This window comes from Columba livia, chromosome 4 (genome assembly GCF_036013475.1).
Source record: "Columba livia isolate bColLiv1 breed racing homer chromosome 4, bColLiv1.pat.W.v2, whole genome shotgun sequence".
Lineage (NCBI taxonomy): Eukaryota > Metazoa > Chordata > Aves > Columbiformes > Columbidae > Columba > Columba livia.
Window position 1 is genome coordinate 56,228,355 of NC_088605.1, and position 72,089 is coordinate 56,300,443.

Here is a 72,089-nt window from a genome sequence, read left to right on the forward strand (position 1 = left end):
GCAAGAGAAACGGCTTAAATATTCCACTTCCAAGATGTCAGTCAAGTTTGTCATGTAGGTATGGATGTTTGCAGATGTTCAGCTATCGATTTTCCACCACTATATCTTCAACAATTCATCAGCATGTAAGTAATACAATATACCAAAGGATAGAATTTAAGGTTTCGATTAGGTGGCAACTTTTACTTTATGCCACTTTTTTCAGACTATGCCAGTTTTTAGTAGAAAGCTGTCCTTCAGCTCTTAGGCTATACACAGTCATTGGCTATACTTCAACAATACATCAAATGAATTGTGCAGTCTGAGCATAGATGAATTCATTAAGAGAGTGTGCACCACACTGTTCATTTTGCATATCCCCATTTTTTCTTAATCTTTGGAATCTAGTAATGCCTAGAGAACACAAACAGATAATGGTAGGCTAACCTGTGATTTTAAAAGCTTACAGTATTGGAAAAAGAAAAAAATAAAATAACCTTCCTAAAAGTAAGAAACAGTGTAGAGAATCCAGTAACATAATGAATTCTGACACATAGCAATAATTTGAGGAAAACTGAAGCACCTACAAAGCTGGGAAATGCATTGCAGCCAGCCTGGACTTTGCTGCCATGGATGGCAACAGAACATACAAAAGGATTAGTTTACAGTCAGATCTGGGAAGTAGGGCACAAAAGCAGAACTGCAGAAGCTTGAAACCTGTGCTGAATTCTGCAAACAGTCTTACTGTGCAACCTGAATAGTTATTTCATATTTTTCTTTCTTCCCAGTACTCAGTTTTGACTACTCCTGACCTGTTACAACATGGAAGTTAATGTGAAATTGAAGTCTGGACTGTAAATTCCTCTGGGCAGGGCACCATCCTGTGTGGTTGTATGTTGCCTGGCACAATGGGGCTGGTATCTCTATGGGGGACAGAAGGCATTGCTATAATATATGTATCAATATTTTAATCATCTGCCTTATTTCATGTGTTATCTCACAATTGTTTAGAGTAATTTGGACATTTGTTTCCTTTGCACATTTAAAATGGTCCAAGGGAGACTTCAGTGGATTGAGGTTCAGGGATTATGTGGACCTGATTATTCAAATTCCCTGCACCTGTGGGGATTTCTTTTGATATTCCGTGTTTCAAACTGAATGTTCGCTAAATACAATGAATTTAAAATATGGAAAAAATGAATTAAATGAAAACATTAGAATTGCATCTAAGTTTATAATCAGCATGATGTGGGAGTTGGAAATGAATGTGGAACCCAGCTGAACAGTGTGTTGGCATAAGAACTCTTGACTTACAGCTGTTCCTTTGTTCTTTTTTGTTAGTTTTACAGCATTTTTTCTAGAAAACCTTACTTTGCATGAAAGGCAAATTTATATGAGAAGATTGTTTAGCTTTGTGCATCATAATTTAAACAGAGTGAATTGAAATCTGTTAAAGTTGCACAGCATTCTGATAGAGTGGGCATTTTATCCTAATAGATCGTTTCTGTCCAAAATTAAAACTAGTATTTTCTGAAATTCAAAAATCGACATAAACAGAAATATCCTTACTGTCTAGTAAGGATAACATATCTTTAATAACAGAATTACTGAGATAAAAGAAAAAGAATCCATTACAAGAACTATACATGGAAGTTGCCTGTAAATAGCTTCTCTAGACATTGCCAAAGAATGAGACAGATGGCTAACATGAAGGACTGTGGTAAACATTTCAACTGTTGCTTTTTCCACAGAGTAACTGGTGATGAAGGTCATCATCCACTTTTCCTGCTAAAGCATAAAATAATTCAGGTTGGAAGGAACTTCAGGAGATGTCTGGTTCCACCTCCCGCTGAAAGAATGCTTTACTACGAGGTCACATCAGGTTGCTCAGCATTTAATCCAGTATGATCTTGAAAACATGCAGGACTGGAAACTTTCCTGGGAAGGCTGTCCCTCTCCTTGACTGACCCCATAGTCAATAAGCTTTTCCTTCCTACTTATAAGTTTTTTAAGTTTTCCTTCATACTTTTAATTTTTTTTTTTTCCTCTGGGACATAGTATTTCAAGTTCCAGTGTTTTACCTAACCTGAAAAGATTCAAATCTGTTTCCAGCCTCTTGGATTAATCTCATAATCTTTGTGATATGGGCTGTTTGAGTGGGTCGGACTGTATTACCCATTGAGATTGTTCTGCTGGGCAGAAAGAACTCTATGAATCACTAGACTAGCAAAAACAGATCTAGGGGTAGCAGGAGTTGGGTCTCATGGCTAGAGGAGAAAGGGACTAGGAAGAAGAGGTATTTGGTTTCTGGTCTATACGATTAAAATTTTTAATAGTTGTTGGATAAAGTACACGAGCAGAAATGGAACACAGGTTTTTTGCTACCCAGAAGAATATCCTGTATACTGCACTAAAAATTCAAGGTGCGGTTCTAGGACTTTGTTTTTTCTACAATTTCATCTAATCAAGCTTGAATATTTTTTTGCTGAGGTTGTCCAGCTTAAACAGGAAAGGTATCATATCCTGTATAGCCAAGTGGTGAGAGATCTATTCAAACAGATGGACCTGGAGCCTTCTTCCCTCTAGGGTGGTTTAGCTGATGCTTTAGCATCAATGCTTTAATTGCTTGCCTCTTACAGAACAGAAAGCTCTTTCACTAACCCTTCTCCCGGACATCTTAGTGAAAGTGCCGTATTTGCCACTCAGTGCTTAGCTCTTTTCCATAGCTACGTGTCAGCCCATGCTCTCAGAACAGCCACTGGCTGGCTCTGTCATGAGGCAAGCTTATTCCCTGACAGATTTGTGAATTTGGTTCAGGTTTAGGTACTTCAGTCAGCCTTCACTAGCTTCAGTGGTGTTAGATGAACAGTAGAAATGTCTTCCCCACCAACATCTGCACCCAGGTTCTCAAATTGACAAGGAAATTAGAAAACACAGTAACAAAAATGCATCTAATTTCTCAGGTTATTATTTCCTCCCTTCCTCCCTACCTCCCTCCATCCCTTTTTCTCTTCCTCCCTTCCTCCCCCGCTCCCTTCCCACTCTTCTTTGATTGCCTGTTCATTTTTTGCAGAAATTACAGTTTTCAAGATGCAGAACTCTAAGGATGGGAGTGTTCGTCTCATGGTTCAGGTGACCAAGGGCCACTGTGGGGGTCCGGATTCCTCTCCTACCTTCACCTCTGTGTTCTAATGGGGTCATCAGCAGACTTCCTCAATAAGAGTTTTCATAGATTTTTTTTTTTACTGATAGTTTCTGTTTATGTTAAAAACTCACATGCAAAGTGAAAGCAAATACGGGCTGTATTTTAAATGTGTGCACTGCTACACAAATTCTGACTTTTCCCTCTACTAGAATACTTGGTTGTACCGAAGCATGCACCCAAATTAGTGAATATTTAGTAAAGTGGCCTTCAGCTCTCTGTGCTTCAATTATAGGATTTCTTAGAGGTACTGTGAGGATAGATTAATTATAGTGAGAGCTGAGTGCACCACAAAAAAAAAAAAAGAAAAGCTGAGAAAACCACAGAAAAGCCTATGAAGAAATTGGTAATTTTATATTCAGTGCAGGGTTTTGATGATGTGTGCTAAATAAGGTCTCAAATGAAACACTGAAGGATTAAGATAAAAAGAAAAACTGAATAGCTCTCCATTCAGTTAGTGTCCATTTTATACACTGAATAAGTCCTGTAAGGGGAAAAAAAATGCAACATTAGTTCTCATATTTTATAACTTTTGAGTTCTCGAATCTGTAAGTTTAACATCTGAGCAGCATGAGATTAGAGAAATTTCACATGAGGACATCTCCCAGATTTCATTTAAGCAAGATATAAGAGTTTGTGCAAATTTTTAAGTACAAAGACTTGCTGTTGGTGGTGTTAGTGCCAGAAATGAAGCTGCTGGTTATCAGTGAATTTCTGGGGAGCTGCCAAGGGGCTGCCACGTTCCCTTGTCCAGCTCCATGGTGCTGTGTATGGCAAGTACACCTGGGGGTAGAAAATGAACTTGGAAGAGATCCAGTATTCCTGGACAGACATCATGGACCTATCTTTTTGCAAAAAAAGGAATTGAAATGTGGGATTCAGATATGTGGGAGCTTAATTTTTAAGCTTTCTGATTAGAGGTACAGTATTTACTGTCCTCACCTGTACTCTGAGTATTTAAGTCTCTTGCGTGAATCACAGTCCTCGCTGGAATCAAAAGGCAAAGGAAGCCTCAGTTTTTAATTTCTGCCTGTCAGTCACACAAGCTGAATTGATGACCTATTCACAGGGTAGTAATCCTACACAGGCAGGAACCCATTTGACAGGTAAAGGAAAACTCCCTTTCTGTTTGGTACCTTTGTGGCTGTAATTAACATTTCTGGTTTGTTCTAATTATAGTTTTTGTATCTTAGCCATTATGCTAATGGTGTTGTTCAGTAGTATGTGAGATTGCATTCATTATCACTGGTGAATTAAACCTTTATTAAAGAAAAATTCCCCCAGGCCTCATTCTGAAGTTAAGTAATTATTCATTTGGTTTTATCCTAGTAATTAGCTTATATACTGTAGCACTCATGATTGAGTTTCTATACCACCCCAGTTGAGACTAACTCACAATGGTAAATAAATGCCCAACAGCTCCCAACATGTTGTTTTAAGCACATTATTATATAGGGGGAAAAAAAATTAAAAAGCGTCTCATCATTCAGTAAAACAGTTTTCCAGGAGACCACACAGTCAGAAGGAGATTGTGCTGGATATTTGGGGCTCTGTGAAGCAACAGTAATAACAAATGAGTTAATGAAGCCCTCCAACAGAGCAGGTAATTCTTTCTTCAACTGCAATGACTTCCTTGGTCAATATACTTCGTAACTGAGATATGCAGTATACTCATGACATTCCCATTGTAAATCAAGCCTTCTGAGAGCTTCCAGATGTAAGTTTCCTGGATGAGGTAGCCTAGCTTTCACTCATGAGAGGGGAAAAAAGGTTAAGGCAAATCTTATTTGTCCATACCTACACATTAATAACTTTGTGAATGCTTCTCATGCGCTACTGAATTCAACAACAGTTCCCTGAAGAAACAGGAGATTTTACACCTATTTTACCACCAGCACATGGAGAAATGAAGAAGTCAGAAATTTACCTACAGTCATGCAAGAAATCATGAATAGAAATGGGTCCTGACTGTGGTACCGCTGTGGCCTAATCAGATGTTTTACTTGTGTTAGCAGATTTCTCCCACCTCTCAGTTATGTCTTTTTAGCACGTGTTCTGTTTAGAAATGTCTTTTAAAATGTGAGTCAAATGCAGGAGTCTATTAATTTTGAAGTCCCTTTTTACCAATCCAATTAATCTTATGTTGCTCTATGGGGAGGGGCAACAATTGTCCTGCCTTTAAATACAGCTACAGTTTTTAGAAGTATTTTAAAATGGAAACGCCTTAATGACATTAAATGAATCAATCAAGGATCCTTGATTTCATACAAGACTTCAGTGATGGCTCATATATAATCATCGCGTAAGGTGAAACCTAACGTGCTACCACAGGCAAAACATTAATCAACTACCTGGGAGTTTTGCATCAAGAAGTAATTTAGAATTTGACCTTGAATTTGGATAGCTAGCATATATGAAATGCAGGCATTACCTTCAGTGTGGTGTGGACCCAGTCAATTTGCACAGATAGGAAAAATTAGTATACATTTATTTTTGATAAGCATCATTTAATCTCTTGTATATTCTGGCAATATCTACCATATACCCATAGGATCTAGAAACCGCCTTCAACATCTCCACTTTCAATTCCAAATGCAAGCATGTCATTAACCTTGCCTCAATATCAAACACGTGATGCACAGCAGATAAAATAAATAAATGAAAAATTATTTTGAAAATGATCACATAATTTTCCAACTTGGGAAAAAAAAAAAAAGAGAGAGAAAGAGAATCACAACACTGTTCCTATCCTTTAATGCATGTCATGAAAATATTTCATTTTAGATTCCCAAAGGTTATCTGCTTCACCTCCCCTACTATCAATGAAAGTTGCATGCCTAAATATATTTGAGTTTCTGGGCTTCAGATCCATGAAGCTAAAGGTAGGACAAAAATCTAATTAGAATTCAAGGTCATTAGTAGATCTTATTAAATTACGTATGAAGGGTGGAGTTATAGATCACATAACACAATATTACTTACAGCTGGTGTTATCCCACCTCTTGGGATACTAAAGAGGTTGCTTGATTAATCTTCATAAGGTGTTTTAAAATAGTGAAGTTATATATAAGTGACAAATATTATTTTACTATACTGTATGTCATTATTCTAGTAGGTTTGAATTGTATACTGTAAGACTTACACAAAGATGCAATTCTTCTCTGAATGTGCTTTGTAAAGCAGTGTGGTACAATGATCAGGGAGGTTCAGCTTCCAGGCTTTACCTTTATCCACTTTGTGGAGCAGCAATTACATGACTATGGAAAGAATACTCTCATCAATAAAAAGCAAATTGTAGATATGACCTGTCAATAAATCCAAAATGAGTGCTAACTGTTAATCAGGAGGAAAGGGGAGGAGTAAACTTGGGATTGAACTGAAAAATCATCCTGTCAGATTGCATTAAGAAGGCTTCCATGTTTAATCATGTGTCAGTTATTCCAAGGCAAACCTTTTCTGCTTATCAGTAAATCTATTTTTGATTTCCACAACAGCCAAAGGAAATTGGGCTTGTTTTTTTATTCACCCTTCATTGTTAGAAATCATGCTTTCATGGTAATGAAAATCCTGAAGACCAAATTATTTTTTCACAAATATCTATCCATGTGAAATGCTGCCCATGCCCTGACCATCCAGTGTTGGGATGCCAGTAGATAATGGCATGTCTCAGGACACGCACTGCAGTTGTGTAAAAAGGAAGTAGGTTTCCTCCATGTATAAATTACCCACAATATGATATTAGTTTCAGTCATGGCCTCTCAAAGTTCTCCAAAAAAGAAAGTGTGAGGAAAAAAGAAGATAGGAAGAAAACTAAAACTCCAGAATTTTACATTTCTCAAATTATCTTCTCTTGATTCTTATGGTGGATTCTTGTCTCTTCAAGAAAGTGAGACCTAAACACGCACTTTAATTGAAGAGTGACTTTAAAAAAAAAAGTTAATGACATGTGTGATATTCACCTGTTGGATGATGGGACATCAAGCCAGCTGAGGTAGGCAGTGAGCTGTTAGGTAGAGCCTGCCAAACCTTTGAAGCTGTTTCCAGACAATTTTGCCTCTGCTGAAAAGTCCATTAGCAGCTGTGCATGTTTCTACTATAGCAGAGTAAGTTTTACAAGCTTATTTAGTTAGCAGAACTGATTATTTTTCTCTTTTGTGCAGCAGCAAAAAAGCACTCGTGTTTCAGTGAGATAATTTTGGAGATGTCAATTTGAGTGCTCTGCTGTTTTGTGTTGGTACTATCGAGAAGATGCCAGGACGTTATTACAGGAGTGAAAAGGGTTTGGTTTGAACAGTTTATTGCCTCTGGTGGACACTCCATCACTGACTTGTGCAAAGTATTTGAAATTGTTATTATGATTGAAGAACTGTAAAAACAATATCCAATTGGAGAGAAAAGGATGTGTAAAGGTGTTCCAAGCTAGCTGATTTCATTGGTTGGTGAGCAGAATATTTCTCTCAGAGGGCCTTGTATAACTTTTATAACTCATATGTTAAAGTGTTCAAATGGAGCATTTGTGTGTTAAATATTCAAATATAGCCTCACATTAGAGCAGTATTTAATGAAGCTGGAAAGCAGTGCAAATCTAGCTTGTTTGTTGCTATGCATCGCTGTCTTCAGCGGTGATTATAACAACATATACATTCATAGCAACAGTCTTTATTTTTGAATTGGTAGAAAAAAAATCTTGCTAAAATGAAATATTATTGGTTTTCTGTTAGGTCCCTGTCACGGTCCTACAGCCCCAAATCCCTGAAGTTACTATGCAAATTGTGAAATTATGTTACTTGTATTTACTAGATGTGAAATTCCTAAAATTTTAAGTTTTCCTTCTTCAACTGTAATATACAGCACCTTTTAAAAGATAAATTAGAAAAACTATTTCAAAAGAGTATTTTAGAATTTACCTGCAATAAGGAAGTACAGGACTCTGATTTATTTTAATTTTAGAATTCTTTTAGGAAGGTGGTCCTTAACTGTGATAATCTTGAAAGTATTGGTGGCCTTTTGAAGTCAATGATCTTAACAATGCCAAACCTGCTATCTACAATTAGAGTATAGATGATATTAGTGAAATTTACCCCTAAAATTTCCTTTGTAAATAGAGTGAAAGTTGGGATATACTCCGATTCTGCTGTTGTGACTCTTGACAGATTTTCAGTTGAGTAGTGGCTATTAGCACAGTATCACAGTATGTTTGGGAATGGAAGGGACCTCAAAAGATCATCTAGTCCAATCCCCCTGCTGGAGCAGGAACGCCTAAGTGAGGTCGCACAAGAATATGTCCAGGCGGGTTTTGAATGTCTCCAGAGAAGGAGACTCCACAACCTCCCTGGGCAGCCTGTTCCAGTGCTCTGTCACCCTCACTGAGAAGAAGTTTCTTCTCAAATTTAAGTGGAACCTCTTGTGTTCCAGCTTGATCCCATTACCCCTTGTCCTATCATTGTTTGCCACGGAGAAGAGCCTGGCTCCGTCCTCGTGGCACTCACCCTTTATATATTTATAAACTTTAATAAGGTCTCCCCTCAGTCTCCTTCAAACTAAAGAGACCCAGCTCCCTCAGCCTTTCTTCATAAGGGAGGTGTTCCACTCCCTTAATTATCTTTGTTGCCCTAAAGCATTATAATATGCTTTTGAAAAACCTGCAAGTTTGTTTCACCTTCATTTGACTCTGTTAAGTTTCTAGGTATACAACCATGCATTTACTCCCACTGCAAATGTGAAGAGAGTACTGAGAAAGTTTTAGTAAATTATCACACTACTTTTTATAAGATTTGGAAGATGCTTCAGGTTTCTGCTGACATATGATGAGCTAATCTGCAAGTAACGAGATCACAACATGGTCTGCATATGAGCAGAAAATCATGTTTTTGTTCGTGGCCGATACCTGTTCTTTTGCAAATTCCCTTAAAAGGAACTGGAACTGTGCAGAGGTGATACTACTCTTGAGTCTTATTGAAGTATGTTTGTGTTACATTGTAGTATTGACCAAATCAAGCTTCTCCGTATGGAGACTGGGAATGGATTTACTGAAGAAACAGAGATAAAAATAGTTCCATAGCAGGACAAGCTTTCACTTACTCTTTCCACAGTCAGGTGAAATAAAACCGTACAAGGTTCAGAAACAGGAATTTAGAACCTTCAAATGACAAGCACAAGCATTTAGTTGTGTTAAAATATTTTTTATAATTTTTTTTGTTATATTATTTTAGCAGGTTGCAGGGTCAAAAATAAAATTTTCAGCAGGTCAAATTATCAAAACTTATTTTTTAAATCACTTTGACATATTAATGTTTTTATTGCACATAGCACAGTAATGGCTTGCTGCCAGTCAGACACATTCTGCTTGCTTTATTTACACATTGAGGTCAATGAGATTCCAAAGCAGGATTACTCATTTGTCCCCAACAAATTTAGATTTGCCAGTTAAATGACCTATGTTGTCAGCAGGCTTGTCTTAAACCAAAGATCCTGAGTCCATGCTGTAGGAGTTAAAGGGGTTACTAGTATAATGGTGATAACATCATCTTTGGTAGACCTGCACTCTTCATTTTGTTTGAATAGTACCAGTTACTATGACAATATGATATTATAATAGTAATATTACTAACAGCATGTAATGTTCTTGGCATTTTAATGACTTCTTTTCCATTTCTGGAACCCTGACTCATGGTTATGAATGGTCAAGTATCACCATTTCCTGACTATGGAGCCAAGCTGCAAGCTTGAAGTGATTTCGAATCCTTTAGTGACTCTTGCTTGTTTGCCTTTTCTATACAGGTAGCCTTTGTCCCAACATTAGTCAACACACAGTAGGAAATGCAAATTTTATATCACTTTTGTAATTCTGTAATACCTGGGTTAAGTGTTAGGACAACAAGAACTTGCATTTATGCAGTTTCTTTCTGCATCCTGTAAATGTTATGTTTTTAAATGTTTGCTTTTCACTATTCACCCACAGAAGTTATATTGCTTCTCTTTCGGTGCTGGCTTAACATAAAATGTGTATTAGCCTAAAAGAGACAAATTACTTAATATAATTTCGTAGCTACAGTCTTTGTCATACTCAGAGGCTTGTTATTTACCCACCCAATTGTATAACCAATTGTTCTCATAATCCTCAGCATTTAAGAATAAGGTTTCCATGGTAATCTTAGATTTTGTAAATGCTTATCATTTCTCTAAATGGATAGCTTAAGTAAATAAGTGATCAACTAGCCTGTAGCCAGAATATACTTTATTAGTATAAAAAACAGAAATATACCTCTGTTATAAAAATAGACTCGTTGTGTTCACCCATAATAAGTTCACAATCTGCAGAATCATGACCCTACTGATGGTGTTAACAAAAGCTTGCTCCTTAATTATCTGCATTGCATTCAGCTGCTGTTTCCCTCCTAAACTCAATTATAATTCTAATAGCAGCTGTGCTGCCATTGTTTGTTGCAATTCATTTTAAATAAGTTTGATTGGATGTCATTGGTCTTTTTGACTAAATGTGCAAGGTTCAAAGTATCCACTGCCACTAATAGACCTCATCTTATCTCAAGATTATGCTAATTATTTACATAATTATATATTACACATTATAGAGCTATTATGTGTTATTTCTAAATGATAGTTCTCCATCAAAGATGTTGAACAAAAGAATATATATAGTTTTATTGTCCTTACACATATTTCGGTGTTAGTGAAGATATGCTTATGATTACTCTCTGTTTCTGTGTCAGCCAACAATTCAAGTATCTTTCTAGTACACTGGAAATGTATTAGAGCATTAAGGAGTCTTTATTACTTTCAATTATGACTCTTCATTTACCATTTCTTCGGTACATCTATGTCTGCAATGGATGTGATAAGCAAATACTTTTACAGGAACAAAAATGTCCTCTGATGTCCTTCAAGTTTTGTTGCCCTATTACATGACAGATCTTAGTTTGATGATTTAATGCTGTAATTAAAACAGCTAGTAGAAATACACTTCATGATTACCACTTACATAATTGTAAAAAGTAATCTCTTGTGTAATATAAGAATTTATACATTGGAATATTTCAGGTTATTTATACACGAGCAGATAAAAAAAATATATGAAGAAATTGCTGCAGGTCTTGGATTTCAGGTTGGATTCCATGTGTGCAGCTATTTCTATTGACTTTAGAACACTACTATGAATATGACTTTACCTCAAGATAGCTCAAATATGTCAAAGAAAATAAATAAATTAAAATATAATTATCCTAAGAAAAGGCTATCTGTTTAGATTTCTTTAGTGTGAAATGAAGTGACTTGAAGTGGCAGTTTTATTTCTAGGACTTTGGGAGCCTGAAGTTTAATTTGGGCAGATTTCACACAAAGGCAAGGCCATGAATTCTGTCTTCTTATCCTGGAAATGATGATAAGCATCACCTGCATGTTTGTGGGGCATCAAAAGGCCTGTTGAAAATTAAGGCATGTCAGTGTGGTAAATGATGAGGATAGTCTTGTGCTTTTTTAATGATTGTTCTCTCTAAAACCTTTAATGCTACCAAAAAAAAAAAAAAAAACAACAACTCCACAAAGCTTTAAAAGAACCCTGTTAGAGTTGCAAAGTCAAGTGATTTATAGTTTGTACATCAGCTGCACTGCAAATGCAGATTGGCTTCTACATATATACATAGCATAATGGTCTTCAGTTGCACAATCATGTATATATTTGTGAGAAATTGCTGTCCCATTCAGTACAAGAGATTCAGAGTTTATGGTGAAAGAGATTGCAGTCAAGACTCCTCCATTTTTTGCAGAAACTAAAAGATGCATCAAAATGATGATGAGAATTGCAGAGAGCGTATGCTTACATAGTTAGTGTATTTGAAAATTGCCCACAGCAGCTTCACAGAGTTTCTTTTTGCTGATAGTTCATTTATGTTAAAAGTGTTTGGAGAGGTGTTTGGTATTTTTGGGTGCCTGACTTGAGATCTTGATGACCGATACGCAGAAATGTTGAGGATTTAGAGCTACAACTGAGGTTTAGATTTCTGTTGCAGCTTGAAGCTTTTGTTTAAAGCATAAAATAACAATAATAAAGTGCTAATCACTCTGCAGATGAGATCCAAGATGGGAACCCACAATTTGTGGATACCTTCGTCCTTAATCTGTTTTGGTCAGATTTTTAAATGTATTTGCATGGCAAGAAATGGGCATAGTCTCATAGAAGAAAATTCAAAAGCACCAATGTGCTTGAAATGAAGTTGTTCAGCACTTTTGGGAAAAAATATTATGGTACTTCATGGATTTTTGGCTACCTATTTAACTGTGAAAAATCTGATTCTATGTGCCTTAGCTCCTAAGCAGTAAAATGGCCGTAATAAAAACCATTCTTCCCTTAGGTTGTTGCAAAGGTAAATTTGTTAATGTCTCTTAACACCTGATACTCTTGCGATGAAGCTCATGAGAAAATTACTAATTCCATCTTCAGCTCAGAGTATTGAGTACTGTATGGTAACCGAGGCCTGGCATAACATACTGAAAAGGAACAAAACAAAAGAGCAAAAGCTGTTCATAAGGTGGATACCATCAGCTCGATGCAGTAAAGGGTACAATGCTGACTTGGATTGTGAAATTAAGCATCTTATCACATTCGAAGCGGTTCCTAATACTTAAATAGTACTTGACTTTGCAATCTTAGTAATGATATCAGGACACAGTTCTTTTATATGTAATTTTCTACAAAAGTTTTGTTTGATAGTGGTTTGGAAAGATACATATATCTAACTTACAGCTCTGACACCTGTTATTAATAGAGTCTTCCTAAACCAGAGGCAATATGAGCTTTATTGCACCTCAGGCTGTTATATATCTATATTAGGGGAGTGATGAATGCACTTTTTATTTTTTTCAGAGTTGGCTACCAAATACTCACAATTGAAATCCTCTGGAAAACAAATATGAATCTGGATAATGAGACAAGTCTGCCACGTTGATGAAAATAAATGTAAAGTTTATTCTAGCAGAGCTTCAGAAGCACAATCCATTTAGAGGAGTATTGTATATCTCTTCCAACTATCTCATTGCATGGAATACAAAAATGTATTTTGGAGTGATGTATGACATTTCACACTGAATCCAAACTTTAATCATGATTTAAGATTTAAAGAGTAATTTCAGAAGAAAGAGAATCCACACTTTTTAGTGTGAAGTCTAGTGCCCCCCACCCCTTTCTTTTTTTACTTTGTTCTTGGTGTCTCTACGTATCTGGACCTCTTTTTTTTCTGGATTTGGCAAAATCTGTGCATTTCCTTGGATGTCTGTTCCAGTACTATCAGGTAATAATTATATGTGGTCCTTTGTCCTATGAGTGTATTTATAAATCCTTACAGAATGAAACCAATATGTGGGATTCATGCTAATTTTAGTGTTACTTCTACTGCTTCTTGTTAGCCCAGTGGATGAGCAAGAGCTAGCCATTGTCCCATGCTGCTTCACTTTGAAGCAAAAGCTTTTAAAGATCTTATTTTTGTCCCATAGATCAACATTTTAAACTAGTTTAAAATTAACTGAGGATTCTGTTTGGTTCCACAGACTGTTTACATTTTGACTTGAAAAACTGAAGGAAAAGAAATAGAGGGGAGCAAAATAAAACCCTAGGATACATAATTAAGAAATCACACTTTTGAGATTCCAGCCTAACCTGAATCTGTTGTAATTCTTGCACTATTATTCTAATTAACTTGGAGATCCATTACATTCCTATTGACTTTTTTTTTTTTAGTACATCTTTCTGATTTCACATTTCTTTCTTCTGTTTACAAATCAAATGCAAAGTAGCGTGTGGTGTGAGGTAGCAGACGTGGATGGCTTTCTTACCTCTGAAGCAAATAACACATAGAAAACTACAAGTATTAAGAAAAAATGGCAGTTCCTTGTATTTGATGGCAATCATAGTTCAGAAAATACAAATATTCAGAAGCAGACCTGTGTTTTCTAATAGTAAAGGCATAATTTTTTAAGAAAAATTAAAAACTAGGATGACAATAATTATAAAAGTAAAAAAGCTAGCAACAGTGGATACATTTTTACAAATACCTCACTATATAGTTCTCAAAAGAGATGCAGCACTAATGGTAAACTAAGCATACATTCTTATGTTTATTATATTATTGATAATTCAAATCAGCTCTAACCATTCTAGCCCGTTATTTTCTCTTAGATTCAAAAGAATTATTAATTCATATTAAAATAAGCAATAAGCATACATATGTCTGCACTTTTAAGATATTCTCATTGAATACAAGATACCTAACAGAAGTGACGTCTTCAAAATTAATTATAACAATTAGAAAAACTCTGAATAGCAGTAAGAAATAATATAAGTAGAACATGCTGGTGTGACTTTTATAGTCATGTGATACAGATCTCATTGCAGTGGTAGAAAGCATTCTATTTCATAGAATTACAGAGCAAATCCTCTAGTCTTTGCAAGGAGAACACTCACTCGCTGCTTGTGGAACGAAGTAAAAGATGTTAAGTTAGCAGCATCATAAATCTGCCTCATTGAATTTGCACTTCTTAATAGCTTAGTAAGGTGTCTGCGTTGTTTCTGGTTTGTGACCTTGCTTATGCCTGGGATTATCTGCCCCACTTGCTTCTGAGAAGCACAAGGTACTCCCTATATATATCAGCACAGTGAGGGGTAGGATCTGAGTTCCCGATCAAGACTGAGTGCCTACATATAGAATTTACTTGTGGCATATATGGAAAGCTATGACATGCCAGAAAACAGGCTATTGGTAATGAAGGGGCAAAAGTAAACTGGTTTGTCTGACAATTCATAAACTGGCAAGGAAATAACATATTTTTATATAAAGAAGGAGCTTTAAAACTGAACACAGCTCAGGTGTTGGATTTTGTGAATTTTGTTAAAATAGAGAAAATTATTTATTTATTTTGTGGAACTTTGTGATTTAATTATTTATCATTTATCAAAGTATTTTAGGTCTAAATTGAACAGGACTATTTTGTGTGTGTGTGTGTTTCTGATAAACTTGGCTGTTCTGTGTTTCTGTGTCTGCTGGTTTCTAGTTCCCACATCAGAAATAATTTTCCATGTATCAGAAAAAGCATGACCAGCTGGACTAGGGGAGTGATTGTCCCTCTGTGCTTGACACTGGTGAGGCCACAACTTGAATACAGGGTTTGGTTTTGGGCCCCTCACAACAAGAAAGACATTGAGATGCTGGAGCATGTCCAAAAAAGGGCTGTTATTGCCCTGTTCTTGAACTGGTTTTGTAACTGCTGAGATTGTAGACCTAATCTGTATATAGGAATATTCCCATTTAAGTGTGACAGATCTATGTTCCATCTTCTGTCGTACATTGTAAGACGTTCTAGTGTACTCCGCATGCAATTTAAAGCCAAGCATTTGACAAATGCAAGATGGTCTAATATTGGACAAAATTTGAATGGTGTAAATGGACATTAACAAACTAAGTTTTTCTGCCTAAACACTGGAAAGCAATGAGGGATTAGAGTGGTTGATTGTTCCTCCTAAGTCTGATAAAAGGTGACTCTGGTACTTGCTGGCACATGTGAAAGTGTCTTAAGGCCATCTGATTGTTCTAAGGGGTTGGGCGGTGTCAACAGCACTGAGAAGGAGCCCCATGTTCAATAATACTTATATCATAGACCTGCTTTGTCTTTATCAATTCCTTTATCACCCACCTTTCAGCATGCCTCTCCAGCAGCTTGCAAATTGACTGCTTTGCTAGCTAACTTGGCAACTCAAATTTTAATTCTCTCTTCTGTGATTCCCCTGGTAGCTCAGCTGGTTTTTATTTTTTCTCTTCAAAATCCATAATACGGTGTGTAGTTTCTCAGCTCTGGGACCTTGGCTGTTCTCCACTAGTTCTGAAGAATAATAACCAGTGGCTCCAACACTATTTCTGCAGGTTCCATTAGCTTGCTAGGATGAATTCTGTGAATTTTCTTTTGTTGCAATAAATGTATTATATATTGAAAGATCAGTTATTGCATTACTTAAGAAAGCCTGGACAAATTTGTTCTGCCAGACTTTTTAGAAAGAAGGCTAGGAACGTGTGTATTAGTGTCTGGATGGCAAGCACGAACTGGATTTACAAAGGGCAGCTGAACTGCTGCTGTGATTCTGGGGAACAGAAATGTAACATATCACCATATCAGCAGATGAAGTGACTGAAGGAACACTTGGGGACGTTGCACACAAAGAAATTATCTTTATAAATAATAAACTTTTAGTCTTATTCACAATTGGAATAGTGACCAAAAAAATCTAGTTTAAAAATTGTTTTTTATTAAAATGAAAGTGCTTCTTATTTGTAAACCTGACCCTTCCCTAGTACCTCTGCTTCATTAGTCCTGCATGTTAGGTTCCTAGTCAGGTTTTAATGAACTTTCTTGTCCTTTCTCCTTATCATGTGTTGTGTATATTTAGTTATAATATTGGAGATCAATGTTCCTTACACTTATTTTCCTAGACTGTATCACTCGATGACATGATTCTGAAATGTTTTTTAGCAGTTTTGCCCTTCAGCTGTAAATTGTGATTCTGTACTTCTTTATTAATGATCTTGGAGTGCTTACATAACTACTTAAGAGAAAATATTAAATGTAAGATGGTTCCATTAATTTAAGAGCAGGGACATTCTATTTAGACTCCCCTTTCCTTGCTCAAGGAGTACAGCATTTTTCATTTTGATAAATGATTTGCCTTGTTATGACTTTTTAAACTAATGGATATAGAAAAAAATCTGTTACATAAAAATGGTATGACAAAAAAGTGTGACATTCACTTTATTTTATACAGAAATGAATGTAACACAAAGTGATTTTATTGAACTGTAACAACAAAACACTGGGTGACAAAGCTCCTTGGTCTCTCAAGGAGTCACACTTCCTGGTGCAGTGTAAGTACATACGTGAGGTACACTTACACAATCAGACTTGTTTTTCATGTTGAAGTTTTTCCATTTAAAAAAATATTATGATCAGCTTCTGCTGAAGGTTGGTATATGAAGTATGGTGAGAATAGTTTCTTACTTGAAATTTTAGCTCTTTCTGTGTTTTTTTTTAATAGGGTACTGTAGACAAGTATTTCATTTTACCATGTAATTTAATGGTGTAACTTTAGGTGTGCTACAGTTTGTGATCAATAAGCAGTAAGTATCAAGCTTGAGATTTTCAAAGTGTCTAAAGAATAATTACATGTTCATCTCCCATTAAGTTTTGAATGCCTTTGAAAATTTTAGTCATGCTTATTACCACACTCAGAAAAGGTTGAAACATATTATTTAGTGAATGTCAGTATAGAATATATCTGCATATTGAACTAGCTAAAGTATTAGAACAATAATCAGTTAAATCTTTCCAAACTGGACACCTTTGTCCTGTTTTCTATTCACATCCAGCAGCTCCACAGCCTAGATACGTCTCAACCTTTTAACTTGTAGCAGTTCACAGTTCCATCATAATGTGTTTCAGTTAAGTAATAAAAGGAAATCTATCTGTACAGATTATTACTGTGAATATCAATTGCACAAGATATATATCAGAGGAAAGATGTTGGTCATTATACTTTTTTTTCTTCAGCTTCCACTGCTAATGTAAGAAGCATCAAAAAACATCAAGCAATCAAAAGGGCTTTTGGTGCAAAATTGAAGAATCATGGGTGTACCCTCTCATGGATGGAAAAGATGGATCCAAGAAATCAGGTAAAAATTTCAGCCCCTCAGAAGGATATGAATACAGTGAAGGTCATGAAGGTGTTTCACCTTCGAACATTACCTATTAAAACCTGTATATGTGGCATATGCATCTCCAAAAATTTACATTGCCACCACAACTCCTGCTGCTGAAGAACTGATATATGCTTTCCAAAAACTGAGTTATTTACCTATTACCTTTCCATAGGATGAGATGAAATTCATAGTTTTCAGGCATTTCCAACACAAACTGTGGTGACTCAGCAACTGAGCATCACACTTAACATATAACAGTTTTTCCATGTGTGTTAATATTAAGTAGGGCATGGTCAGTTGTCATCTTACTGAAGGTTCAAATTCAGGGGCAGAGATGTTTTTCTGCCATTTTTGCCTCGAAAGAGTAGACAGAGGAACTCCACATTTATATGTAAATGAATCTGAATGTGTATAAAGAATCTGTGATATGTGTGCTGAAGAGAGGGAGTGAAAAGGCTGGAGGAGAGAAGGGTGCCTCTACAGGTTGTGCCAGCAGAGAGGGTATACTGCTACTGCAAAGTCTGAACAGATATGCTTAGCGTGTCTCAGGGCATGATTCCACTGCAGTTGGGTATTGTGTGAGCAGGAGAGAGGTGAGAGTAAAAGGGAAAAAAAATTAAAAATTTCCACAAAACTATGAAGTGTGTAGCAGCATGGGTTTTTAGTTCCTTAATGTCAGAATAATAAAAGTTTTACTTGTAACAAGACTGGAGTCAGAGAAAACATCAGACTAAAGCCTGTATGGCAAATGGTCCATGATTTGTAGTTCTTATACCTTTTCCACTTAGTTTGCTGGGTACATCAGAAACTCAAGGCCAAAATCTTGTCTGTTACTCCCACACCTTCATGGGAATTTCTGGCAGGTCATTTAGGCTCTAAACCTATTTCTAGGATGTTGACCCAAAGACAGCACTCCGTAAGTTGCACAGAGATGTAGAATTTAAGGACACCGAAAGACAAATACCATCTCTGTAAGCTTGGATTATTTTTCAAATGTGTATATAAGTCAGAAGATCGGTGGAAAGAAGGAATAAGTGGCACAGGTGAGTGGAACCCATCACTTGTCCAGACAATGTTCAGTGTTTTTACACTACATACAGATGGAATGGATTGAAATCAAGACAGTTGTGTTAACAAGACAATCTTCTTCTCCCATCACTTTTCACAAGGTTCTGGATGACAGCTACTATGATGAAGAAATTATCGCTTAAAAAATAACTTTCTATCTCACTCAAACTTTTAAGTTGCAGGATCTGCTTTCAAACTAATTTTTAATGACTGTATTTTCATAAGTAGTAATTCTTTAACAGCCATAAACCTCTGATTGAAAATGAAATGTAAAAGGATGTTTTTCTACATACAGACATAAGAGGTACTTTTAAGATAAACATACAAAAGCTTTTCCATGTTTTTGATGTACCAATTAGTACTGTCTTTAGCTATGCTTGAACTGATACTATGATATGCTGAATTATACTTTATTTAGGCCACATTCCTGTCTGTTGGAAACAGTCATAACCTGATTTAATGCAGTAGGGCTGGTGTACAACACTTGTAGACACGTGCCATTTTTTGAGATTATTGAAGTCTACCAAGACCTGAAGTATTTAAATGTGCTCTCCTTGTGTTAGTCAATATTCTAGGTAACGACTTTTCATTTAAAATGTTTATTCTGATCTCTGGTAGCATATTGGTCTGTCAGAGTTTGATTATAATATAGACGAGAAGAGTGGAGGAAACAAAAATAGATCTTTCGATGAGATTATGATGTATATGGTAAGATCTACTTCTGAAGGGCTTTGGAGCTTTTTGCTTGGTGACCAGAGTATTGCATCTTCTTGAGTTACAGCAGTTATTAAACCGATTGACAAGAGAGATGCAGTAGTTGCCTTGAAAAGAGATTAGTCTATTGAAGGAGGACTTTCTGTAGCTCAGAGACTCCTCTTTCAATAAGTATTTCAGCTCTGGATAGCCCTGGAAATTTATTGTGTGTTTCACTGTTAATACTCATAAACACTACAAGATTCATATACCCCATTTTTGCTTACTGTGTCTGTTTCTGTGGCTTCTGAGATGCATTGAGCTTTCAATGGGTAACTGAGAAGCAGTGAACCACCCACTTACCAACTCCTCTTTAGACAGGGATTTTACTATGTGGTTGTTGCTTCTCACACTGCTGTTGGTTTGGCTGCAGGGGGGGGTCAAGTGCATTGGCCACACTGATAAAGATCTAAACCAAGAGAAATAATCCCTAAATTGTGATTGTATTTAATTCAAATGTGGAAGTTCCCGCAGGCATATATTTATGCCATATATGTAAAGTATGGATTGTGATGCATTGTACAGTGAATTTCTAATCTAAATATAAAAATTCTAATTATGCTTAAATAAGCAAACATAAAATTTAAACTCTTTTTGAAATACAGTAGTTTTTTCATCCCATTGATATACAAGGCATGTTTTCATAACACTTCTGCACTTATACCAAGTATTATTGCTCTTACATTAAGTAGCGTGCTAACATTTCTTTTAAGGATGAGTAATCTTCACTCTATTTTTTAACTGGAAAATGGAAAATAATATTCATTTCCCCTTGGAAAAATGACTATATGGAAATGCATCTTCCTACTCAATTTATTGGCTGGCTCTTGTAATAAGACTGTTTTACTGACTAAAGAGTCAGGACATCAAGGTTTAATTCACATGAAATTTTGTCACTGTGGTAAGTTTTGCAAGCATTTCAACTTTCCATATATCCCAGTTTTTATATTTGAAAATGGGATAGTATTTCAAATTCACTCTTCTGAAGTTCTTTTAGGTGAAAGAAAGGATGGTTTCCTTATTTAAATAATGGTATGGGTGGCTGATCAATACTTCATTTTGCTGTGTGAGCAATTTGAAATAAATATGAAGCTGTATAATACTATCAACAATGACAAAGAGTCAACTTTCCCCTGTTAGGCTTGTGATACAATATTTCCTTTTGACAGTTAAAGGAAGGACACAATTTTTTACTTTATTGCAGAAGTCTTATTCCTCTATGGAACCAGGGTATGTGTGTTTGTGGGGTGTGGGTTTTTTTTACTTTATTTCAAAATGAGACCTTTATTTTTTCTCCAGTGTTTTACTGCAACAAAGAAGCAATACCACAAAAATTTAACATTATTGTGCTTGCTGGTAATATATATATACACCTTGAAATTATCAGTATTGATAGTACAGCAATAGACTTAGTGTGGTTAATTCAAATGGAGAAGAAAAGTTGCAAAAGGTTTTTGAGGAGAAGCTTTTCCTTGAGGAAACCAATTTAGAAACCTATTATTTACTACCAGAGACTCTAGAAGTCAATGGAAATCTTCAGTGGTGGTGTATATGAATCCCTTATGACATTCTGGTGTATACTCACAGCAATCTGTTTACCTGTCGCTAGTATCTCATGGGTGTAACGAATCTCTGCCAGGGATGATTTCCTGGGAATATTCAGAACAGACACAATTCCTTCAGCTTCTCTTTTCACTAAACTGGGATAAGAAGGCCCTAAAAGTACCATGTCCTACTGGTTAGGAGAATTGTAGTGTTGTTCAGTCTTACAGTGTGTGTTGAGAAGAAGCTTTGTAAATATGGACTCAGCAGTTCCATGGGGAAAGAAAGAAGCAGGGAGGAAGTAAAGTAAAATGGAAGGCTAAAGCACTCATACTTTAAGGCGTAGAGTGAATATTCTACTACCTGAGTAAGAGAGGATATAACGGGTGTTTAGATGTCTGTATGTAGTGCATATTAGCTCTTTCTTTTAGCTTTGATATGACTTTTCTCAGTTTCATTTACATGGTATATCTTCAAAAATAAAAGGAGAAGATATTGAAGAGCTATCGTGGCAAGCTTTTCATATGGTGTCAGTTTGGGATAAAGGAATAAAAAGTTCTAATAATATCTTTCAAGCATTAATCTCTGCAAGATGTCGTGAAGAACAGAATTAGAGCAACATGTGGTCTTTGCCATCTTTGACTGTTGTGACTCAAAGACACTTTTGATCACTTAAAAAGAAAATTCAACGTTTGAAAAGCACAAGAACCAGTAGAATTTCCACAACAATCCAATTCCCCATTTACATCCCAACAGGGTCAATTTTCAATGCATTTCACATAAGAAAAAATATATTGTTCTCACAATTGTTTGCGTGTGTAGTTCTCCACACCCCATGCTGTAAATATTCCCCACAGTGTCAGATCCATGCTGGGACCAACAATATATGCCCAGTGGGCTAGGCTAGCAATATATACTGGATGTTTATACTTCTTCCTTTGCATTTTTGCAAAGCTGCTTCTGTCTCTGTCTTAGTCTGGTAATATGGCTTGCTGTAGTTTGGGGGCTTATAAAGCTGTCTCTAAAAAGCATATTGGAATGTGGCATTTGGACTTGAAAATAAACGCTCGAGCTTTCTGCTGCAAGGCCCTTGTTTTCTAAATGTTTGCAGGGTGTTCAGCAGGACAGAAAAGGTGCACATCAACACAGGTGTTTGTAGAAGTAGATAAGGTGGTGGCATCTTAGTCTCTCATTTAAGGTGAGAATTGTGCTCTTTTACTATATGGCATTTCACATTAGGGCACACCTTAACTTCCTCGGCTGTGTTGGTTATCAAATGTACCCAAAGTAAAATTCGGCCTGGAAGCCCTTCTAGAATATTGGAAATGACAGATTAACTGCTTAGAAATGAAGAACGTTATTTCATGGAAAATTAAAATAGTGTTTGAAATTTCTTTTGAACAAGTCAAAGGGGAGACAACACATCCCCTCTACTCCTATTTTCATATGATTCTGTGAATGCGGCACTTGGATTGATAACAATTTAACAATGAAATATATCCAATAATGTCAGAAAAGTTCACCCTCGTCTAAGGTTTTATTCAAGAGGTTCTTCAGGTGGCTGTGGTTTTCTAAAATTTCATCTATCACATTGCAAAGTTGGAGTTTGCATTCTGATCCGTATGAATGTTTATGACCAGTCAATTAAATTTCAGTTTTATTCCTGTTTCCTGATTTGATTAACTGAGCCCACTGAAACAAAAGTAATGGAGCATGAAGACTTCCTATTGACTTTCAAATAGACTTTGTATTACTCAGGCCTGGTCATTTGAAAGTTTGCTTAAAACGTGCAGAGACATGCCCAAAGTAGAATTATGGAAAAATGCCACTGAGTACTCAAGTTATTCTGGGTGTTTATTCACAGTGTCAAGCCTGAACCACTTTGAAGTGTTCTAGGATTATCTAGAATCCTAGAAATGCAAATTTAGAATAATTTCTGAACTGTTCTACACCTACTAAACTGTGCTGGTGTTTCTTAAATGTAAAGCATAATTCATTGCAACTTGCGAGGACTAGTATTAGCGTAGAATTACTTTTTGAGTTTTTGAAACCAAGCACAACGTAATGCAAGAACAAACTTTCCAAAATACTTTAATAATGACAAATAGAGAATTGTATGTATATGTATGTACATACATGTATTTATGTATATATATTAACAGTATAAGTATATAATTATTATTTAATCACATAAATTGTTTAAGGACAGTGCAGTTACTGATTTTTTAAAAATATTTTTATTTTTGACTGAAGAAGTTGGCATCCTCTGAGTGAAAAATGTCAGTATTCTTCAGTGATACTTTTTTGTTCAAAAATCTCCTTCAATGTATTTGAAATACAGATTTCAAACCCTTCAAAATAAAAGAGAAAAATTTTAATCAAGCTGTCACTTTAAAAAAGTTCTACTTAACTGAGCTATCATTATTTCATTGTGAACCAAGAAAAATTTTTACAATATCAAAGATAATAGGCAAAATTTTTGTATGTTATTTTCTTAACTCTGTTTTTTGTTACTGGATCGTTATTTGCTGCTTATCACGAAGCAAGATATAATCCTTTCTAAGGAGTGATAATGAAGTACTATCATAAAGAGTTTTTATTTTCAATTGCATCGTTAAATGGAGTTAATCTTACTTATCAACCTAGTAGGCCAAGAACATGAATCCTAATTGCAATCCAGAATCAAGTTTGCCTTTGTTCAGAGAGTTTATAAAATCAGGGTATCTTAAAGGTCTGCAAGGATCTTACAAAGAAATCAGAAAGGATTCCAGTATGAATCTAGCTGGAATTCTGCCATTGAATTAGGGATTTAAAGCTCCGAGAGACATAGATTAATTCATGTCGTGGCAAAACAAGCTAATATTTGTCCTTCTCTACGGATACCCTGGAGGTAATTCGTGTCCCAACAGTTACATGCAGAAATCTATGCTATAAAAAAAGGACTGAAAATAATTTTCTATTGCGAATAAAATAGAATGCTGGGAAGTTAGTTTAATAAAAAAAAATTCTGCTTTTAATTACAAGAATATAGAATTAATTTAATCCCCTTAACAGGGAAGATAACAAAATGATCCTATTTGTTAACTAAACTAGTCCACTCATTAGAAATACTAGCAAAATATGTGGGGTCATATTTCTTGTTTGTCATAGTTCTTGCCTACCATTTGAGAGCTCCCTTGAATATGGATTTCATAATTCATATTGAATAGTAAAATGCGTGCAGTTTTTCATGAAGAACTGCTAGAGTAGGAACACCATGTTATCCCTTAGTCCCTATATGAAAACCTTATATACAAATGGAAAGTTTCATTTTCAGCTTTTGTGGTTACTGTTATAGATAATGTAGTAAATGAACTGATTTGCTAACATTTTTCTCACCTCAGATTAGATAGCAGAAGAAAATTCAGAGCAAATTCTTAAAGGCATTCAAGTTTGACTTCAGTGGTTGCAATAAAGCCTTGACTTCACAGGATCATAATTCCCTCAAAGAAATTACTGAACTGTATTATATCTATAGCAAATACACAAAGACACACAATTTTGATAACTTTTGATGCTTTGGAGTTCCACAGCAAGAAGAGCTGTATTTCAAACTTCCGTTGGGAATGATACAAGTGTAACCCTGAAATCAAACCCATTAGAAACCAAAATTGCAATATTACAGTTAAAGAGCATGATACTCAGAATGATGAATCTGTAAGCAAGGCAGGGTTTCAAAATAGCATAACAATTACCATCTACCATTTCCAGATAGATATCTGCAGATAGCTTAGTATCTTTCTGTTATTTTAATAAAAGCAAGGCTATTATTGGGGGTCAGAGTGAGTGGAGGTGGGGGAAAGATTATTGTACTGAAGAAGCTTTTTGTTTTAAAACCCACTTTTTCAATTAACCAAACACAAATAGAGCTTCATGTGCGCAGTCAAAAACTTTGGTTCTGTCAAATCTGTGATTCATGCTTGCAGTCCTTAGAATATGGAATCCATTGTCAGGATTAATTTTTTTAAAACCTTTAAAGTGGGGTATATTTTATGGAACTAGAAATTCTTTAAGTCTACTTTTTTGGTTCTTGAAACATAGTTACTGTTTATGGCCACACACTTATTTACATTCTTTTTGCCTGATCTAACTAGTTAGTATGCTAGTTTTCACAAATACATTTGTTATCTTTCTGTAACATTTAAAGATAAATAGTTTAAACATTGTTTTTAAATATGCAAAATAATTAGTGAATTAATTGCCTATCTTTGAAATCAGTGTAAACTATGTACTTCGGTTGCATTTACTTTGGGTGCTCTAGGCAAATCACTGCTTACACCTGTTTCACTTGATGCCAATGGAAATTTTGAATATAAAAGTAGTGAGATTGCTGAATATCTTCTACTCTCCCCTTTCTTAGTATTTATCATTGCTCTCAGGTTTTCAATCACGAGAAGAAATGCTGAAATTGTTGCTTAGCAAACTTCTTCCTTTATCAGCAGGAAAGACTTTTCAGAAGATGTAATTCAAATTAAGAAATTTGAACCAATGATTTTAGCGATCTGATTCTTGAGTTCCAGATGGCATCTCAGTACTGGCTGGCGAGTATGACATATCATCCACAGAGACAGAAGAAACTGCATACCTGCACTTATTTTCATTGCTACACTCCATAAAACCAGGCTCTGGGATTAATAGACTCATAGATCAATAAAACATTGGCCATGTTATAAGAAAGTGCTAAGTGTCAATGAGAAGACAGTTTCTAGTCACAGTACTAGGAAAATAGAAATCCATGTATTTCAAGGCATTTCCCTTGACCCCCCAGTTGTTACTGGCCTTATTCCTGTATCTGATTTTTTTTCTCTTGAATAGTCTCCAGCAGGTGCCATATTTAATACAAATGCTTCCAGTTCTGATTAACGTACTGCAGGTAATAATGTAGCAGTAAAGTTTAAATATTCACTAATCTATTTTCAGTTGGTTATCCTGAAAAGAACGTCTGCGTGCACTATTGGCAGTTCCAAAGACTGTAGTGAACAGGTGGGGCATTTTCTTTCCAGGAAATGTCAGTTTGATGTCTGGAAGCAGATGTAGTTTTCCCCTACTCAGTGTAGGTCTATCTTCTAACTTAATAGGAGCTCTAAATAGCTGACAGGTGATAATACATCTAGTCAGCTCAAAGCATATTCTGGCTATATTGCCAGCTAGTAAATTGGAAAGTTTTGCTTCTGCAATGTTGATCTTAAAATGATCACCTTTTAGAGCAAGAACTCATGATTAAAATACTTTCTGTTTAGAAAATCAAATCACTCACCTTCATAGATATCCCTAAGTGATACATCTATGTATATAGAAACATTATTTTGTGAAACAGCTGATATATTGGTTATCTGGTATTTAAAATCATTTTCAGGATAGAAGAGATAATTCAAATCTTTATTGTAAGCACCTCTTAAATGAAGGAGAATATGGAAGTATAATGTCCTCTGACCTCTGATGTCAGCTTCAGAGGAAGGATCTAAGCCTAAAGCAATATGTCATTCTTTTCTTCCAGAAACTCATTTGCACTCACTGGGCATTTTGGGTGGATCAAGTGTGACTCTGTGAGTACAGTTCTCAGTGACTGAAAGCCTTTTCTCCAGGCTCTGGCACTCCTTTGGTGACTTCTGCAGTCCTACTAGTCATCCCAAACTTGCAATATTTAGGTATTCTGAGAGAAGAGTGGGGAGGAGAGGAAGATGAGGGAAGGGGAGTTCAGATACTAGTTTTTTTCACTTGCTCTCAATCCTACTGTCTCCCTTCAGTCTTCCCTGGTCTGAGAGAATCATCTGTTCCTCTCACCTTCCAATTTTTCCCAGCAGTTGGCCCAGCATTTAGAAAGCAATATTTTCTTCTGGATATAATAATTTGTTCTCCGAGATCTGCACTGTTGAGGATGCTCAACTAATACCCAACTTTCATTCCTGCTCCAGCAAGTTTTTGGTGTATGTTATTGCAAACTGTGAACCCTAAAGTGAATATTTGATATCATGCTGTGATGGCTTGTAAATCCAGGTTACAGTCAATTCCTGGTTTGGATCACAGCCTATTTAGAAAGCAGAAAATCCATTTTAGGTTTACTAATTACAGCACATGGAAGCAAAGGAGATTTAAATGAGGCCACTGTTCTGGCACCATTAATATGTAGGAGCAACAGTATAGTGATCAGATTTATGAAACAGAAAAGTTCTTCACATTCCAACTGCATGCAAGGCAGATGGGGTGTTTGGGTTAGCTAAAGAAAGTCCTGTGGGAACGTAGGATGTAGAAGGTGTGAGAGCTGAGCTGTATCATAGATGTACTGACATCCTTCAAGGAGCATGTTCAGGCACCCACAATCACACAGGGTCCTCTGTCTCAGAGGCCAAAGCAGTTCTAATATGAAAAGAGAAAGGTGGGATATTTATGTGTTGAGATGGTGCACTAAAAAGCCTCAGTCGCCTGGGGCTGCCCAGAAGACCATCTCCAAAATGAATTGAGCAATGGCCAAGATGAGAAATGGTCCTTGCACTGTTTAGGGATCCTTATATCCTACATTTTCTCCAGAAATGTAATGGCTTTCACTCTTCTTTTCACTTAGCAAAAAAGATGGGACGTGTATTCTTTTGTTTTCCTTGATATAATTTGACAATCTGAATCGAGGATTTGGCCCTTTGAACATTTGCAGTTGTACAAAATGTAAACTAGATTTTCAAGAACTTGCTCTGGTATGTTACCATCTCCAATACAGAATATGCTCTTGAATGTGGTAAAATTGCTTAGTATAATATAAGTTATTAAATCAAAAGAAAAATACCTACTCAGTTTGTGATACTTTGTGATGTACTCCTTCTGTGTGAGAAAGATTTTGAAGATTTAGTACATGGAAAGAACCACAAGGCATAAGAAGCAGATATTTAAACCTCAGTCCTGCAAATATTCAGTTAGGTTCTTTTTGTCATCAGGAAATCCGAATTAATTTGACTATATGAGGGGTAAATCATTTGCCAAATTCCACTTTTTAGAACAGCAGTGATTTTGAACTGTATAAAGTGACTTTCTGAATAATTTACCAGCCAGATGATTCTGCCAGTCAGCATTGTGTACTACTGCAGGAATGTAGATTATGTAGGTAGATAATAGACAGACTGTCCAAGGCTGGCCATCTTTATTTGCTAAGCCTGATATTCAAGGAAGAAAAATTAATGGTGAGTTAAAAACTCCCGAAAAACAAGATTTAAAATAGAAAGGATGACACAACACTAACAATAGCATTGTGAATGGCGACATTGTCATTCTAAATGGAAATCTGCTTGAGTCAAATTGAATAACAATGCTCTTTTTCTTCATTAAGGCCATTAGCATCTTCAAAGTTATTGGACCTGGATAGACATAAAGGTTTTAAAAAACAATGAGGAAAGACTAATGCTCATTGCCGTATACTTACTTGAAGAGCCCAATTAAGTAAAAGTTTGTGCTAATTTGTGTTCTCTGAAAAAATCTAGGAGGAAAAGCCTCTTTTTTGCTGTTGCATTGGTTCAGAATAAACAAGCAAACAAAAAAAACCCAAACACCCTATAATTTTTTCTCGGTATCACCGTATCAATATTATGAATCTTTTTCAGAATGCGAAATGACTTTTACTATTGTAGCCTGAGATAAATGTTATTTGTGCATAACTTCAAAAGATAAGAATTCACCAGGATTCTTTCTCCGTGCCTTACTATGTTGCTTCAATGGACCGTTTCTGGGAATATTGCAGTTTTCTGCTGTTTTTGGAAGTGCTATTATTAGCATGAAATGTGATAAGAATTATTTAAGAACCTAATTGCCTGCTCTCTATTTGGTGTTTGAATTTTGCATCTTTGGAATTTGTCTTTTCAGAGTACTTTATTTAGTTTCTATTAATATCCTGTAATTTAATAATTGTAGTGGGAGGCCAAGAGGAATATGGAACAAGGAAGGATTTGCGTATTTCTTCTATACAGTAGTTTGTGATAGGCTCTTTTTTTTTTTTTTTTTTCAGATTGATCTTAAAAAGCAGTTTTGCTAAGGCTGGAGCAAAAACCACAGAGCCTGGAGAGACTAGACAGGGAGACTATTCATCCTTTGTTTTATTGATTTGTCATATGACCAAAAGAAGGCTGAATCAATCAATCAAAGCTCTGCATAGCAGTATTAAGCAATGTAACTCTTGATTAAATCATGCTTTCAATGTAGATAGTAGCCTGAAAAAAAGTTATTTTAAACTAAATCTTACCATGAAAGCAGGAAAAAAAATATTGCCTGAAGACTACACTGAAAAGCACATCTGAAAAAAATTGTGGCTGTGACTTCATGTTTGAGTTTTCGCCTGTTAAAACATATTACTACAGGCCTGTGTATTTTGCACTTGTAACCCAAGTAAGAAAATGGCATGCAAGAAAGAAATCTTCTGGAAAGATTGGCTAATGGCTGTGTAAACAGCAAATGCTTGCCACATATGGGCATTAGGAATTTTCATTGCTAAGACTCAGTGACTACTGTGAACAGGGTAGAGCTCTGCAATGCGGTAGCAAGACAGATCTTTCGGCTGAGGCTTGAAAGTAGTTTGGCAACATCCTTCCCAGAGGTGTTTAATCGTCATAGCTTCTCAGAGCAGAGAGTATAGAGAAAAATACAATTTAGAAGTCCCCAAAACCTGAAATATTTTTATCTATAGATATTCATATGAATCAGTTACTTTTGACAGAAGACTTAAGTGTTGTTTTCCCAAGGTTCACCCATTGAAAAAGTAGTACAACCTTACAGCACAAAAGATGTGTCTGTTGCTAACTATGTCCTGACTTTCAATTGATTAGCGTGTTTTTTTCCTTGTGGACAAGAAATTATTGAAAAATACATCTTGGCAAAATGGAAAAAAAATGCAAAGGGATTTAATTGAGTACTAGAATTAATTATCTCTTATATTCTTGATTTAGCATTTTTATGTCATTATTTCTATTTCATCAACTGACTCCCTGGCCACTTTCTCTGAAATAAAATGTTGACTTTTCAGGAAAATACAAACTTTGTTGAATGGCTGCAGTTTGACTAAAGGCTGAGTAAATATTGCTTGCATGAGAAAGATTTTAAAGCATCAGCTTCCCAGATGTGTGGGTATGTTCGCATGCTTCAGGAGCATTGCATGAGGACATGGCCTAATATTCTGTTGAGAAATCCTAATTTTCTCAGTTTCTCAGAATTCAAGGAATTTTACTTCAAATGCAGCAGTAGAAAGAGTATTGTTCTTTAGCAAAAAGTCTTGGGCAGATTGCAGAAATCTGTTAAATATTAATTCCATTAAGGCTGAATATTCAACTAATATTAATTGCAATGCTATGTAAAAATAATTTCATTAATTTATTAAAAAGAGATGCAATTAAAAGTATAGAATCTTGTAAGTATTTTAAATAATACAGGGAAGCTTATAATAATTTAACTGTATATTTGACAGTAATATAGATACAAAATTGAGAGGAAAATATCATATATATACTTATATGCATATATTAGTGTGTATGTTACAACCCCATACCCCATATCTATCTATCTATCTATCTATCTACAAACATGACTGGTGAATCAGGAAATAAAACAGAAAATAAGCTGGCCTTGGACAGTTGGCCTACAGATGTCCTATCTGCACTTGTCCAGATTACTCCTCTTCTGAATTCCTGCATTCATGTGCACAAACCTGTTCACACCTCCATCTCCCAGTATGCGGATTTTAGCAGCAAGGAATTGTGACTGGGATATGTATTGATCCAGACTGATGCCTGATCTGGAGATTTGGGGAAGCTGGTTACTGGCACATAGTGTAGAATGATAAATTAGCAAGGTAGTACAGATGCAGTGGCTATGTGCTCACTGAATATGATTAGAGACAGTGAATAATTAAGAATATTGGTAAAGAATTATGGTGCCTGTTCTCCATTTGCTGGACAGTTTTTTAAGAGAAACAAAGCTTTTCAAATTATGTTTTTCTTGCTCAATATTTCTCTCTATCCTTTTTCATGTGACCTATCAGCCCTGTGGATGTTCAGCAGAAAGGATAAAGGCAGTTACATGAGTAGGAAGGGAGAGAGAACTCAGTATAATTTTTTTTTTTTTTCTCTCATATATGGCTTTTCTTGTGGTATATTTCCCCTCAAGAACATTAACAGGGTGAAAACAACATTTGGGCTACTGAGAATACGTATTAATAGCAATATACTGCGTGCTCCCTATCTTCATTAGTTCAAGACAGATAGCATTTGAATGTAAAATATCACTCAATATCACTTCCAAAGAATGGATATACAAGATGAGCAATGTAGTATTTCTTTCAATGATCTTAACATGAAGTTCAATGCATCAGATGGGATTATGGCTTAAATGGTCAGAGGTATTCAGTTTTCTCATTCTGCATGTTAGAGGGCTCAAGAGAAAGCTCTGTGGGATGGCTACTCTGCTTTTCCTAACTGGATATGTATGTGGTGCTCTGCAAAAATACACTATCTCTCACCCCTGATTGGAGAGTGCAGCCACTGAGGGGAAAGACTCACTGTTCATATCCAAGTTGGGACTAGGTATTAAACTTTGTATTAAAGGTGTTTGATGGGAACTTGAATGCCCATCTGCGAGAGCAGCAAGTGAATGCAGACCTCATCCACCACATGGGCATTTTGCCTGCCCACACGATCTGGGCCATCAACAAGTGTGTTTATGCTCTGCTGAGAGGCTGGCACATTCTGTATTGACAACCAATAATGAAACCATACTGGGTCCACACCCAGTCCTGCCTCTTTGCTGCAGTCCAGAGGTAGGACCTTTGTGTGCTGTGATGACAGAAGGCTCAAAGACCCTACTAGTCTGACAGGCTGCTCCATACAGATACCAGGCTTGATCCTGTGGTTTTGGATGTCAGGGAAAGGTTCCATTAAGTTTCATGGGCTTATGAAAAAAGCTCCTCTATTTCATGCTGTTTTAAGTGGTTTTTCAAATGAAGATTTAGATACCTGACTGTCCAGTCTCAGATATTGTATTAAAAGATTGGCTCAGGACTTTCTTTCAGTGCTTCTTGTTCTTTTTTTCTAGGAAGACCAGTTGATATGACAAAAATCAATCACCATTTCAAGGTTCCTGGCACACGTATGTAAAGATGAATCACTTTCTGTCATGCTTCTATTATTGCAATTACATGATGAAAAGGAGAATGCAATCCAAAATACAGGAGCCCCAAATCTTGAAATGCAAATGCCCTTTCAAATGAACCTTCTACCCACATGGAGAGAAAAGATCCACGTTTAGATTCACAGTATGTAGCTTGGCTCTGATTTTATGTATGAGAAAGCTTACTGTAAGACCAAAATCAAATTATCTCTGTGTTCAGAAAATAGTTACCATTAAATTAATCTCTGCACTGACTAATTTCATTTTCCAATTTTTGCATAGTTTATCTTAGCTAATGAAGAATCTTGACACAACAGATCATGTTGCTCGGAAAGAAACTCAGCTTTACTGGCTTTAAAATAGTTCTCTTCAAAACAGTTCTGGGCAGAATGACATGAATGGAGTAACAAACCAGATGACTAGCTGCAAATCTGTATTAGAAAGCTTTATGTTGGTGTTAGGGTGTCAGGGTTGCATTTTCAAAGAAGTGCGAAGAGCATGAGAAAGGCTCTGTTTTGTGAATATTTAATTCCCAATGAATAAAAAATAGCATAAGAAAGGAAGTGACTCTTTTTCATTGTTTCAGACTGCATGTTAATGTCAGTGTATTCAAGTGCATTTACAACATGGTTTATTCTAAAAGTACCAATTTATTTGTACTGCAGCATTATTTCAGCAGTTTTGTTTCAGGCTGCTATTTTTGTGTCAGGGAATCTGAATCAGGAACCTTGTGAACTCTGAGATTTTTCTACTAATTTACACAGGATTTTCTTTTTCTATTTCCTTCATGATTGTTCCAAGTGTTCTTATTTGATTTTATTCTCCTGAAGATTAGCCCTCAATATTACAAATGTATTCACTGGGACTGGTGTATAAGGCTGCTGGGGCAAAATACCACTTGGGTGACACTACTTACTTTTTGGACTAGATGATCTCTAAAGGTCCCTTCCAACCTAAACTATTCTATGAGTGAAAGGTACTCCTAGGACAAAGTGTCAGGAGAAGTAATTAAAACTTTCTGTCACACGGTACCCAAAGTATGTCTGACATGCCATTTTGAAACTCATGAAACCACTTTAAAGACAACTTATTGACTGTGACCATGCTCAGAAGAGTTAACTGCTTGTTACAGCTCCCATGTGTCATCCCACAAATCTTGAAAGACCAGGGGGTCCTACAGTTGTACCTGCAGGAGCCAAAATGCTCCCCTGCTTCTGCTGTCACTCCTTCTGTGGCAGTCTTCTCCAAATGCCATTCGTCTCCTGTGCAGATGAGGCATCAGGTCCTAGGGACCCTATGTTTTCGTTTGCAGCTTTCCCTCTGAAGTACCCAGCATTAAGTGGTACCCTTCAAACAAAACTCAGGACATCTTGCTCACTCCCATTCAAATCTCAGCTCTTCAGCAATCTGACGTTTTGGTACTTTGTATCTGATAAATTTCTTCTTGGAAAACTGAATTCAGGATCACACACTCAGATCTTGTTCAGCCTTTCCAAATGAAGTCAATTATCTCCCATGTGTTAACTAGATGATTAAGTAGCTAGTCCACAATTAATTTTACCCTGAAAACAATAGGGATTATATTCTCTGAAGAAAAATCTGAGGAGTTTTACTTAAACTTAGTTGTGAGGAATGGCTGGTACAGTGAGAATGTGAATTTTTATTTATTGTATTACATATATATTATATTACAAAGGATGTATTCCAACAACAGTGTATTCCAACAACAGTGTTATTATTACTACCCGCTGCTGGTCTTCCAGACAGATGGGGAGGAAGCTGCTTCCCATAGTCTGAGGGGAAAGAAGAACGATTTCAAGGTCTTGGGAAGGATGGTGAAAGACTCAGGGGCTCAAGTGATCTTCTCTTCACTCCTTCCATCTTCAAGGGATGATGTGGGATGGAATAGGAAAATTCAGTCTCTAAATGGTTTGCTCCAAGACTGGTGCTACAGGCAGGGCTTTGGATTTTTTGATAATGATTGGTTTTATAAGACACCAGTCCGGACAGTGTCACGCGGGAAAGGTTTATCTCACAGGGGCAAAAGGATGCTGGGGCAGGAATTAGCTGGGCTCATTTGGAAAGCTTTAAACTAGGCTCGAAGGGGGATGGTGTTGTAGCTGGGCTTGTCCCAGTGGGGCAGCATTCTAAAACTGATGAGGACCGGGTGGCCTCCTATGCCCCTAGGGAGAAACTGGTGTGCTCAGTTCGCTCCCTGAAATGCCTGTACACCAATGCACGCAGCATGGGGAATAAGCAGGAGGAGTTAGAATCCTATGATCGGTCGGGAGATTATGATCTGGTGGCAATTACAGAAACATGGTGGGACAGTTCACATAACGGGAGTGGGGTCATGGATGGCTATGCCCTTTTCAGGAAAGACAGGCCAGCCAGGCGTGGTGGTGGAGTTGCTCTCTATGTGAGAGAGCAACTACAATGTACTAAATTCTGCCCAGGAGTGCATGACGAGCGAGTTGAGAGTGTATGGGTCAGGATCAAGGGGCAGGCTGGCAGGGGTGACACTGTTGTGGGCGTCTGTTACAGGCCACCAGATCAGGCTGAGGAAGTTGATGAGGCCTTCTATGGGCAGCTTAGAGTGGCCTCACAGTCACAGGCCCTGGTTGTTGTGGGGGATTTTAACTTCCCTGATGTTTGCTAGAAGAACCATTCAGCCAGCCAGCCACAGTCCAGGAGGTTCCTCCAGTGCATTGATGATAACTTACTCATGCAGATGATGGAGGAGCCGACTAGGAGAGGTGCACTGCTGGATCTCATCCTCACTAACAAGGAGGGTCTGGCCGAAGCAGTAAAGGTTGAGGGCTGCCTGGGTTGCAGTGACCACGAGATGGTGGAGTTCAGCATCTTGTGTGGCAGGAACAGAATAGCAAGTAGAATTGCAACCCTGGACTTTAGCAGGGCTAACTTTGACCTTTTCAAGCAATTGCTGGGGAAAATCCCATGGGCAAGACTGCTTGAAGGAAAAGGGGCCCAAGATAGCTGGATTGCATTCAGAGATTGCTTCTTCCATGCTCAGGATCAGAGCATCCCCACACGAAGAAAGTCAAGGTGGGGAGCCAGGAGGCCTGCATGGTTGAATAGGGATCTGTTGGGTATGCTCAAGCAGAAGAGGAGAGTTTACAGGTCATGGAAGCAGGGGCTGGCCACTTCGCAGGAATATAAGGCTGCTGTTAGAGGATGTAGGAAGGCAGCTAGGATAGCCAAGGCCTCCTTAGAATTACAGCAAAAAGAACTTTTACAAATACATAGCAGATAAAACTAATACCAGAGGCAATGTAGGCCCATTGATGAACGGGGTGGGTGCCCTGGTGGCAGAAGATACAGAGAAGGCAGAATTACTGAATGCCTTCTTTGTCTCTGTCTACTCTGCTGGAGGCTGTCCTGGGGAGCCCTGTACCCGTGAGACCCCGGATGAAGCCAGGTCAATGGAGCAGTTTGCTTCAGTCGATGAGGACTGGGTTAGGGAGCAATTAAATAGTCTGGACATCCATAAATTCATGGGTCCAGGTGGGATGCATCCGCAGGTGCTGAGGGAGCTGGCTGAAGTCATTGCTGGACTGCTGGACTGCTCCATCATCTTTGCCAAGTCTTGGGAAATGGGGGAGGTGCCCGAGGATTGGAGGAAAGCAAATGTGACTCCAGTCTTCAAAAAGGGCAAGAAGGAGGACCCGGGTAATTATAGACCAGTCAGCCTCACCTCTGTCCCTGGGAAAGTAATGGAACAGCTTATCCTTGGTGTCATCTCAAGGCGTATCAAGGATAAGAGGGTTATTAGGGGCAGTCAGCATGGCTTTACCAAGGGTAAGACATGCTTGACCAACCTCATAGCCTTTTATGAGAATGTAACAAGGTGGATGGATGATGGCAGAGCAGTGGATGTGGTCTACCTTGACTTCAGTAAAGCCTTTGACACAGTCTCCCACAGCATCCTCACAGCTAAGTTGAGGAGGTGTGGTCTAGACAATAGAGTAGTGAGGTGGGTTGCAAACTGGCTTAAGGAGAGAAGCCAGAGAGTGGTAGTCAATGGTGCAGAGTCTAGTTGGAGGCCAGTATCTAGTGGAGTGCCTCAGGGGTCGGTACTGGGGCCAATATTATTCAATATATTCATTAACGATTTAGACGAGGGAGTAGAGTGTACTATCAGCAAGTTTGCTGATGACACTAAGCTGGGAGGGGTGGCTGACACGTCAGGAGGCTGTGCTGCCATCCAGCGGGACCTGGACAGGCTGGAGAGTTGAGCGGGGAATAACCTAATGAAATTTAACAAGGGAAAGTGTAGAGTCCTGCATCTGGGCAGGAACAATCCCAGGTTCCAGTATAGTTTGGGAAATTACATATTAGAGAGCAGTGTAGGGGAAAGGGACCTGGGGGTCCTGGTGGACAACAGGATGACCATGAGCCAGCACTGTGCCCTTGTGGCCAGAAAGGCCAATGGCATCCTGGGGTGTATTAGAAGGGGGGTGGTTAGTAGATCGAGAGAGGTCCTCCTTCCCCTCTACTCCGCCCTGGTGAGACCACATCTGGAATATTGTGCCCAGTTCTGGGCCCCTCAGTTCAAGAAGGACAGGGAACTGCTGGAGAAGGTCCAGCGTAGGGCAACGAAGATGATTAAGGGAGTGGAGCACCTCCCTTATGAAGAAAGGCTGAGGGAGCTGGGTCTCTTTAGTTTGGAGAAGAGGAGACTAGGGGGGGGACCTTATTAATGTTTATAAACATATAAAGGGTGAGTGCCATGAGGATGGAGCCAGGCTCTTCTCGGTGGCAAACAATGATAGGACAAGGGGTAATGGGATCAAGCTGGAACACAAGAGGTTCCGCTTAAATTTGAGAAAAAACTTCTTCTCAGTGAGGGTGACAGAGCACTGGAACAGGCTGCCCAGGGAGGTTGTGGAGTCTCCTTCTCTGGAGACATTCAAAACCCGCCTGGACATGTTCCTGTGCGACCTCACCTAGGCGTTCCTGCTCCAGCAGGGGGATTGGACTAGATGATCTTTTGAGGTCCCTTCCAATCCCTAACATACTGTGATACTGTGATACTGTGATTATACAGTAGAAATTGTGAGCAATAGCACTCTCAGAACCCAAAGATAATGTCTTCCCATCCTTCTACCAATGCTTATTAGCCCCACACCAACAAGACCACTCTTCATTGGCAAATGCAATTATCTCACTTGGCATCTGAGAAGCTTAAATACTAACCAGTCTGTGGCTTTTTATTTTCTCCTTAATACACAGAGGATTACCCTTGTGAAGGACTATATAAATAGAAATGTGATGGCTTTGCTTTAACCACACTGAGCCTGTATTTTTTTTTCCTGGCAACAGTGTTAATCGTCAGTGGTGCATTCATATTAAGTATGAATTCCCTCATGTACATCCCATTAAGGTTAATAGAATTTTAGTTTTACTGCTTAAGAAATTTCAAAGTGGATTAACTTTTGAGAAACATATAACCAGCCATAATGCACAATCCCATGTCAACATACATATACTCTAGCTAAGAAATGGGAAGTGCTCATGGAGACATGAAGTAGCTTCGTATTTGTCACGGTTTCTCTGTTACTCAACTACATGAGTTTTAAGAGCATCCCGTGACTTTATGTCACACACGTAACACTGTATGTATGTACAAATACTGCACATGACTGTGATTGTACGCTGTATAAACTATACCTTTCTTTCTATTTTCACATTTAAAAACTCCCACTTTGTGAATCTGAAATTGATTTAAAAATATAGTAGCACAGGCTACAACAGGGAAGTACAGGCTTCCTCTAACATTACTGTATTTGTCTCTCAGGAGCTTTCAGAGACTCAGGTCACTCCAGTTGCCTTTCTCCATGTGCTGTTACATTGAATTCCCTCACTTCAAAAGATGTGCTTAAGGTAGAGGAACCTTTTCTTCGTTGGAGGCAGGCAATGCTCCTGAACTCTTGGTCATTGGTGCTGCTCTGAAGTCAAGGTGAGGCTATGTCTCCATGTGCTGGCTGCCTTTCCCTTGCCCCTTTGAGGGGCAATGCCATTCCTTGTGGGTGAGGTTGTGAAAGGTTGTGCCCTCTCTTCACAACCCCTGATTTAGCTAAAAGAAACAGACAAAAGGTCCAAGTTTTCTAATGCTCACCCATTTCTGCATTTCTGCAAGCATTCTTTGCTTTTTTCCATTGTTCACATGCCTCTGTATATCTCACCTTTTATTTGTGTTGCTGATGTGATGAGTTGGGAAATCTGCCTATATATAACTGTAAATTGCAGCCAAGGCTCTGAAACAGCAGACTATCTGATTATTAGTTTTATTCAGGAGACTGACCAAAAATGTCATTACAGATTTCCATATTTATTGTCTCAAGAGAATTCCATATCCAATAAGGATGTGTTGGTTTTGTTGATTTTTTTCTTTACGTGCCAGCCCTGTAACTCTGCCTGCGGTCTGGAAGTCAAACTGTCACCTTTGCTTTTAGTGAATCTTATGCAACAGAAAGTTACGTTACAAGATTGATGCTAACTTGAGCCAGCACAAGACTGATGCTCCGTTGCTTCTGCAAAGAGCTGAAGTGAAAAAGATATAGAAAAACAAAACAAAACACACAAACACCCCCAAGAAATTATTTTTGTCATAAAAATAAGTAGTTATAATCCTAAGTAGTTACAGAACACCAGTGGTTCAAATATAAAATGGTGCATCTTCATAGTCTTTTTCAATGACTAGTCATGTTTTTCATGTTTAAGGGCAGTAAACAGATGCACTAGTATCCATCTAAACAGGCAAGATGACTTATATTTTTCTAATGCATGTAGTATCTTAAAATTGAAAAGCAACTTAAATATTATTTATTCATGTTAACAAGAATTAGCCAGGAAGCTCAAGAGAAGTGTCACTCAAGATTTCAGCCTATAGCTTGTTGTAAAAGAGTTCAGTATTATCCTAACTTTCAAGGTAAGGAAAGTGATTCAGATGACCAAGGCACTATGTCAGTACCACAGTCACTAAGTGTGTTAGAGGCATTTAACAAAAGCAAGGAACACTTGCAGAAATGGATGCATCAATGCCAATTCATTTAAATGATCTGGTTTAGACTTTGCTATTTTTTTTTTTTCCCACAGGAGAAATACTCTGTACCAGCATGTTGTTGCAATGTGTCGTTAAGAAGCTGGAAAGTGGCTGCCTCTGATGTGTGTTATACTTGTACAGCTTCATGTATGAACACTACAAGTTAATTTTTAGATAGCATGTATTTATCTTGGAGAGCTGGCTTATGGCAGCTTCGTGTTTATCTGCTCTGTAAGAATCTTGAGGAGTCATTGTGAAGGATACATTGTGTGGTCAGTTTTTTGTCAGTTTAGCAACATGCTGGTGATTGATTATTCTTAAATGAAATACTTCTGGCATAGTTTCCTGTACTGGCCCATTACCCAGTCCCACTTCTGACACAACCCAGTGCTGATGAGACTTCGAGAAGCTGTAACTTCTCTATCCAACAAGGAGAGTTTTGGTGAAAAAGTTTCCATGTATGAAACCCGAAGTGACCAAGTGCACCACGAAGAGGAAGAAATATTTTTTCACCTGACCCTTCTTATTTGGACTGTTATCTAAACTATCAAAGGTCTGTATGTTTTCTATACTTGAGCAGAATAGGTAATAGCAATGTTTAAATATGTGTATTATTTAGATCTTTATTTGGTAATGGATTATTTTATACAATTCAGCTCTATGGATATGGGTTTATTTTCCACAGATTCTGCCAAGAGAATTTCCATTCTGGGGCTTCCTGCTTATTTCTTCCAGCTGCTTCTTTTTCTTATCCCTTCTGTTGTTATTCTCCTCCTGTCTCCTTGTTTTCACTACTGACGAAGGAGAGGCTTGGTTAGGCTTTGAAATTATAATATAAATGCTCTTGGCAATTGTTTATTTCTATATGCTTTATAATTATTCTCTAGTGGTTCCAATTGTATTTTCCAGTTGGAGACCATCACTGGGGACTGCATTGCTCCAACAGAATATTAAAGGTGCAAACAATCTTTTAACAGGATACATAAGGAACATGTTCGACATTGAGAGGTAGCAGGAACAGCACAATGGCCAAAATGGCATTGGCTGTGTTGACCAGAAGGATGCAGGAAGGAAAACTCCTTAAACTTCATTGCCTGACTAGCCCCTAACCTAGCCTACAAAGTTTCTCTGCAACACAAAGCCTCCTGCCAATCCTACCCTGCAATTCACCGTCAGCAATAATGGGATTGGTGGGATTTGTTGACCCAGCTGTCTTCAATGCTGTGGTACTGGTTAAATGCACAAAATAGGGGGGTGCATGAATGTGTCTGTGTACATCATTTGAATCCTCTATTGCATTAATGACAGTTTAAAAAGAAAAGAGATGTTTGACATATGTGGCAGTCATTTGACTTCCTGTTACTCTGATGGCATCAATCCTAATCTTGTCAGAAGCGAATTGGTTCTCCTTCCTGCAAAAATAACAACTGATGTGGAGGCAGCAAAGTGCTGAACAAAGTCCTTTGTTTGTTTGTTTGTTTCTCTCTGTGTTTGTTTTCTCTACTATTGGAACATATTAGAAAGCATCCTGCTCTTGTTATTTCTTTTGAATAGTCTATTTTCTGTAGAAAGTAATATCCACATGGTAAACTCCTATTCATCAAAATTGTGCCAAATATGTGCCATTTTACAGCTAAATATATGCTATTTTATTTTACTTTAAAGCAAGCCAAAGTACATACCAAGAACATAACTCTGGATGGTGTTGGTCCTATTTTCAAATGAGTATTTACTGTGTGAGGCACTTCTGTGCAACAGGCTGAGTTGGTAAGGGGCTGCTTTATGAATGCAGTACAGAAAGCAGTATTTCTTCCTCCTCTTCCTGTAAAAGTATGTATTTTTCTACTTTTTTGTGAAGCCTGTGAAGCATGACCTTGTGTGCCTGATGCAGTCATACCTGGCTCCCTAGCACTCCCCTTTCACCTGCATTTTAAGACTGTATCTCCAGGGGACATTAAGATTATGAAAAAGTGTTAGGTTGGGGGAAACTAGAGTGTTACTACCTAGGAGCTTCTGTCTCAGCTCTTATATCCGTATGTAGGTATGACTGGCTGATGTACAGAGTTGTATTTTTGTCCTATCTTTCTACCCTCTTATGTGTGCTAATAAGTCTTTCCTCTTGTAGTGTGCTGGTGATATTTTTCTTCCTTGGTTTTGTCAGGACGAGAAAAATGTCTGAAACAAGCTCTCCTGTTCCTCTACTGTACACCAAAACATGACCCCCAGCTCAGGCTAGAATAAATAAAATGGGGAGATTCCTGAAGTTACAGGACCACATGGTAAATATCTTTGTTTTCCATTATTTCCTTCATGTTGAAGACTTATTTTACTAGCATATATAAATACATGTGGAAATCCAGCAGTTTACATATTTTTTGACCATTTTAAAAAACATATGTATCAACTTGCATATGATAGGTTGAGTCAGCATACAGTGTACATAATGGATTCAAAGATCAAAACAGTATGACACAGTCAACTGGTAAGAAAAATGTGAAATGGTACCAACCTGTAACCTTCCTAAGGCAACATGTAAGTCAGAGGGTTTATTTTTTTAGATCTTTTTTCTTTAACCTGTACAAGGGACAAATCTTTATTCTGAAAGTCTTCCTATAAATGGAGAGGCAATATCCTTGTTTAAAAAATCTGTAAATATTTCAGAATTTGGGCCTGAAAGAGTATATTACACCTCTATTTTTTCTTGATGGGTGCAGCAGTACCTCTGTCCCTGAAACTGACCCTAAATCAGTTGTGCAATGTGGAGGCAAGTATTGAGGACTGCAGGCAGGGCTCATTTCTTTTGCCCTGTAAGCACGACTGACAACCAACACAAGAAATTTGTTCAAGGTTATTATTTTCAGAGTTTTCTTCCCCATTGCTGCACAGGCACACCAGCAGCTGGTTCAGCATCCAGCCCACCTGGGGAGGTGAGAGGCAATGGGGACCCTCTAAGATAGATATGCTGCTTGAGGGGAAGTATCTGTCCATTGCCAGCTGATGTCCTTTAGGAGTTCCCAACTGTCCAACCCTATCTGTGCGTGCCCCTTCTGCCAAAATAAGGTGCTTAAGCATTTCTGAGATTAAAAATGACCTACAATGTTATCAGTTAACCACCCTCCTGCTAATTAGTTTAGAGGCCATAAGCATGTTGCGTACGAACAACTGATGCTGTGGCTTTGAGGGTAACCTGGGCACAGAGGAACATTTGGAGAAGAGTTAAAATGTTTACTGCTGCTTCATGGATTCTGCTCACTTTCTCTCAAAGGAAACAGTAGGGTAATTGGAAAGCTGTCATCCTTTTTAACACAAATGTAAAGAATAGTTTTCAGAATGGATGATGCTGCAGAACTTATACTCTGGCTCTGTCCAGCTACTAGAAGGAAGGTACACATTTCTCCTTGCCTGTTTCAGTCTTTTTCAATATTTTGAATACTAATATTGAATATCATTATCTATTATTTTTATTATTGACTAGAATTTCCTATTGTTATATTTCTGGGTTTTTTTTAAAAAATTGTTCTGCTGTGCCCTTGACCTTGTAAATAATGCCTTCGAACAGCAAACACCAGCTAGTGCACATCCATCATCTCTCATCCCTGCCAGACCTTTAGGTGTGGTTCACTGCTGGTTCCTCCACTGCTCCACTTGCCTTAGCACCTAAGTACAATACCGTATCAAGGACTGAACCCTGTTTTGTGTTTGCCTGAGCCAGCTGTAGCCCACAGTAGGCTGGTCACCTCCCTCTGCCTTGTTGAGCTGTATTCATCCCAGCTGTGAATACATCAGCATTCACTATTGCTTGTGTCATCCAGGTTACCCTTATCCAACTGTGATTGAGGAGGCAGCAGTCCCCACACCTCCATGGTGCCTGGCCTTGGGGACTGTTGCACTGCAGGGGTCACTGTGTTCCCTGGTGAATCCAAACCTTGCTGGCTTCTTTACAGTAAGTATAGTGACTTGCACTACCAATGAATGCAGCCGGGGTGTTTTTCTATGAAACTTACTACTTCTTTTTTTTATTATTATTTTTTTAATATATATTTCTTGATACCACTTGCTTTATATGCCTCTTTGGAGGACTGAACTTGTGTTTAGTGCCATGACAATATGTCACTCCAGATCTGCGAAAGACAGCGTAAGGTCAGTGAAGAGAAGCCTTCCCTTTCCAATAGCCGGTGTCTATATATAAATTGGCACTTGATGCTCATCAAAGAACAAGAAATATTGGATATGCTCTAAATGTCCATTGCATTTTTGAGCCAACTACCTGATGGAAGTCATCACTTATATGTAAATGAACTGTCAATGGCTTGCCTCTGTTGGCAGTCGCTGGACTGTGAAGGGTATGTCTTAATAAGAACCAAAGCTCTTCACAGACTTTGATTTACTGGAAATAAAATAGAAAAGTCCTCTGAGACTACAAAGGACACTTGTTTCAGATAAAATGTCTAGACAGTAGCAATATATTTGGGGCTTTTATTATAGCAAAACTGCAAATTAGAATAGAGTGCTGAGAAAGTTCCTATGACCCAGCTGAGTTCAAAAACACTGTTTCAGACTGATCCGTGAAACACACTCAAATTAAGTTCATGAGCCTTCAAAAGGGAAAGAAAAGATGTGCAAGGTCGATGTTCAGGTTTTGCTAGAACTCTAGAGCTTCCCAGTTTTTACATTCCCTCTGACAAGGAGAGATTTGCAATTCCGCCATGATTTAAATCATTTAAAGAAAACACAAATTGTGCATTGTGTTTCACTGCATTAGATAACAGTATGCTTTACAGTCCATTCTTGTATGATGGCCTTTTTCTTTGATTATTGAATATAAAACACAAAAGAAAGATTAATTCTGTGAAATGTTAGATTTTAGGGAAGAAAATCAGAATGAAACTGAAGCATGATTTAACTAAGACATGTCTGTCCCTTGTTTTAGGGAAGGCAAATCATACGGCATTTCTGATATGGAATTTTCAGAATGTCCAGTTCCTCTGAAAACTATCACTGTTAGTAAAATTGTTATTTTATTATTATCATTGCCAGTTTTTTATCATCCAGAATTTTTAAAAGATATACCAAATTGGAGAATACAAACCAGTTAGGATGAACCTGTACCTTTTATTGCAGTCTGTGTAACACAGGCTCAGTATTTTTGCACAAGAGAATTTACATGCCAAATATAAATACAGTATGTGAGAGTCTGGGTACTTAAGTTAGAATCTTGATTGCCTGCATGGCTAATGGAGATTCCAGAAGGCAACACAGTAAATCATCGATTATCAGCACCAGAGTGCTCTGAATCATCTTCTGTGTCGGCCCAGCTTTCCAGGAATTGTCCTGCACTCTTTGTGATTGCTTCTGTTTCCATCTGTACAGAGATCAAATGAAGACACATGGTGGTGCACCCTACCAGCGTTTCTTCCCAGTTGCCATCTTTGGTATCGGCAGCTCTGGCTTTGTAAGAAACACACCTGTCACTGATTTCCAGAGAATTAATGCACTGATAGCTTTCCACATGCCTGAAACAACAGCTCTTGGAGGTGTCAGCTGCCTGGGAATCCGTGACACATCACATTAGATAATTAAAAAAAAAAAAAAAAAAAAATTGATTTTGTTAGCTGTCAGTTTTTTCACAGTGCAGGTTTATGATGCTTGAGTAACTTGTCTGTGACATGGGTCTCAAAGCAGAAATTCATATGATGCTCTTAGTCTTTAAGTGTTGGTTTTGAGGTGGAAGGTCAAGATGAGATTCAGAAGACTGAATAATTCTTGCAGACCTGAATGAGATCATCCATTTGCTATTTCCATCCAAATATAAAACCAGAAAGAGTTTAAGAGGATCAAGTTGAGTTTGCAAGCAATCTGAAATCTTATCTCTTAGTGGTACAAAAGGCCCCTTCCAATTCACTAGACTACCAGTCCTGGAAGCTGAACAGTAGCAATTCTGTGCCCCTTTCAGTGTATAGAAGTCTAGATTCAGCTCGATCCTTATGTACTTGGGTAGTTTATTAAATGATCATGGTCCATGGTTTTAGTTCCCCTGTAAAATTAATATAAACCCTAAGGTTAAATAGTAAACATTGTCAGCATGATGACTGCTGTAGGTGTTCCAAAAATAAATTTTACTTGATAGTAACTGAATTTCTGTGTAGTCCAACAGATGAGTCATTAGATAATGTCCACAGAGGTCAATTTTATTTATACTTTCAGATTAGTATTCAATGTTTTATAAATCCAAGTGTATGCATAACAACAGACTGAATTCAATCCAAGAAATGTAAATGGATAATCATAATGTCTTTTGGGGCTTCCTAGTGATTCAATATTTGATACTCTGATCATAGCCATAGTGTACCATGTAATCTTTTATCCTGTCATTGGGCTGGTAAATACTGTTACAAATACAAAATTAACAGACTCAATCCCATACGTACAAGTATAATTTCATGCAAGTCATAGTAGATTGTTTGCAGGCTCCTCAACAAGGCTTTGTACCACATCCATCCAGGCATGCAGTCTTTCAAATATTTGAACAAGTCACTGTTGTCAGACAATATAGAATATGAAAAAAAATACATACAATTTTAGAAAAATTAGGCTAAAAACCACAAAGAAATCACATTTAGAATATTAAATGAGCAAAGGGCAATATTCCTACCTATGTCTTCCTTGTTTTGAAGTATGTGATTCAAACATTACCTGTTATCACAGAAATAATGAAAAGGGCTGTTTTACCACGAGCAGTACACTGCTGTAGTAGTTTCACTGCCTGAAGTATTATCTGGAACATCTACTTTACATTCAAGTAAGTGCTACATTTAGAACGTATTTTTATTCTACCTAAAGTATGTAGTGCATTAGACCTTAACGTACCCTCTAGCTACAGACATGGGCCCAGAAGATATGGGCTAAAAATAGGAATTACTCTAGAAGCAATAATTTGTTTGAAAGCCATAAACTGAATTCCCAAGCAGCAGTGAATGATTGTCCTCTCTGCTGGAGAGAAACCTCCTCAGCAGATCCTCTTTTGCAGTTTGCAAATTTGAAATTCGTACAAAAAAGAGTAATAGAAAAAGTTAGAAAAATTTGAACATGCCATTAATGCCTGCAGGAGGATGAAGTAGTGTTTGTGAATTCCTCTTAGCAATAGTTACTTTTCAGTGCTTTATTTTCTCCATTGGGAATAAGGTAATTATCAGTAAGAGTAGCAGTGAGGAAGAAAAATAAAATTGTTTATTATTGGACCAATTGAGCCCAGCAAGATGAAGGCCAAATTGTTTTTTGCTTGTCTGAGTTTGATTTTTAGTCAGTCTGGATGTGTTTTTTGTTTAGCAGAGAACTTCAGTGAGGAGTATGTTATTTTATAACTGAGGCCAATAGAAAGTCATTGGCATAATAAAACCCCAGATTTTACAATTTCAACGCAGCTGCTCCGTGACTTTTAAGCAACTGTGAAATCACATTGTTTAAACTGATGTCTGGATCCAGATTTTTTTCTTTTTTTCTTTTTTTTTTTTTTCTAGAGAAGTCACCAGAAATCCCTCAGATCAACAACTGGTGTTGCAGCCTAACCATTCTAGTGAGTGTTCACTAACCTCCAGTTAGAAATAACCACCAGGTCATCCTGTGTTATACTCAAATATGAAAATGAACATAATGTTACCAGTATCATCAATTAATTTGCTGTTACTAATTTACCAGGGGAAATAAATTCGTTTAATGAAAAACATAGTTCTTTGGCTGACACACTGATTACGTGCGGTGCCCTGAGCAAACTGGCATTTCCATTTTTTTTCAACTCTTTTATGACTTAAACTGCAGCAGTTGGTAGTATTTGAACGTACAGTTATACTGTGCTATCAAGAGTATATATACCCCATTTGTAAGAAGTATTGCTTGCTTCTCATGGACCAAATTATTCTGCAGTGAGAGGTGAATTCTGGACCTTGGCTGCAGTTGGGACCTTCCTATCCTGAACCTGTGATCACACAAACATCCATACAAGTGAATATTTATGCAAGTGATACCTAAGTTTTTGTTTGTTTGTTTTACCTGAAATTCCAACACCTAGGTAAACTTACTTGTTTAGCAGACTAGGACTCAAAGCTAGATTTTTAGATCTACAACACAAAACCTTGTATGTTGAATTTGAATAATTTTTCCTCCCACCTTACTGATAATGGTGTCTACATCTGATGGATTTCAAAGAAATAAGTGAGTCTGGAGGGTTCGACCTGGCACCTTGCATCTGCAGGTGTGTTACACCCCACTCTCACAGCTGCAGCTGAGGAAAGGGGGTGTTTGCAATAAAAAGGGGCTAGTGATGTGGGGAGGAGAGGTATGAAGCCAGCGGGTTTTGTGTGCTTGCCAGGAGAATGCTGACAAGGAGCAGCTTGTCTTCAGTAAGGGTCACTATTAAGTTACAGGGTAGGAGCTAATTCTTCTGGTGATTGACCCTTGGGACTGAGAAAACCAATAGGTCAAGAGTCCTGTAGAAAAATGGAAATCTAGTTCAGAGGTTTCTGTGTATTTTGTTTGGCTTTTGAGCTTCTTCAGAGCCTCAAAGAAGGATCCCAGCAGCTGCTGCTCTTAAGAAAAAAAAGAAAAAAGAAAAAAAGAAAAGAGCTAAAGAGCTATAGAGGAGGCTCTGGAGGAACAGGAAAGTGTGATAGAGCATTTGAATTGAAGACAACAAGACAACAAGTTTGTGATATATTTGAAAAAGGGCATACTCTTCAGAGTAGCCTAGAAAAAGGACTGCATACACCTTAATCAGTATTTTCTGGGATAAAAGTACTGAGGATATTATCAGGATGGTGTACATAAATCATATAAGCAACACAGTGGGTGAAAGTGGAAACTGGGAGCTCAAATAGAAGGGATTGTATAACAACTTTTTATCTGTTTCTTATTACTTCAAAATTAGTACCAATGAATAAAACTATCCTTTTCTTTTCAATAGTTTAACTCAGTTTATTGTATCTGATTCTAAAGGTCAAATCATTATATTTACACAAGTTTTACTCAAAGGTGGTTTGTACATGTCAGTGGAGTTATTCTAACTCTTATAGATGTAAAGAAAAATAATAGTTTATCCCAAAAAGGATTTTTGGTTTTTATGTCACAGCCCATGGAAAGCATGAGACAAAAGTTACATCCTGTGTTCTTTGGCAGGTAAGTAGCCTCACTGAAACAACTGTGCATCACTGGACCACCTCTCAAGTTTACCCTCATCTTAAAGTTAACACAGCCAAAAGGTTTTTACACAGTCGTCAGCCTCAGGTGTAGGCATTGTATATGACAACCCAGTGCTGTGGTGGACAGAAAAGATGTGTACTCTCTAGGTGTTATTCTTTTGCAGTATAAAGTATTTACAGAGTGTACATGGGAAAATCGATGAAGTGAGGCACATTTTAGATCTGAGTTGTATATGCACAGACATTCCTCTGGATGTAGGAGAGCCTTTTGCAGCTGTAGAGCCATCCTTGGCTTTCATTAATGATACCATTGCTCACTGACATTAATATGGTCATCAGAAGTGGTTAGTTATTCCTGTACCTGGATCTGAATGATGCCTTCTGCACACTGAGGAGAGAAGAGGGAAATTGTTATAATTTCCCCTGCATACAGTGCTCCTGCACAGCTGAAAGGAGACATCATTTAGCCTGCCGTGCATAAAAGGAGCAGGTTAGTGCATGAGATGTACTGGTTAAATAAAACCTCAAGTCAAGTCTGATATCTTTTTTAACATGCATACAAAAATAGTAACTCAGGGATTCAATTTCTTTGTTGTTTTTCCACTGCATAACGAAAACAAGAAGTACATCTGTTGCTAGTCTTTCTCACTCATTTCTTTATCATTTCAAATTAAGATGAATTGCTTATGCTTGTCCCTTGAACAATAACACTGCTCAAATATATAAACTGGGATCTCCTTGTGACAAGTTTTAATTGTGGGGTGAGTGAAGCTGGCATTTACCTAGAAAATTCAGACATGCAAAGTCTCTGGTGTCAGACTCTTGTCTACGCTGCGTTATAAAAACACGAGTTTCACAAATGTAGTGAAGAAAAGGTGTGGCATTTACAGTGAGCCTGGAAATTCAAGCACCATTAAAAAACTTCCCAGCAACGCATGTAACAAGACCACATGATGTTCCTTCACAAGGAAGGGAAGTGAAGGCTGTATCTAACTGGCATGTCAGAAATGAACCCTTGGGTCCATGCATAAGGGTAAGAGATGGGAGAGGAGGTGGATGGGAATGAAGACCCCAGTAAATTCATGAAATTTAAAGAGCAAAGCCCTGCTGCTTCCTGAAAAGATAAAGTCTCTTTGAAGTGAGTGCTTTCCTAGAGGTTTCAGAAAAAATTGGGAACCGTATTAAATATGCACGGTTCTAAAACCAGTACTGTGGCTAATATTTAGTATGTTTTTAATATGTGGAAGTATATTCTTTCATAGCCGTGGAACTAACAAAGGAATTAATGAATGTGGTACTGTGTATCTACTTCTGAGAACAGAATTCATCTCTTTGTTAATACATATTAATGCATAGTAAAAAATATGAAAACAAAATTATTCAGGAAATCCTGTTTCTCCATTCATATCTTTCAAGGCTGCCACCTTGCTGCAACATAGACATGAAACAGCTTTAAGGCAGTCCCAGATCTGGGGTCAAGAGAGAAGTGCAGAAGGAGATACCTGTCATATACCTGAAACTTGAGAAGAGGGGACAGAGCAGCATGTCAGCTTTCTGGTCTTGATAGAAGATCTATATGTCTCTCTGACCTCCTTGCAATCTCAAATTCTTGTATGCACAATGCCATGCTTGATCTGTTAATTATTTGTAAGCCTGAAAGCTTTGATATAGTGGCATAAATAACTGTAATTGTTGGCAGAGAGAGTTCCTCCAAAATTATAGGGGCAATGTAGAATTCACCCACTTGCTACTGACCTGGGACATAAGAAAATTAGTTTATTCCTTCTGCTCACATCTAACCTACTGCCTGTAAATATACTCCAAATGAAACACATTTAAATGGTACTGGGTTCTTGCAAAGGTGGAAAGTTTTACTTTGGCCTTGACCTGGTGCCATGAGATCTAATAGATTTTTCTAACACCTTGATATTATGTAACTGACACACAGTACAGCACAAAGAAAAAAAAAAAGCATATATCAAGTTCACTGCATTCAACAAAATGACATTTGAGAAACCCAGGTAGACATCAGCATGGTGGTTTAGGATGGGGCTGCAGAGAATGGACTTACTTCTGGGAGGGTAAGGAGCACTTTTAAACCTACCCGCTAAAATAAGAATGGATTAATATTTCTTTCCTTCCTGTTCAGCAGAAACAGAAAGAAACCATTAAGTAGGAAATTCTGAGATTACAAGGTTAGAAGAAGCAAGAGCCTTAACTTTTCAGTAGAAGTGAGGATCTGGTAACATTTATATACTCTGCTTTGAGTTTGCAGAATATGACATGCACGCTGCTTTCCACAAAACAAAGAGAAGGTATTGCATAATAATGGGAATTGGGCTGCTGCTATTTCTTCCTGGCTTCTCCACTTGCTCAGTGCAAGCCCTGAGAGAGCAGGAGAGCAGTACTGATGTAACCGTAAAACAGAAATTTCAGAAAACAATAGAAGCAAATATATTTTAAAAAGCAGGGGAGTTCTTGATAGCCGACATATTTATAATTGAAAGCTGTTCAGAAGGGAATTACTTTTTTGTTCACTCTAAATTGTTCTAATCCCAAGACAAAAATCTTCCTGGATTCTAGGAAATAATAAATCTATCAATCAGCAACCAAGGGGATAAAAGCAACTGAAATTGCCAATAGGAAATAAAATATAAGAGCAAGAACCCTCTGTTGAAAAGAAATGTTTGTCAAATGTAGAAAATCGGTATTACAGAAAGCAGAGTCTGAAATATCTGATTTTTTTATTTTCTTAACTAAAGCAGGTCACAGTGTCCTCTATAACTATGAATTTCTGAGCTCTGATTCCTTTGTGTGATGTCTTAAAAAATCCTTTAAGGAAGTTTTGATGAGTGCTTTTAAAAAAACTATCGACACAGTTTGGCTGAATTTTAATCTATGAACTAAAACACATCTGATTTTACAGCAAAAGTCTCTGAAAGTGGTTACAGTGCAGTTCTTTCGTTGATATCACATTAGTGTTTGGAGCTAATCCAGACTCAGTGGAGGTTTACATGCAAACCTGACTCACTATGGGTCTTCCATTCATATCTGATCTGCTTCCAGATCTGATGTCAATGGAAGCACTGTGAATACTCTGTGCTGCTGCTATCCAGTTGGCCTCCCTCCAGAAACTTAATGTTTTTCTTCAGTTGCATCAGTGCCTCCAAGCAAAAAAGAGAATGACATCCATATGTTTTAAGATTAAAGCTGAGTCAACATTTCAAGTGAAAAAATGGATGCTTTTCTAGACCTACAGTAATATAGTGAAAGGGTAAATTTCTTAAAATAACAATTTTGGTCTCGAAGCTGCTGAGGCCACTGTGTCTGTTATATTTTCTTGAAAGAGATCAGCAGAAAGATACATGTAGATTGCTGTGGTTTTCTTTTGGGAACTAAATTTTGAACCATATAATTTGCTGTGTTTTTTAAATCAAAGAATTTGGCAATAAATGTGTCAATAAACTCCCATTTAAAGCAAAGGGAAGAGCAGTTATCTGAGAAAGGTGGTGAAGAGAGTGAGGATACCGGGAGCCTATCATTGCCTTTTTCTGCACGTGAACAGGGCTCAAAGGTGTTTTCTGATGAAAAAATTGGATTACTGCAGTTGCATAGTGTAACAAACATAGGTAGATGCCTAACAATATGTGTCACTTGCACATATAGTGAGACCAGACTGGCACTTAAAAATCATTAATCGAAGAATTCTTCAAACCCTTGCACAATATTTAGCATTAAGCATACCAGTGTGATGGGTTCTGTTTTAAATAGATGTGCTCCTGCTAAGGCAGTGCTGCGCTTGGCTGTGCCTGGGCACCTCTGCCACCAGGCATCAGATAAGCTGGTATTTCCTCCAGCGTGCAGAGGGCTGTGCCGGGGAAGCAGTGCTCCCCCTACTGTGTAAGACATTGAGGACAAAGTACTTACAAATGTGTTGTGAAGAGGATAATTTAACTTGTAATATGGTAAGACCATATACTCATACCTTACTCCAGGCTAAGCAGAACCTTACTGTAGACACAGCAGTGGTAAGATTATCTCATATGCAAAAAAAAAAAAAAAGACTCTAGGAATCAGCACTCTGTTCATTTTGTCTTATGTCACTTATACTACTAGTATTATTCTTCCAAAAGCATGAAATCTTCCAAATATACTTTGTAAGAAGTTGTGAAGGAGATGAAAGGCTAAAAAGGAGTGCATAGGCTCACTCCAATAGGTTTGGTTATGTGGGTTGGTTGGTTTGTTTGTTTGTTTTAAATGAGAGTGAGATGGGAAATGCTTGGTCCTTACCAGATTTCTTTATCTGTTGAAAGCAACTGCTGAAGTTGTTTCCAAATATTAGCACGTAAAGTGAGCTAAAATCATTGATTTCTGTGGGATGAAGATGACTTCAGCTCCTTCCTGTTTGCTATGGAAACTTAACAGACAAGTCTAAGTACCACCTAGTCAGATAAACATGACCCTGATTTTAGGTCATCTATGTCACTTGACCAAAAATCTGATTATAGCTGCTTCTCCATGTTGGGGAGGGAAAGAGCCATGGTGGACAGAGCTTGCAAAACAAGCAAATGGCAGCTGCCACCACTACCGCAATGTGCCTCTGCCTTCTGCACTGTCCGCAGGCATGTTCAAGTGCACTTCACAGATATTTTTCATAGCTTTCAAGAGCATTCTCTTACACTGCTGTGTGGAAAAACCACACATGAGATATATTTTTTTTTTTTAATTAAATCTAAACATAAAAAGAAAATTTCACAAATCTGTTGGTCTGGCTGTTTCCCAGTCATATGTCATCTGAATTACATTACCACAATATTCCAGACATAAAATTAAAGACAGTAGGAACAAGTATAGTTGACATCTGTGCAAAATTTAAAACTAAGGAACTTGCAGTGGTTTCTTTAATCCTAGCCAAATTATGGGTTTTACCACAGTCTTCCTTCTATTATGCCATTTTTTTTTCTTTCTCTCAAATACATTCACAAGATCACAACCACGCAGCTGCAAGGCATCCTGTGTGGGCTGCCCATGCCAGAAGTCACACCAGGGAGAGAGTGTCTGCTTGTCTCAGAGGGGACTCTGCCCTGGCTTCCTTTTGGTATCATCAGTGCAGTTCCTGGAAGAGGTAATCTCTGCGTGTAGCTTTCACACCTTTCTTTTGCTTAACACAGGGAAGAAATCAGTAAGAGTTAACTTCCCTTGCTAGGAGGAGTGGGAAGCACTGGAATGTGGTATCCATGGAGACTGTCAAACCTCTGTCCTTGGGGGTTTGCAAGACTTGCCTTGGCACAGCCATGACTGACCTGAGCTAGTGCTTGGACTAGATGACCTCCAAGGTCCTTGTCCAGCCAACATTTTTAATAGTCACTGCTTTATCATTGATGAAACAGGCAATAGCCATTGCTAGTGGCGGAGCAGCGGTTGTTAATTGTAACTACGACTTGTGACTATCTATCCACAGTGGGGTGGTTGGAGTTCTGCTGTTTCTCCTCTTTTTTTAGGTTGAAAGATGTTAATGGCTTCTAGTAAACATGTCTATGGAGCAGTCAAAGATGTGGTTAAAAGTGAATGAGCAGCCTTTCATTCAGGGCAACTAAATACCCTGGTGAGTGGTGGTAGTGGAGAAAGCCACAGCTCAAGGCAAAGCCTGCTGTGGCCAGACCAATTAGAAGCTAAATCACATGCACCCTCCTACATGTAGGAGAGAGAGAGAAACCACACAGCTACTTGGCTGAGGCTGGCACACTCCTGCCCCAAAATAGTTGGGTGGGCAGATGCTGCCCACTGTGGTGCTGTAGATTCCCTCAACTCTTGTCTTTCAGTGCCCATCACCATCCCCAGGCTCCTCTCAGCAGCATGCCCATGCCATGGGCTTGTCCACATGTCAGCGGATCCGGATGCCATTTCATCTCCTGCATCCCCTCCTTTTCCTCTGTGTTTGTTCAGCTGTGAGTATATTTAGAAACACATTGGTGGTGGATGGGTTACTTTGGCATTGCAGAAGGAAGAGCGTGGTGAAGGCACTGTGTTTTCCCCATAATCTGATTTGATAGCATTCTTCTTTCCTCTTAATAGAAAAAATCCACTATGGCTTTAAGATTGCCTTAACCACATAGGCATTTTGGTTTGGTATATCCACACATAACTGGTGTTTTCTGTGGAGTTGCTCAGGTAAAGGTAAACAGAACGTTGTGTTTTGACTCAGAAGAAACATCATTCCTCTACCTTTAATATTTCCATCAAGAACTATTTTGGTGTGGAAAAGCTGGGATTTTGCAAGTTCTTTTCCCGAGGGGGAGAGGGGTAAAATAACTTGAGAAAACATTGATGTTTTCTGTCATAATGAAATGAATACTCTGCATAGAAAAATATCTGAATGTTAATAGAAATGAACTTTTAATTTTCTGCTCTAATTATCAGTTCAATATACTTCACTGGTTTGTTATATGTGGGGACTCTGAGGTAGAGAAATGAAAGTTGGGAATATACTTTCCTGTTTTTAAACCTCGAAGCTATGTTCTGTTATGTGGCCTTAGAAGAGATTGGTTACAAAGACTGCATATTGCAATGAGAGCAAGGGAGATGGTGTCTTTATCTTACTTTTACAGAGCACCAATTGCCCTTTGATGTATCCCTCTGTGTTGTTCCTCTGAGTACAATGTCCTTAAGGTACAATCTGTTAAGTGGTTGATAATGGAGGGAAAGTAGGATCTTCTCATGTTTCTGGGCAGAGTTCTGTGGGTTTGTTAACCCTCAGACATGAGAATTGGGAGCTCTCCTCCTCTTGTTGCAAAGTAGGGTGGTTGGATGTGGCTTCTGCAACAGGGAGGCAACAGCCACTCATGGAGGCCAGGCAGACTGCGAGGACAACCCTGGTACATGGTGTCTGAAGTAGCAGCCTCCATTCTTCCCCACTTACCCAGACCACACATTTGTAAGTGAAACTGGGATGAGATATTGGTGCTTGAGCAACTACCACAATGACAGAGCGGTGTATATTGCACTCTGTTTGTCAAGCAGAATATACCCATCAGTCCTCTTAGCTTGGGGAGGAAGGCTTGGGATCTACCCCCTCCTGGGCTTCAAGCAAACAGTGGATATTAAGGCATGTATAAACCTCCACCATGTCTATTATATGTTTGGTAGGTGCTTGTAACCTGTGTATGGCACTGCGAGGCAGAAATGTGAATTATGACCATCCTCTATACCATCTTCACTTTACGGTCCAGACCTCAACCAGAGTATCTGCACAGACCGAGTGAGTTTTAATGAAGTGTGCGGGAAATCTCTTGTGAATCTGTGAATATTGTTCCCCTGAGGGATCAGAGAGGAGGGAATGATATATGATGCTTTATTTCTATTTTCTTGTTCATTTTTGTTTACTTGCTATTCAATTATGATTTTTAAACAGACAAACAATGAGATTTAAATACACAGTCCAACTGTTTTTTACATCAGCCAGATATCTGATATCTTCTTGGCAATCTGGGATCCAGAAATCAATGAATAAATTGCCATCATCCAGTGAATAAAATAGTCATCTGAATAAGTACAGCACAGGTGTGCCCTTTCACTGCACTAATATATACTGTATGCAGAATACCTAAAACATGATGCAATTTCATGTTTCATAATACAGGCTTTTGTTTTGTGAAACAACATTTATCTTCAGTTGTGATTGCTTGAAGGTACTGCTATAAACCTGATGGCTATTACCATGTGTGTTGCAGTTGGCTAGTCATTCTAGAAACCATTTTTCCCTGCTAGCAGAAAAGATCACTTTAATATAAATTAGCTCAATAAAAATATTTATTAAAACAACAGTCAACAATCTGCTTCTCCTAGCATGCATCTTGTCCTGTATTAGAGTGAAAGCACATATTATCATGTTACTAAAAAGAAAACTACTGAAATAAAAAGATTTATAAAAACATAACAGTAAACAATCTGCTCAATCAGGCTTCCTAACTACATAGGTATGTAATTATAGAAATGACACAATGTTTATGCAAGTGTCTTAAGAATAACATTAAAGTGTAATGTGTTTTCTACTAAGGAAGATTTACTTAAATAAACATGTTATAAGCCCAGCAGGGCTACTCACATGACAACAGAGGAGTAAACAGGGAGAGGCATCCCCTAACGCATAATCAAAAGGGCATAAAGGCAAAGCTATGGAATATAAGGTTTCATCAGTGTCTGAAAGGTTAATGCTTGGTCTCATTTTTCTTTTGCCATGTTTCAACTATACAAGAAGTTGAAAAGCTGGGAGGATGCCTGTTGGTGTCTAGTGCTTGTGTGCATCTCACTTTGTCACTGTTCCACTTTTTATACCTTGTTTTCTCCCCATCTAAAAAAGAAACCTAACCTCTGTGTCTTACTTCTAGATATCTCTCCTAATCACTCAATTTACAGAACAAATTCATCCTCATTGCATCAAATTCTTACTCTTTATAGCCCTCTTTCAACCCTAATCTTCCCATTTTGACAGCAAAATGTGCCCTGCAGCAATACCTTATGATGTCAGAATGAGAGGCTTCTGGCTGGGTAAGCAAAAGAGTATTTAACGGGCAATTTTAAATGAGCAAGTTCTGACCACATAGTCATCACTAGATTCAAAAAACGAAAGGAAAGGCCTCTCCATATCTTGACCTGCAATTTCCGTTCTGCGGCTTCTAGAATAATAAAGAGTAGAAAATACTGCTGATTTGAGGGGCAGCCTTCTGCACTTATTCTATTCAAGAGTTCACCAGTCCCTGATCCTCACCCTTTCTGATCAGCCTGTTTTCTGTGGCATTTCAGCAGATCTGAAACTGGCCAACTGCTTTAATACAATAGTGAAAATAATTTGTCATGGTATTTGGGTCACATTAGTAGCCTGATCCCAGTCCACGTGCTTCCCTGCAGTGCTATGGTGTGTTTAACCTTCCTGTCTGTGGTGGCTTCACAGCTAAAAACTTACTCTCTCAAGATGCTGTTTAGCAGGATGCAGGAGCATCAGCACATCACTCTGCTGCTTTATCTGCATCCCACTTGTAACTGATTCTACTCATTGGTAGACATTAACGTACAGCCTTATCCTGGGGTGACCCAAGGTGATCTCCTAGCAGTGGTAGTAAAACTGAATTTGGTTGCCTCAAAGGTGCACAAAGATTTTAGCTGTTTTTGTCATTGGTGGAAGTGGAAGATGGGACCTAGGTTCTACAGAAGACAAATTGGCAACAGCAATTGCTGCTGTAGGTGACAGTGTTTCTCTTCTTACATAGCTGGTTGACCCTGTCCAGTTACTTCTCAAGCCTGATCCATTGTGTTCTGCAGATCACAACTGTTTTGACGTTTTCTGGATGGGATTTTGGTTTTCCTTTTTCAAGACACAATTTGTATTATGTTATTGTAGCAGATATGTAGGAATATTTGTGGCTTGAAGGATATCCTGGATGTGGTAGAGACCTTAACCCGTAAGGAGTCTGGAAAGTAGCTCTGTTGCAAGGGAAGAGGATGAGAAGCTTAGTGTTGTAACACTGTTATTGAAAAGTAAGGTTATCGTCATTTTTATCCATGATAGTTACCCTTAAATTGTTGCCTTTTCTTCTTAAATAGATTCAGTTTACTCCTATGTTTTGTAGCATTCCTCGCGTTTCCAAAGGAGTTCCTGGAAACATGAGCATAGTGTTTGCTTTAAGTTATACAAGGCAGTTGACACACTTAGAAGTAATCCAGACTTGGTGTATGAACAGCCAAATGCATTGTGTCCTCTACTCACTTACTTAGGGGATAAAGAGGATTTCAATCAATTGTTGACCAAAGGAGAGCTGCAAAGCAACACCTTGTAAGAGATGAGCAATATGGACGTCTGTGTGAATGTGCTTATCACATTGGGGTGCTCAGTGAGCCCTGTGGCAGTGTGACCCTGCAGCACTAGTGCAGCCAGCCAATGCCAGTTTACTCAGTGCTGTGGTGTTCCAGGAGCCTGAGTGCGTGACCTGAATCAGGCCAAGCTGCGAGTCCTCCTAGGTGAACTGTGGGAAAGTTAAATGACTTTTGGGGCACTTAAGGAGACTGTGGAAAAATGTTGGAGAGCTGTCAGCACTTGCATGATTTAGCCTAAATCCTCTCAGCAGAGCAAATGTTCACAGTCTGAGGGGAAATCTCGCCTGTAGCTGTGTGCAAGCCAACTAACTTAGTTTGAAAGGACCAAATTAACCTCGGATAAGAGGTTTTTGTGCATGGATGGTTAGTGGATTAAGGGAGATGTCTAAGTGAAAGCCCGGGCTAAGGGAGAGGAAGGAACAGCCCTTGCCCTGCACTTGCTCAGCCCATCCCCACTTCCCTCTCACCCCACACTACCCACCTCCCCTTCTTGCATGTTTTCAAGGGCTGCTCAGAAAGCTCAACACAAAACTTGGTCCCCCTTGATTTACTGAGACCCAGTAACCGGGGGCCTTTCTGGTGGTGTTTTGTTTGTTTGTTGTGGTTTTTGTTAGGTTGGTTTGGTTTTTTGTTTGTTTTGGTTTTGTTTTTTTTCCTCCATCATTCAACAAGCAAATAAGGGACCTCCTGCTGCTCCCTGGTGCTTGGCCGCTTTGGCTGCACCCCACCAGCTGCCTGCTGCAGACACGCTTGCCCACCTGCATTTGGAGAGCAGAGTTCAGGTCTAGGAAAAAGGGTGTCAGTCCATCCAGGGGCCATGTTTCATGTGAAAAGTGGATCTTATGTGTCATCACCTTATCATGCCTCACTTCAAAAGCCATTGTACCTTGGGAAGCAAATACTGCACGGTACTTTTGGTAGAGAGAAAAAATACATCTTTAATTGAATTTCTTTTTAATGGGGTTCAGTTACTTATCCCTTACATGGGAACTGTCTGTTTAAAATCAGAAAGCTGTGCATTGTCAAGCTGAGTACAAGCAATTTGTTTTTTTCAGAAAGAAAAACATGTCCATCAGGTCCCAGCTCTAGCAGGGATGGTATTACAGGGAGTTCACGAGTGTAGTAACCCTTTTTGGACATCATCTGCTTTCAGCGAGCAACAGGACTAGTGTGGGTCCCACATTGCTGTCTATAGCCTAGTCGATACATTCTAGCTGTACTGCACTTGCTGTGGGGAAAATAAAGATGGCTTATGGCAGCTGGTGGCATTTATAGGACACATAGCGGCTGTTGTGTATCATCTCCATGCTGATGCAGGGTCAGCAATTGCCTGACTGATTGAGATAAGAACATTCATTGACAAGATGCTTCCAGGCTACTGAAAATGTAAAATCAAAGACTGTCTAGAAATACTGCTCAGTGCTGTTAGTGTCTTGGAAAATGCCACACACAGAAAAAGGACACCAGCCAGCATGCATATGCAGAGCAGGATTAACAGGCAGGACAACTAAATCAGTGGATCTTAAAGACTCAAAATAACCTGCTTTAAACCATTTCTTTCAGGGTTCCTTTTGTGTATCTGTGGAAAAGAGGGGGTAGCTGACTTGGTGCTGTACTTTGCACTCTCCTGTGGTGCCACAATGGTCATCTTGCAGTCAAAGTCATACAGTAAATGTCTCAGATGTCTTTTAAGTTGAAATTTGGGTCCAGCCTGCTGTGTAATGAGCAAAGATCAGGGAATCACAAAGATGCTTATGATCATTTTTTTATTCTCTGAATTGGACTGGAGACTAAATGGATTAGACCAGGATCTCCAGTCTGCCCTCATTATTACAATAAAAGTATTTTACTGTAACTTTGCAGATGCAAGATTGATGTAATACCCACCCCATTATGTTCCTGTTTTAAGTTATGAGCAAACCTGTTATTTACTATGTGATAGACCTAAACCAATGGAAAGACATTTACAGCAATTAAATTGATCTTATATATGATGCACCAACATGAAATTAATATAAAAATACCTATATTTATGTTGTTTAATGAGCAGCTGGAGTTAATAACTGAACTTTGGAGTTAATTATAACTGAAGTTTGGACTATTCATTTTTACATTTAGGACAAACTTTGTGAGGTTTCTGTGCCCAGGATTTTACAGCCAGAGATAAGAAATTTCACCACCACTGGAAACATACCTTTTCCTATCAAGTTAGTTAGAGAAGGAAAATAATCATCTTGCAGGAACGTGCCTAGATAAACCGAAAAGGTAGGATTAGGTTAGTCATGGCAGACCATCTCTTTCCTAACTCGTATATATTGCAGACAGTAGGGATCACTGTGAAGACTTTAAATATTCAGAGGGAGAGTGCAAATACAAAATAAATAGTTACAATGCCTTCATTTTTCAATACCTGTCTAGAGTTAAAGCTGGCCTCAAGCATATCCAGTAAATGGATTAACTAATTCCTGAGAGCTGGAATTTCATTAGCCTGGGTTTGAGCTGTCTAAGAAACAGTTTCCTCATCCTGCAAGATTGGACTTCTTCTCATTCCTTTCACCAGGATGGAATCTGAAATTCACAAAGACTTTTTGTGAACCGTGAAGGTCATTCCTGGCAGGTTGGTCCTTGGAGTATCTTCCCAGTCCTTAGGGAGCCTGGGTTGGAGTGGCTGTGCTGTCATTTTCTGTTTCTCAGGTGTGAGAGACTGTTAGTTAGGCTGTTCCACTCTCCCTTTGGCAAAAAATTACACAGTGGACAAGAGAGATTATATAGGTTCAAGTGGAAAATATTTTTGTGAAACATTTTGATGAAAAAGTATTTTCTTTTCCTTCATAAAAGGAAAACAAGACTCCCACCTTGTAACAGCTCTATTTTGCATAGAAACAAACAATTTCCCCCAACAATAGCTCTGTTTTGCGTGCAAGTGCACACATATTCCCCTTTGTTATTGTTTGTAGAGTACTTTGAATCTTTGAATGGGAAATCGTACTTGGTGCTAAGCATTAGTGCAGCTTGTTGGCAGTTTTTACCCTACTGGGCCCTGACACCCTTTGTGCTGCTGTGAATCAGCACCTGGCTATGTTCTCTCCATGTCTTGTAGTTCCTTGGTGTGTGTAATAATGACTGTACACTATATTTTCATTTGCATTTTTAAGCAGACATGGTCTCAGCCATCCTATGTGACAAGAACAATTAGTCTGACCTGCTATATGAATCTGTCCCTACCTCATGAACTGCTACCCTTATGGCATTTCACTTCTTAGACAGAGAAAGGACAAAACCCAAGCATCAAAACTGAAATCATACCTTAATATGTGTGAACAAGTGACATTAATATGCTTCTGGAACCCAGATACTCTGCTTTTTCATTATTTCCACTGTCAGAAAGCAATCTTATAGATGTTTGTAATGGGAAAAAGTGCACAGGAAGGAGGATTGTAGGCAGGTAGGTATACAGCTACCTGAAGGATAGGACAGAACAGGCGTTAGTGGAAAGCTTTTGTCTGAACTGCACTGAACATTATCCCCCGGACACTTTCACAATGGAGTCAAAACACCTTGTGTCTAGCAGGTAATTGTAGTCTGCCAAGGTTTAATGATGGAGAAGCAAACAAAAACACCATTCATAAAACATGTCCACAGTACATGTGCTACAACCAACTGGGTCAGCCAGCACTGTAGGAAGAGCCAGCTGACAGGACCTGGGAAGTCAGAGCAGCTGTGCTCTAACCCCAATTACTATTTATAATTTATTATTTATTCACTTTGTTCTGCTTAAGCTGGGACATGCAGACCAACACAAATTTGCTTTGCCTTTCAGAATATATTTGAACAGATGAAATAGGTGTCTGTTAGTGGGTTTACCTCATGTGAGAGTACTTGCTGTAATTAACAAGGGGATGGATGTGTGTCCAGGCAGGACTTGCATCATTTGCTAAATTCAGAACCATCTAAGGCAAAGGTTCATGTGAAAGCATGTAGCTCAGGGTCCTACAAAGCTCAAAAGCTCAATGACTATTTCAACCGTGTTGATCTTGCTTGCCTGCAGCCATCCCTGAGGGTAAGTCCCCTACAGCCAGGCTTGTGAACTGTAATGCTGCCAGGAGGCAAACTTAAATACCAACAGGAAAGCCTACATTGGCAATAAAACTTTTTTTTTTGGTTTTAGATTGACTGTAATAAGATTCTTGGCTGCATAAAGGCAGATTTCTTTTCATGCTGCCAGCCAGCACTGCTTTTCTGCAGGAAATAATGGTTTTTTTCTGTTTGTCCTGCAAGTGGCATGAAGTAAGTCTTCTTGAAGATGAAAGCACATAGCTGCAGTCATTTTGGGAATAAATAACACACTGGATTATAAAAGGCTGGGCTCTAACCACAGCAGCGTGGCTTCTGGCTTCATGCTTTCTCACATCCATCTGAAGAGAAGCATAGGCAGTTGGACTTCACATCTACCTGGAAAATAGTATGTAGACATACCCATATGTATGCTGGCCAATCTTTTAAGAATAGACAAAGCCTATGAGAAATGAAAGGGAATACATCTCATGCTGGCTTCAGCTAGAAAAGTTTGATGTTGACTGTTACTTAGCTATGAAGCTAAGAATTTCATTCTGTCACCTTGCTCAGGAATGGGAATTTGATACTGAAAGGTGGATATAAATGGCACATTCAGAGTAGGTTTTTTCATGTGTTCATCAAACTGTATGTTAAAAGGAAGGAAGAAATACTGTTTCTCTGAACTGGCCGTCATTGTACACAGCTATCACTCAAGATAAGACAGGCTTGAGCTGGGTTCCCACGTCTTGGATAGAGTCACTTTTCATTCATTCAGCACTTTTTCCCCAAAAACTTTACTCAAACATCAGTGCCAGAGTAGCATCTGGATGGTAGAGGGAGAGCTGACCCATGGAGCTTGAGAAAGCTTCCTAAAGGTCTGGGTCTTAATCAGCCACGCAAAGATTGTCTTCAAGACTGCAGTTCGCAGCAAAACCCAACATTGCTAACATAGTGATAGTTTCACTACAGGCTAAGTGACCCAATAGTCTGGCCTCAACATCAGCCAGGGAGATTTTTTTCATATTTCTTGCCTGAACTTTCGTTTCTTCTATTTGTGTTTAAGTTTCCATCTCTGTTTTTGCAAGTGAACTGTGAAAGCAGAAGCTGTAGCCTGCAAAGACGATTCTGCGACTATTTCAGCCATAAATTACTGCCATTTTACTGCTGGGCTTCATTTTTTTGTGCAGCTTCAACTCTGTGGTGTTGTCCCTGGTGAAGTAAATGATGATACTGAGCAATGCCTTTTCAATTTTGTCTGCTTCTAAATGAATTCTAGTTTTATTTCTCAGCATAATGCAGGCCCTACATCTAGTTTACTTATGATTTATATTCTGTTCAAAGATATGAGCCTTCATGAAGCCTACTGGCTAATAATTAATTAAGCTCATTTTAAGTCATTAATCTATTGTTCTGCATGATCTTTCCAGAACACATTTAAGCTGCCTGATGTAATGTTTATTCTAAGCCCTTCTAATGCAAGTCTTCTCTAACTGCCTGCCTTTATTTTCCATTTACATCACCTGCAACAAATGATTGTCTATACAAACCTAATGGTTTACAGTAACCTTTTAAAAATTAGGTATGTGAGATGAACACATTTAAGGCAATTTTTTACCAAAAAAAGTGTTCTGCCCAAGCACGAGAGCATACCTTCTGAACAGAAAGCCAAATGCACTAAATTTATCAGCGTTATGATAGCCCAAATCCATTTGCTGTGGTATTGAGGACTGACACACAAATGACCTGGGGCTTCAGTACATGGAAATTACTTGTAATTATTCTATATTTTCCAACCATCAACCAGTCCATCTCATAACTCTTTGGTAGAGACTCCTTTGAGCTGGCTCTAGCATTATCAGGGGAAATTCTGAGATCTCTGCTGGAGCTCTCCAATTTGCAGCTGAGTAGATGACCCAATTTTGTTTAGGGCAATGTGGTTTTGGTTATAAAATCATCATTCTTTATAAGTATCTTGCAGGGGGACAAATGGAAGTATTTTTTACTCTATGTGACATTTTTAAACTGATAGATGCTATTTGCCCAGTGTTTTTTAATCTCTATTTCATGAAAAATGAAGGTCTTTGGACTACAATTTCTATTTCATTTATATTCACAATTTCTCTCAACATGTTTCAGTCTAGCTGATATCAAAACATGAGCATTAGCTGTAATTTTCAGAAAAGGCATCCATGTTATTTAATAGTGACAGAGGATGTTGGTTTTCCTCATCATTTTTTAATTTCTCATAAACTGAATATTAAATTCAGTAACTTTCATCCTAAATAAATTATTTTGAAAACCTGTAGAAAATGAGACCTCTACCCAATCTTGATGCTGTCTCTTGTTAGTTAGAATTCCTAGTATATCTTAAAAATAGTGACTTTGCAGTAAAATGACATCATACTGTTCAATCTATCTATGAGGTAGGAATCCTTTGAATTTTTGTGGCATACTTTACTGAAGTGTTTTTGATGTGTTTATTAACACTAGTGAGTCAATATAGCTGTGAAAGTATGACTATTTCTCTGTTCCAAGTCACGAAAAAATAATATTTTTTTTCTCTTCTGAGGCCAGGATCTTTAAGAGTGGACAGAATGTAATCCGGAAGAGAAAAGGATTCAATTCCCACTTGCTGAGGGTAGGTCCTCATCTGTTCTCTATTGAAGTGTATGAGAATGTTTGCCATTGACTCTCTTGAGAAAGGGTCAGACCTTAATTCAAGGGAGAAGAGAGCATTTAGCTACTTTGTATTGTTACGGAAAATAAAAATGCCTCTGCTAAATAGGCTTGTGACCATCTGAAGGAACTGCTTGGTAACAAGCTTTCTCAGTTTTTTGAAGGTGCAAACCCCTTGAAGCTAGGTAGTCTTGCTCACCACAGCAGCAAATCTACATAGGTTTGCAAGGTGCTTCAGTGTCTCTTACATCCCAAGGATGCCAAATCTAACTCATTAAGGCCTTCTCCATCGAATACACATCATGCTAAGAATATTCACAAATTTGACAGGTCATGAAGGTTTTGCCTGTTTCTACCACCAGTCTGAGGAATCTCCATGCAAAAGAGCCAACCAAACATAATCTCATCTTCATCTTTTGCCACCAATCTACATGAACAATGTGCTCTTGATACAGAGATTACTTTCTGATCTGACCATTTTGACAACATTATTTCTAGTACTTTCTTTAGTTCAGTTAGTCTGAATAGTCACATATTTATGCAGAATTGGTTTTTTGTTACCTTCAGGGTAGAAATGAGGACTCTAATGTCAGCTCAGCATGGTGTGGGCTACATGATGGACAAATTTTCCAGATTTTTATAGCTGTTGAATACAAAATTGATACCAGTTGCCTTCCAGCCTGTTCCAAGAGCGAGGTAATTGCAATGCTTGTTTTCAGTGTGAAGTTTGCTACTTTTCACTTCAAGTCCGTCTTATTCTCTTCTCTTTTTGCATCTGCAGTGGGTAACATATGTAATGTGAAGTCTGAGTTTAACACAAGACTTTTGCTGTTCCGGGAAATAAGCATTGGGATCAATGTATAAAATAAAAACATGAAGTAGCCCTTATAAATTGTTTTATGAACAATGGAAATTAAGAAATATTGGAAGAGGAGATAAAAAATAAACCCTTTGAAGTAATTATGAAACATAGACCACATTCATACCATCCAACTCAGTGTAAAATAAAGAGCTTACAATGGAACTTTTCTAGTAGGTAGACAAATGCGCAAGTGCAGAGTTCCCTATTCTGCACAATCCCAACAAACCTTCTCAGTAGCATCTGTTGCTGTTTTATTAGAGTCCTGCCTAGGAGTATGCTGGTGTGGGAAATCATCAGCTCATGTTCAATCATCCATGATTTTCACTGGCTACGTTGACCTCCAGAGGACCTTTCTTGTGATTCCTACACAAATCTTGATTTTCAGAGCCTCTGCTTCTTAAGATGCACTGGAATGTTCACTTCTGTACAATTATAACACGCATGTACATTCTTATTAGCCAGCCTCTTTTAAAAGACTCTGTCCCCTCAGATTGCTCAGTATTTTGTAAGAACCTTTGTAAGTTCTGGTTCTCAGTAGACACATCAGGTTTTCATGCAATATAACTCGCAGCTCAGCTGATGTAAATCTGCATCAAATCTATCCTTATCACTGCAGAAAAATTTGTGCAGTCACTGCTTTCATAGCCTGTTAGTTACTGCCTTGACTTTTTAAAGAGCTGGTAGTTTTCTCTTGCTCTGGTCACTACTTTCTGAGATAAGCTATTGAAGTTCAATGGAGTTGTACCAACTGAACCAGCTAAGGATGCCACCTTTTATTTGCTCATAAAGTTCCTGAAGGATGTGTGATTCAAATTCCATTGGGCTTGCTCTTTCATCTTTGCAGTCAAAAATGTCCCTATTTTTTCTTTTGCTTTTCCCAGAGCAATGTAAGAGCTGTGTGCAGAAGTGTGCTGCAAAAATGTGTTTCAAAAAAGCATATTGTAACTATCCATTTGAATAACTTTGATTTATTTCAGGTACAGTTCCAACATCTTTAGTTGTATTTTCTAGTAATGTTCATAGGAACTTGTTTGCAAAGAAGTAAGCTGATATTATAAACTGTTTTGTAAAATCTGATTATTCCTGTGTATTCTTTGAAAAATAAACCCAAAAACTTATAAGTTTTGAAGCAATAGCTATGGGGCAAAAGCTGTAGTATGTTAAATTATACAGAAAGAACAGCAAACTGTCACAGTGAAAAGTCCCACATATATATAGCCTGTAAATTGCTTCATAAAGGCTATTAATCAGAAAAACAAAGTACATACCTACACAAATAAAGTTTGTAATAAGTTAAAGATGTGAGGAGTTATATCTGCACAGGGCTCATTTTCTGTAATACAGAGGCAGCTGGAGCAGAGACACTGAATGGAATAGATCTGTGCTAAACACCTTGTCTCTAAGTGGTTACTGAGCACCACATGGTACCAAGGATAAAAATAGCCTACGCAGAGGACTTCAAATCTCTATCAAAGCCAAAACTCTCTGGAAATATGAAAGACAACTCAAGGAAATTCAGTAGGCACTTTGTTCTGTGTTTGTAAGGAAGCAGTGCGAGTAAGAATGAAGATACTCATAAGGTAGCCTTGTTTTTTACAGTGGTTCGTTCTGAAAAGCCTGTTGCAGTTAATAGTTTTCTGTTAAGTAGAGCAGAGGCCAACTGAAGTGGTAGTACAGAAATGTGAAGAACCTTGAATTCCATGTAAAAATGAACCGTAAGTGTGAGATTGTCTCAGAATAAGCAGAGTCTTACAATTTTGAGGGCTAAAAGAATGGTCCTAATGGGAGCTGGGAAGAAAGTTCAGAGAAACTACTGGAAAATCCAGAGTGAAGCTGAACAAAGCTCTTATAAGGTGCTGGTTAATTAATGTTATTGAGGAAGGAAGTCACTCGACACAGTCTACAGTATGAACTCTACAGTTCTTTGAGACTGCAGGCCTGATATGGCATGCAAAACTGTCACCAAAACCCCAAATCTTTAAGGTAAAAAAAAAGGATGCAGAGCTCTATCTTGATCAAAACAAGAACACAGCAATTTGCATACTTTGGACAGCCGCCACTTAAAAGAATGGTGTCCAGAAAAAGAAAAATAGATCCAAAAAGGCAGGGACTTGCACCATCTTTTTAACTGATTGCAGACATCCTCAGAGTGTGCCCAGTGCAGGCAAAGGATGAGAAGTATGTCTCTAGCTCAGATGAACTCCACATAGCAGCAAGAAGTAATGCTCTGCCAAAATATGAAGACTGTCAACCCGAAAATAAGTATGGCAGTATTATATCAAGGCCACACACTGATACTTAAACCACTGTTACCAGAAATTTTATTAAAAGGCTTAAAGAAAAGCCTCAAAAATAGAAGACAAACCGATGAAGAGTTTTATTTACACATCAGCTATAGAAATATTTGAGGTAAAGCCACAATTGAATATTAATAAGGGTATGAACACTATTTCTTGAGTTAGAAGGGTGCCAGTTCTTTTATCTTATCCAGGGGTATGATCCTGAAGTGACAGAAGCCAAAATAAACAAGGACATCTTTAGAACATCTCAGAGAGGGGATGCTATTGCTCCTGCTGGACTACTCCAGAGCTAAGAGTGCCCTCACACTTCTATAGTAGTGCTATGTGTTATCTTGCTGCACTTGGAGACTGTCATACCAGAGGGGTACCTGTGATATGATACGGCACTACCAAAACAAATGCCTCACTGCTTCTTGATGATAGTATTCATGCATCAGAGGAGACATACATGTTCAGGTGTCAATAATACCGTGAACTAAGTAGACGTTGTTTTTAGGGTCGGTTACCAGACAAGCTGGAATTTCCTGTGATTCTGTGTTAGAATACTACTCACTCATCATTCACAGGCTGCCCTGGGGAATAACGGGGTGGCATCTGTGCTTCTCAGAGACGTATGATCAGTACTGTCTGAGCAGGACCAAGTGCACAGGGAACGAGACAGTCATTGCCAAGGTCCTTGCTGCAGTGTGGTGAACTGCACAGGGAGCTCAAAATGGTAAAATTAACAGTTTCTGTTCTTCTACAGTGCCTCACTCAGTATTTTTCCTGCAGCCAGAGCTGAGATTTTAGAAACCAGATCTCTTATGCAATAAAGCAGAGCAATGACTGAAGTTTCTCTGCCTGACTTGGACAGGAAAGCTGACTGGAGGAGATCCACCTTTTTTTTTTCTCCACTCTGAAATACTTTAGTGAAAATAGATTGGAAATTTTGTGTCTTCATCAACAACTGAAAAGTAGAAGGCTAACTTTCTTTATTTCAGTTATAAGTTTTGGTTTTCCGCTCTTTTGAAAAAGACAGTTATTTTTGGCTAAAAAAGAAATTACAAGAGAAATCATTAGTAGAGTTTTCCACCTAGCTCAAATGTCATTCTTCAAGCAGCTCTACTCTTTTCAGCTTTCTTCTGATGATAGTGTTAGACTAGGAAATTTGTAAAATTTGGTAGCTGTTCTCATTTGTGATGGGAATTGCCCTGAGACATTGTGTTCATCCAAGAAATCCATTTTCTCTTTTAATTAGGGTTGATGTACAAGTTGCACTCTGGTGTGAATTGGTCTCTAGCCTGCTCTGAACTTTTTGCAGCTGATTACAAAGATTGCAATTCTTTGTCTGGTTTCTTCAGGTAACTTCCCTGCTTTAGAGAGAGTGGCAGTTGCTGGTTTGAACAGAGCAGACAGTGGTGTGGATGTTTAGCAAAACTTATGTTTAATGTAACAGAACTGATCAATGTCATTTTCCTTTTAAATAAATGTTCTCTGCAAGATGTTGTTCAGCAAAACACAGTTGACAATGCTCTGAATGGTGTAAAGGGCTTAAAAAATGGCTGGAAAGAGCATGCAAGTGCACGGGGTAACTTTCAGCTACATCCAAGCACAGCCTTTTCATTGAGAGCCACAAAAACAGAAGAGCCACAAATAACTTCCAGGGCTTAATTTCACATCACTACCAAACGTGCAGGATACAACATGTTCAGCGTGTTGGGCTGTATGCTACATGAGAGCCTACTGAACCTGTGTTCTGTCAGCTACTCTGGTTGCTGCTTGGTTTCCAGATCAATGTGAAAATGTTGCTTTTGATGAGTAAAAGGTAAATGACCTGTGATGTACGTGTCTGAGAAAGCTTCTTTCAGCTAACAGTAAACTGATTGCACCGGCACCCTGAAGGAACTACAGTCTCATCATTGTAAGGCAGCTGTCAGGTTGGGATGCCTGATTTTTTTGAAGTCTTTTTTTCCTCAGATTGGTAATAGCTTCATGTCTTTAGCCTGATTTTGCTACTGAGAGGAGAAAGATGTGGTATGGTGTATGTTGGCACTGAGGAAGTTACCAAGAGTGACTAGCACCCAATACAGTGGCCACTGTGCTCAGATATTGATTCTGCCTTCATAAAGAAGTCTGAATAAAAACAATTAATGTGTATTACTAGCAACTTTTACTACATAAAACAGAGGTCATACTTGATTCTAAAAGGCAAAGAGTTGGACATAATAATTTAGTAACAGGACTGAATTTTAGGATCAGGTATTTAATCACATAGAAATAGCTGCATACCTCATTGACTATAAAAATGCTCCCTGCCTGCTTTTTGGAGTGTGCTACATATTGCAAAGCATATATTATCCTGTGAATATTAATGGTAAGTAGTTCAAGATCAGTAGTTGCTGTCTTTTCAGAACAACTCAGATGGAATGGTTACATTTCTGCCCTATTGGACTTGCTCTTTGGGGGCTATTTAGTCAGTCCTGGCTTACTAGATTAGGAACTTCTTGAACAAAAATGTTCATTTTGATATATTCTCACAGAAGCCATTAATTGCCCAATGAGCCCAATGAACAATTAATGGTTTCTGTGGATAATACATCAAACTGGTTAAATATGAAACTTCTAAGTGGAGCATGGTATAAAGGTCAAAGGATACACACAGGACTCAGGTGTTCCGATTTCTATATATGCCTTTTCCACTGGTTTGAATTAACTGTCAGAGTTATGACTCTGAAGCCCAGACCTAGCAGAGGGCTGCAGAGTTTGGACTTTGAAATGGACAACCTGAGGAGCTGCCTACAGCATGCTAATACAATGGACGAAGGGAGAGTCTGCCATGCCAGCAGTTTTGGGGACATGAGTAGTTTATTATGTACTTTATGAAGTTGTCTTATATCCCTTGGGTTTCATGAAATCAGACAACTAGAGCCTTGTACTCAAAGAGCTGAGGGAAAGCTCTTTTGGTTACTTTAGGAGGTGGTATAAGAGCTGAGAGACAGCACCTCTTCACATGTTGTGGTCCAGGATTTATGCTGACAGTGCCAGCAGCTGTGCAACGCTTTCCCAGGTGTGTGCCCAAACCACCAGTTTGAGTGTTGTAGGTCATGCATGAACATTTCACAGAGTGAGACAAGAAAGGGGGCTGTCTCCTCTAAGAGCTGACTGCCTGAAGCGGGACACTACCAAGCTTCGCTCCTACCCTTCTTCCCCTTCTGTCCCATGAATCTCAAGATATTCAGCACAGGGCAGCCCAGCTTTGGTAAGAGGGCAGTGTTCCTATCCAAATGACCTCTTCAGATGCTCTTGCAGGGAGATTACACTGGAGCTTTGGCTTTCTCAGGCCATGGAGGGGGCTGCATCCAATGTTTCCCATTCCTCTGTGAACTTTCCAAACATCAGCAGTCAGTGTGTTGGAGACAGGCAAAGGAGACATGCCATTTTGACTATGTTACTTCTAGGCCGAACCTGGGAACACTTTGCTACTGTAGCAAATTTCTCCGGGATGTGGAGGAGAAAAGATGTAACCTTGAGTCTCTGCTGGGGCTTGGACCAGGGTGAGGTACTGTGGCAAGAGCAGTATTGTCAGAGGAGCTCCTTGAGATGCCTTGAGCACATTTAAATAA

The 72,089-nt window shown here is 38.3% G+C and overlaps 1 long non-coding RNA gene across 1 annotated transcript; it reads left to right on the forward strand.

Moving 5' to 3' along the window:
* The first annotated feature begins 32,389 nt into the window (after nucleotides 1-32,389).
* On the forward strand, nucleotides 32,390-49,266 carry LOC135579381 (uncharacterized). Its single transcript, XR_010472368.1, has 5 exons — nucleotides 32,390-32,445; nucleotides 38,285-38,446; nucleotides 39,586-40,085; nucleotides 41,694-41,811; nucleotides 43,345-49,266. It is a non-coding gene; the product is annotated as an uncharacterized LOC135579381 (long non-coding RNA).
* The last annotated feature ends 22,823 nt before the right edge of the window (nucleotides 49,267-72,089 follow it).